Here is a 72,089-nt window from a genome sequence, read left to right on the forward strand (position 1 = left end):
TGATCAAGTACAAGGTATTTTTTCATTAATTCAGAGAAAAAAGAAATAATTTATAAAAGTTTGAATTATTTGATTATAATGGGGCGATGGTTTTTTCCATAATTCAGTGTTTTTAAATAACAAATCCTATACCTGTATACCACAGATGTTGGCCAGTAGCCAAAAGATGTGCTGGAAAATTTGGTTTATAGGTATATATTAATATAAATATTTTATTTCATTAAATGTATTCAGTCCAGGAAAGACCTGCCTGTACCTTTCTGCCATCTGTCATTGAGAGGGTTAATTTTGCTGAATAAATGAGATGAATTCTCTAGTTCAAGATTTTTTGCCAAGTGAAGTGCTAGAAGAGAGTGTATGGCCCAAAGAGCTTGGCCAGACAGTGTTATAGTCACTGAGAGTATATCCAGTAAAAGCTGCAGGTCCAGCCAGGCTGCTACACTCCGTCTGTGAGTAACTGTTAAAGATGCAGAATCTGCCACACTTCCATAGTATGTGATGTAAGGCTACAGCTGACTGTGGGATAAACCCTAGGCCTGTGGCCAGATAAAGGCAGGGTTATTTGTACCGCTCATCCAGGACACAGCAGAGCTCTATAAATTAAGAACAATATTTCTTATGGATATCTAAAGTATATCTATCTCTATATTCAGTATATCCAAGATCATTGTGAATTCAGTGTTTGCATTGGTGTCTCTAATCTTCCTCTTTTAAGCATTGCATGAAGCAGTGAAGATTTAATACACTACCCTCATATAATAATACATATACAATAGATGTACATACATGTTTGGGATCACTTATCTGTTGTCTAGAACCTGTTATCCAGAAAGCTCAGAATTATTATTCCATTTTAAGCGAACAATTCTAATTGATTGATTCTCTTTTTATTCTGTAATAATAAAACAGCAGCTTGTACTTGACCGTAACCAAGCTACATCAATCCATATTTAGGGCAAAATACCTTACAGGTATGGGACCTGTTATTCAGAATGCTCGGGATCTGGGGTTTTCTGGATAACGGATGTTTTCATAATTGGATATTCATACCTTAAGTCTACTAGGAAATCATGTTAAAAAAGTTTTTTTTTTAAATGTTAATTCTTTATTAGAAATCATGTAAAAATTAAATAAACCCAATAGGCTGGCTTTGCTTCCAATAAGGATTAATTATATCTTAGTTTGGATATTATTACCGAGAAAAAGGAAATCGTTTTTAAAAATTTGGATTATTTGGATAAAATGGAATCTATGGGAGACGGACATTCCATAATTCAGAACTTTCTGGATAACGGATCCCATACCTGTATTGGGTTTATTTAATGGTTTAAGTAGACAAGGTATGGCTATCCAAGCTACAGAAATATCCCATATCCAGAAACCCCCAGGTGCCAATCATTCCAGGTAATAGATCCTATATCTGTATATGAAAGTATATATTAAGTACCAAGGGGCAGATTTATTAAGGTTCAAATGGTAAATTCGAATTGAAATTTCAAAAAAAAATTTGGTCAAAACTCACAAATTCTAATTTTTAATCACCGACTTGAATTTGAATTCGAATGTGAGATTTATCACACCTCGACCCTGGAAACTATTGTAATTCGAATGTTAGCCGCCTAAAATCTGATGAGTTCATGTACAAGTCAATGGCAGAGGTTTGTTGAACCATTTGAAGCTGTTAAATTATTTATTAAACGCGAGGATGGAAAAAGTCTGAATTCAAAAATCCAGCATCTCAGACCTGTCGAGGTTGTATATAAGTCAATGGGAGAAGTCCCAAAGATTTTTTGATCTGCGCTGGGTTTCGTACAATATTTCCAAAATTTCTGGGTTTTCGGGCAAAAATCTGAGTTTCCGGCTGGAAAATCCGAAAAATTTGTACAATTTGTGTTTTTCGGGTTTTTATCTGCATACAAAATTTTCGGAAAAGTGTATTAATAAATAAGATGAAAAAACAAGTGTGGATTTGAATTTAAATAAATTCGTACTTTGATAAATAACCCCCCAAGTGTTAAAAGCCATAGAGAGAAAAGCCTAACCATTTTTGAGGTCTTAAATGTACTAAAAAGTTAACATATCAACCCTTATAAGAATAATAAGCAGAGAGGAGGAAACACACTTGTGAATAACACAGAAATCACACTCACTCCCAGGGTTTTTATATTATATATTGGTATAAATATTTTGCATTGTTTGACTACTGAGATGAATGGAAATAGTGCACATCTTTTTTAGAACAGCTAAGAAGATGTTTTTATGCTTGTTGACTATGCTTATGATGCTTCAATAATCTGGCATTCGTAAACTAAAAGAATAAAGCACTTTCATAAGCTTCAACAACATTTTTGTTTTTCTAGAGAAATCAATTCCAGATGCCCCAGTCCTGGTCAATGAATCTGTCACAAAGGGACATAACACAAGGTCAGGTTATTTCCTGCTTCTTAACAGGAGACAGATTATTCTTTCCATGAACACCGGCCTGTATTTTGTCTTCTAATTAGTTTAACAGAAAGTAGCCCCGCCATTATATTCTGTGCAACCCACGAGACGCATTGAAGAACTCCGCTAAGCATGTACTAAAATCTCCTTGCATTGTTCTGTGCAGAGGTGCCGTAATATCCAGTCTCATATTGTACAGTCCCTTGGTTTACATTTTGACAGGTTTGAAGATAAGGTTAAAGAATATATAGCTAGAGTGTGTGTTGCATTTATATTAAGATATTTTATATGTATTTGATTTCATATGTATTCCTTTTAACCGTAAAGGGAATCTTCCATTACACAAGTACAGGTATGGGATCTGTTATCTGGAGACGCCGTTATCCAGAGACCCATTATCTAGAAAGCACCGAATTATGTAAAGTCCTCTAAAGTATTTGCTGACATACCAAATACACTAAAGGGCCCATTTACTAAGGGTTGAAGTGAATTTTTTGCATTCAAAAACTTTTTTGGGTACTTCGACCATCAAATAGGCCAAAATTCGATATGAATTGAAAAAACTTCACAAATTCGACCATTCGAAAATCGAAGTACTAGAACCTCACTGAGTCTTTGGCTACGTTTTTAGAAGGTTTTTTTTTACGATTTGTTTAAATTGTTAGATCGAACGATTTTTACTTCGCTCAAAAACGGCCGTGTGACTTTAGCCTTTATGTTATGTGGTGGTTTGCCTTTATGTTAACTTTTAAGGGCACATTTACTAAGGGTCGAATTCCGAAGTTAAAAAACTTCGAAATTCGACCATCGAACTTGATATTTCGATAGTCAGTAGAATTTTTCCGATCGAAAATGGCCGATTGAAACGATTTAATCCTTCGAATCGAAGGATCGTACAAAAAAACCCCTTCGACCAAAGACTCAGAGAGGTTATAGGAGGTCCCCCATAGACTAAACAGCAATTCGGCTTAAAGGGATACTGTCATGGGAAAAAAATTTTTTTCAAAATGAATCAGTTAATAGTGCTGCTCCAGCAGAATTCTGCACTGAAATCCATTTCTCAAAAGAGCAAACAGATTTTTTTATATTCAGTTTTGAAATCTGACAAGGGGCTAGACATATTGTCAATTTCCCTGCTGCCCCAAGTCATGTGACTTGTGCTCTGATAAACTTTATAATCACTCTTTACTGCTGTACTGTAAGTTGGAGTGATATCAACCCCCTCCCTTCCCCCCCCCCCAGCAGCCAAACAAAAGAACAATGGGAAGGTAACCAGATAACAGCTCCCTAACACAAGATAACAGCTGCCTAGTAAATCTAAGAACAACACTCAATAGTAAAAACCCATGTCTCACTGAGACACATTCAGTTACATTGAGAAGGAAAAACAGCAGCCTGCCAGAAAGCATTTCTCTCCTAAAGTGCAGGCACAAGTCACATGACCAGGGGCAGCTGGGAAATTGACAAAATGTCTAGCCCCATGTCAGATTTCAAAATTGACTGATTCATTTTTTTTTTTAAAAAAAAAAAATCTCTTTAAGGTTTAAGGTGGTGGAGTGTCGAAGTCAAAGTTTTTTAAAGAAACAGTACTTCGATTTTCGAATGGTCGAATTTGTGAAGTTTTTTCAATTCGAATCGAATTTTGGCCTATTCAATGGTCGAAGTACTCAAAAATTCAACTTTGCCCCTTAGTAAATGGGCCCCTTAGTATGTTATAGAATGCCCATTTCTAAGCAACTTTTCAACTGGTCTTGGTTATTTTTCTAAATTCATTACTTAATCATTTTTATTATAACAATTGTTAGGGGTAGAGAGAAAAGTGTAAAAGATAGAAACATTACAAAAACAATAGCATAGAACATGACTATGAAGATTTAGCATAGAACATGACTATGAAATAGCATAGAACCTTATCAAAGTACAACTGGTAGCATTATACTTAATACAATTGGAAACCATTCCTTCTTGTTGTCATTCTAGGGTCTGTTAAGTATATGAATGTCGTTTTAATTACACTGTCTTTGGCTTTCTGATTCAGTTTTTTTGCAGTTTGATTTGCTTGACAGCTGTTTACGTTTACAAGCGAGTTAACAGTTTGTCTATTTAAAGCTAATGTCATATTTTTCTTTTTGTGTTTTAGCCTGAGATGGTTTCTTTAGTTATAGGGGATCAAAATGAATCAGTTAATAGTGCTGCTCCAGCAGAATTCTGCACTGAAATCCATTTCTCAAAAGAGCAAACAGATTTTTTTATATTCAGTTTTGAAATCTGACAAGGGGCTAGACATATTGTCAATTTCCCTGCTGCCCCAAGTCATGTGACTTGTGCTCTGATAAACTTTATAATCACTCTTTACTGCTGTACTGTAAGTTGGAGTGATATCAACCCCCTCCCTTCCCCCCCCCCCAGCAGCCAAACAAAAGAACAATGGGAAGGTAACCAGATAACAGCTCCCTAACACAAGATAACAGCTGCCTAGTAAATCTAAGAACAACACTCAATAGTAAAAACCCATGTCTCACTGAGACACATTCAGTTACATTGAGAAGGAAAAACAGCAGCCTGCCAGAAAGCATTTCTCTCCTAAAGTGCAGGCACAAGTCACATGACCAGGGGCAGCTGGGAAATTGACAAAATGTCTAGCCCCATGTCAGATTTCAAAATTGACTGATTCATTTTTTTTTTTTAAAAAAAAAAAATCTCTTTAAGGTTTAAGGTGGTGGAGTGTCGAAGTCAAAGTTTTTTAAAGAAACAGTACTTCGATTTTCGAATGGTCGAATTTGTGAAGTTTTTTCAATTCGAATCGAATTTTGGCCTATTCAATGGTCGAAGTACTCAAAAATTCAACTTTGCCCCTTAGTAAATGGGCCCCTTAGTATGTTATAGAATGCCCATTTCTAAGCAACTTTTCAACTGGTCTTGGTTATTTTTCTAAATTCATTACTTAATCATTTTTATTATAACAATTGTTAGGGGTAGAGAGAAAAGTGTAAAAGATAGAAACATTACAAAAACAATAGCATAGAACATGACTATGAAGATTTAGCATAGAACATGACTATGAAATAGCATAGAACCTTATCAAAGTACAACTGGTAGCATTATACTTAATACAATTGGAAACCATTCCTTCTTGTTGTCATTCTAGGGTCTGTTAAGTATATGAATGTCGTTTTAATTACACTGTCTTTGGCTTTCTGATTCAGTTTTTTTGCAGTTTGATTTGCTTGACAGCTGTTTACGTTTACAAGCGAGTTAACAGTTTGTCTATTTAAAGCTAATGTCATATTTTTCTTTTTGTGTTTTAGCCTGAGATGGTTTCTTTAGTTATAGGGGATTTGATTATAGAAAAGTGGATAGGGTAATCTGCCGTAGGGACCCTTCGTGCCAAACAATCTGCTTCGGCATGTGGTGGAACAAGTGGACAGATTATTGTAAGGGGCTGGGGAAGACCCGTGGTCTTGGTACAGATCGGTACCAAAGACAAAGTTAAAGGAGTTGGTGAAGTCCTCAAGAATGATTTTAAAAAACTAGGTGTAAAGTTGAGGGCGAAGACTTCCAAGTTAATTTTCTCAGAGATATTACTTGTGCCACAAGCAACGCTAAGAAGACAGAGGGAGATTTATGCGTGGCTGAGAGATTGGTGTAGGGAGGAGGGTTTTGAGTTTTTGGAGAACTGGGCTGATTTCTCAGTCGGCTACAGGCTCTTTGCTAGGGATGGGCTGCACCTCAATGATGATGGTGCAGCTGTTTTGGGAGAGAAGATGGCTAGAAGGTTGGAAGAGATTTTAAACTAGGCGTGGGGGGGTTCGGTAACGGATTCAGTGGAAGACAGGTTAGATGAGATAGTGGGCAAAGGAAGGGAAAATGGGGGAGGAGATTTGTTTGGGGGTACTGTTAAGGATAGGGAGGACCACATTTCATTTGTTCAGTATGGTACCAGTAAAATTACATTATTAAATGTATGTTTGCAAATGCAAGACGTCTGAGTGGTAAAATGGGAGAGCTGGTGGTGCTGGTGCTGGAGGGAAAATATGATGAAATTGGTGTGGATGGTGTGGGACAGAGGCAATAGAAAAGGAGGAGGGGTATGTCTGTTTGTTAGGCAGGATTTAAAAACTTATATAAAGGAGGAGGTGATGTTAGAACATGAAGTGGCAGAAGTCTTATGGGTGGAGCTCTTCACCAATTGTAAAGAGTCCAGCAAATTATTGTAGGCATATGCTATAGACCCCCTAATCTAAGTGAGGAGGAGGAGGATAAGAAAAGGCTGATAGCTTGGGTAAAGTAATGATAATGGGGGATTTTAATTACCCAGATATTGACTGGAGCAACAGTACTGCTAGATCAATTAATGGGAACAAATTTATAAACTTGTTGCATGACAATTTTATGTCACAGGTTGTTGAGAAGCCTACCAGGAAAAATGCTGTTCTGGATCTAGTGATCTCCAATGACCCAGAACTTATAGCAAATGTGCAAATCATTGAACCCCTGGGTAATAGTGACCATAATGTGATATATTTTAATGTCTGGTGCAAAAAACAAATATACACTGGGGCAACAAAAACCATGAATTTCAGAAAAATTAATTTTAGTGCCTTGAGGGCTGCCCTTTGGCATTAAATTTTCTGCTAAAAACACAGAACAGAAATGTTTGTCATTTAAAATAATATTAAATTGTTACTGTTCTCAATTTATTCCCTTAAGGAGTAAATGTAGAAGCTCTAAGAATCACCCTATGTGGATTAATATAGAAGTAAAGAAGTTAATAGGAAAGAAGATAAAGGCATTTAAAAACTACAAGTCTGTTGGGACAGAAGCTGCATTTAATGAATATAAACACTGTAATAAATGTTGTAAATCAGCAATCCGGAAGGCAAAGAAAGGAAATGAAGAATTCATTGTGACTGAGGCTAAGGGGCAGATTTATCAAAGAGTGAAGTTCACAGTCCACAGAGTGAAATACCGCCTCTCTCCATTAATTTCTATGGGATTTTTAAAGGCGTATTTTTCAAATGGTGAACTTTCACTATCCCCCTTTGATAAATAAGCCTTTAAAAATCCCATAGAAATAGATGGAGAGAGGCGGTATTGCACTCTAGAGGACTGTGGAGATCTCTAACTTCACTCTTTGATAAAGCTACCCCTAAGACTAACCTCAAAAAGTTTTTTAAGTATATTAATAGTAAAAAGATGCGGGTTGAGAGTGTTGCTCCTTTTAATATTGTGCCAATACAGTTGTAACAGATACAGAAAAGGCAAATGTATAAAATCAGTTCTTTTTTTAAGTGTATACAATAGAGGAGTCTGAGTTCCCAGGCTCACTTCATAGCTGCACTGATGGCTCGGCTCAATCTAGTCAGTGGCTGACTCGGGATATGATCCATAAAGCTTTAATAAAAATTAATGTAAACAAGACGCCAGGGCCAGATGGCATACACCCCGGGATCTAAGAGAGCTTAGTTCAGTTTTAGACCGGCCCCCTGATTTTCTTAGATTCACTTTCATCTGGTATGGTACATATGGATTAGAGAAAAGCTGATGTCATTCCAATATTTAAAAATGGATTACAATCTCAGCCTGACAATTATAGCCCAGTAAGTTTGACATCTATGGTGGGCAAATTATTTTAAGTTTTGTTAAGGGATCACATTCCAAATTTTGTCCTAGTGAATGGCATTATGAGCAGCAATCAGCATGGCTTTATAAAGGATAGGTCATGTCAGACAAATTTGATTGCTTTTTTTATGATGAGGTAAGTAAGATGCTGGGCAGTGGGGGGGGGGGATCTATTTGGATTTTGCCAAAGCGTTTGATACTGTGCCCCACAAATGACTGCTTTCTAAACTAAGCTCTGTTGGGCTTAATGAAGTCGTTTGCACATGGATAGGAAACTGGTTACAGGATCCGGTACAGAGGGTGGTTGTTAATGGGACATTCTCTACTTGGAGTAAGGTTCCTAGTGGGGTCCATTTTTATTGAACTTGTTCATTAATGACTTAGGGGAGGGTATTGTAAGTAATGTATCAATGTTTGCAGATGACACAAAACGATCCAGTCCTATAAATTCCATCCAGGATGTGGCATCCTTGCAACACGATCTTGACAAACTGGCAATCTTGGCAGCTAAGTGGCAAATGAGATTCAATGTTGATAAATGTAGAGTCATCCACCTGGGATGTAAAACTATCCAAGCCACTTATACCCTTAATGAGACTGCACTAGGCAAATCCATTTTGGAAAAGGACCTTGGAGTCCTTGTAGATGATAAACTTGGCTGTAGCAAACAATACCAATCAGAAGGATTAAAGGTAAATAGGGTATTGAGCTGTATTAAAAGGGACATTGATTAGCAGCAGCAAGGGGTCATTCTTCCACTGTATAGAGCACTGGTAAGGCCCCATCTAGAATATGCCGTACAGTTTTAGTCTCCATAACTCAAACAGGACATTACTGAATTAGAGAGGGTACAGAGAAGGGCAACTAAGCTGGCAAAAGTTATGGAATATCTTAGCTATGAGGAAAGACTGGCCAAGTTGGGGATGTTCATGCTGGAGAAGAGGTGCTTAAGGGATGATATGATAAATATGTATAAATACAGTACATAAGGAGATCATTTAATAATCTCTCTAATGCTTTATTTACCAGTAGGTCTTTCCAGCCGAGACAAGGTCACCCATTCCGATTAGAAGAAAAGAAAAATATTATTCGGAAAGGGGTTTTCTACAGTGAGAGCTGTGAAGATGTGGAATTCTCTCCCTGAATCAATTGTACAGGCTGATACATTAGATAGCTTTAAGAAGGGGTTGGGTGGCTTTTTAACAAGTGAGGAAATACAGAGCTATGAAAGATAGCTCATAGTACAAGTTGATCTGATGTTGAGTTTAAAGCTATTAAAACAGTAAATAGAAAACCTTGTGCAAGTATAATACAGGGATATACAATACTTTCCTGCATTAATTAATGACAGTCTCCAAACTGTTTGAGATTGCCATTTTATAAGTCTGGGATGTAGAGACATTTGTTCTTATAGCATAAGGGCTTTTCTCAGGGGCGATGGCTACAGAACACATTCTATTTCTTGCTACTAAAGAAAATACACATTGCAACTGTATAGTTTAGAAGTGGGTAGTTTTTGTTTTTGGAGGTTAAATCAGGTTTTCATATAGGTACAGAAAGTGTAGTCCTTTATTGCTTCCATATGGAATTTTGTTTTGTTATTTTTGCTATCCTCCGCATGTGCAACATATGTCAACTTCTGTTCATGTCACAGTATAATGGTTTAATTATGGTGGATGAAATATACCATAGTAGTGCTCGTACGTCTAGTCAGTAGTTGTGGGTACTGGGGAGGGAAATCAGGGACAGAGCCAGGTAAATTTGTTATTTGTTACATGTATGTGCCAGGTGATGCTGAGATGAATTTATCTCATATGATGCTTGTCACAATATATATATTTATATATGATTATTTTTAGCTTCTAGGCTGCTATGTTGGTGTCCAGTCAGATGTTTTCCCATCTGCATGCCACAGATTCATAATGGGAAAAAAAGAATTCTTCAGGGTGGTGTGCTGGGGCATAGGTAGCAGCAGCTTTTGGAATGCATTTTGTAATTCTGTCTAGCAGTATATAGCATAGCCAAATAGTGATACAGACATGGTATCCATTATCCGGAAACCTGTTATCCAGAAAGCTCCAAATTACAGGGATACAGTCTCCCATAGACTCCATTTTAATCAAAACGTTTTATTTTCCAAAAAATGATTTCCTTTTTCACTGTAATAATAAAACAGTACCTTGTACTTGTCCCAAATTGAGATATAATTAATCCTTATTGGAGGCATAACAATCCTACCGTAAAATATATAAGAATATTACAATTCCTAAAGGTCATCTGTGACCATGAAGGCCATGTTCTTTTAAACACGTAGGACCTCAGAAAACAATATCCAGCTGCTTCATATCTTATCAATCAAGCTCTGAAACTCTAGACTTGCTGCTTTTATTAAAGATGTATTTACTGAATTACCTCTTCTTTTATTGCCGGTGATATAGCCAGTGACAAATAAGGGTGAGTATGCATTTGCTAGGGACAAACAGCCCGGATCCACAATGGGCTTTGGTTTATATTTGTTCTAATACTTATATGTGCAGTCCAATACATTTTTGCAATAATTGTATTGACATGTAGAATAAACATTTCAGTAAATAAATATAAATCAACGAGAATTTGTGCCACATGTTAAGAGACACAATAGTAAGGAGACCCCTTGCCTGTAGAGATTACAATCTAAGTTGGACATTCCTGAGGTTTTACAATTCTAGAGGGCTTTTGGGAAACCCCTTCTGTCTATTAAATTTGAGATCCCAAGTACAGCAAATGGTTTATCCCTTTTCGTTCCATACAACATAAAATCTGACCATTGCAAAAGAACAAGCTGAGCTGAGCAGTCCCGAGCAGTAGGATCTGTGTTTTCATTCAGCTCTTGTTTACATGGCAACAGATGGCATATCTTAAAGAGCCAACCACCAGTAAAAAGGGTTCATCGGGCTGGGGGAACCCTGCTTATTTTCAATACGCAGCATAACATCTAAAACCTTTTGTTGCTCTATAACACCATGGTAGTAGACTTTAAAGGTGCCTGGATTTGATTGTGAGGATGCTGACATCTCTGAGAATGTTCTCAGAGATGTCAGCATCCTCACAATCAAATCCAGGCAGTTTTCATCTTATAGTACCTACTGGGTTAAACATGCTGCTTCCAAACTGGGGGACTTGTTTTCCTTTTTAAATAAAACTTTATACTAAAGCGCAATTGAGACATAAAATCCATCCACATGCATGTATAATAAGATGCAATGCAAATTCATATTGCCAAGAAGAGAACACAAAAGCAATATGTAGATATTTTGTTGAGATTGGTAAACTTGGGAACGTTACAACAATTGCATGAAGAATACAGTGAAAGGGGGATTAAAACAAAAATAGCAAAATGACACACAGAAGTAATAGGAGCAACAAAGTAGTCATATGCAGAACATACAAACAGTTGTTTTCCTAGTGGCCTCACCAGTTTCTGAACATTATGTATTGATTTAACTGGCAAAAGGTTCTAGAGAAGAAGTTGTATTTAAGACAGGAGTGGTTAAGGATGCTCTTCCATTTGCACATCAACATATATCCTTATAGTTTTCTGAATCTAAGTCATTGATGCCTAATATCGGCTCTAGCAGGAGTCTCTGGTAACTTGTAAACACGTATTGGCAAGGCTGAAAAGTTCCCCAGTAATGTCTATTGTGCTGGCTGAAATGAGAATGGAGATATTTTGCAGCCTCCATGGAATCAAGAGTACTGTTCCATTAATGGTTATGCTCACGTAGTTTTATATTCACTTAGTTCCTAAACTGTATTCTATCTGTAGCAAAATAATCTCTATTTAATGCTTCAAGCTCCACTTTCAGGAACAAAACAAAAGGAGCCAGATATCATGCAGATTCTGGTATAGATTGAGCCACTAACCCAGGAGAAAATGTACATTTTTAATGTAAAGGGGCATCTAATATGATTCCATGTAAATCAACACCATTGCTATCCATTCTGGAAAATGTAGTTATATCCTGTGTGGAATTTGACATGGTATTCATGGCCAGATAAATGGGTTAACTCCTTTGGGTCACAGTCAGGTTGCTGTAGAGTCATATTGAGGGCACCGGTGATACATCACATCAGCTCTGAAGTTCTGTAGGACCTCCCTTGTCTGCTGGCCAAATTAAAGTCTGGGGAATTTGATTCCAACATTGAGCAGAAGTGACACAAAGCTACTGCTACTTAAAGGAACAGTAACACCAAAAAAGGAAAGTGTTTTAAAGTAATTAAAATATAATGTAATGTTGCCCTGTACTAGTAAAATGACCGTGCAGAAACACTAATATAGTTATGTAGTTGTATATAAATAAGCTACTGTGTAGCCATGAGGGCAGCTATTCAAAGGTAAAAAGGCTCTGGTTACATAGCAGATAAACTCTGCAGAATATAATGGTGTTCTACATGTTTTATCTGTTATCCAACCCCTAGCAATTGCACTAAGAGGTGTAACTCTATCTAAAAATTACTACACTATATATTACTTTTTTTGTCTATCCCTGAGCTTAAAGCACTGGTTTTCTTCCTACAATCGAAACTATATTGTGATTCATCTGAAGGAGAACAGATTTTAAAACCGGCAAAGGGAGTGAACTGCAGAGTCTCTGGACTTTATTTACACAACTGATATCCAGTATTTTACCAGTGCCATTTAGCCCTATTTCAACTGTCTACATTACTCCAAAGAAGCGTGTTTGTATACACAAAATAGTAGCGTTTCTTAAGCAAACGGATCAGTTTTACCAGTGCAGGATAATAGTACATGGTATGGGACCTTTTATCCAGAATGCCTGGGATCTGAGGTTTTCCATAATTTGGATCTTCATATCTTAATTCTACTAGAAAATCATTTAACTTTAAATAGACACAATAGACTGGGTTTGCCCAGGATATTGTGTCTAAATGATATCTTAGTTTGGATCAAATTCAACATACTGTCTTATTGTTACAGAGAAAAAGGAAAATTGGATTATTTGCATAAAATGGAGTCTCATAGATAGCCTTTACATAAATTCAGAGCTTTCTGGATAATGGTTTTTAGGATATTGGATCCCATACCTGCAGTTTAATTGCTTTATTGGCTTTCATGTTTTGATGTTACTTTCCTTTAAAAGAAGAAACTAGTGTTCACTGATGTTCATCTGTCCAAAGGCTAATTTAAATAACTATCGAAAGGTTTAAAGACCTTAGAGTTCACTTTGGTAAAAAAGAAGTGCAAGAAAAAAAAAGGAAAACGAATTCCTTGGCAACATAAGAAAAAGTTGTTTTTTTGGCAAATTGTCCTTTAACTATATCCATAATACATTTTGAGCCCTTTTTCTGATAATAAGCTTCACAGGACAGATCAGAATCAAACTTAAGTGTGTCAGCTGGTAATAGTTAGCATAACAACTCCTGGTGCCTATAATGAATATGAATTATGGGTTATGCAAAACGTTATGAAAGGAACTGAAAATATGCATTTTACACAGGCCAGCATGGCATATGCGTCACAGGGAAGCTTTACAAGAGCCTTGGTAAAGCTGAACTAATGAACTAAATCCATCAGAGAGACTGCTGCCGTTATGGATCTGGTTATGTTTTGAATGAGAGCGAATTAGAAAGGGGAAAGGGATATTACAATGGAGAAGAGAGCAGAAGGCCTGCAGACGTTAAAGAAAATCATCTGTTTAACAAGTAACTTTATCATGCTTAAATAAATGTTAAAATGAACAGGTTGGCATAAAATACTATTTTGCTTTGGGAAATACAGGTATGGGACCTGTAATGCAGAATGCTGGGAACCTGGAGTTTTCCGGATAACTGATCTTTCCATAATTTGCATTTTCATACCTTAAAGTGATACTGACACTAAAAAACTACTTTTTAAAATATGACTGTACATTAAAAGTTTTAGAGAGAGGTTTGGTTATCTAAGTTATTGTTAGTTGAAGTTTCTAAACCTGACTATTTTGCCAACCTGACTGTCCCATCTCAGCCTGTCAGTTAGAGTTTCTAATGCTAATGGACTCCTGCTGCACAAATATGGCAGCCCCCCTCATACAGGAACATGGGGCATCAGACAGGTAATGTAAAAGCATTGTGCAAATACTTTACGGCAAAGTTATAAGTAGCTTTCAAAGGCAATGTTGTGATAAAAGAGTTTACTTTCTGGCATCAGTATCTCTTTAAGTCTACTAGAAAATCCTTTAAACATTAAATAAACCCAATAGGCTGGGGTTTTTTTCCAATAAGGATTAATATATCTTAGTTTGGATCAAGTACAAGGTACTGTTTTATTTTTAAAGAAAAAAGGAAATCATTTTTAAAAATTGTGATTATTTGGATAAAATTGAGTCTATAGGAGATAGGCATTCTTTAATTTGGAGCTTTCTGGATAACGGGTTTCCAGCTAACAAATGCCAATCTCATGCCTGTAGCTGATAAGAGCTATGTGGCATAATATTGTTTAGCATTAGAAGGCATATTCCGTGCCACAGGGATATGTTTATTAAAGCTTGTGCAGATTTTCTTATAGACGTTACTTAAATTAGGGTGTGTGAATGTGGTCCCTTAAAATAAACCCTTTGCCACACTGAGCAATGGAATATCACAGCTACCAATCAATTTACCCTATTATTTAGTGCATTGCAAGTTCTTTATGTGCTTTTCCTACTTAATGTTTCTAGGAACCGTTGATGTCTTCACCCAGCAAGCATACAGCCTGACACAAGGCAGACCAGTGATATATGGTACGTGGTACTTATTAATTTATGGGGGTTACAAGGAAGTTGTTATACCCAGACAATACCCAGAGGGGTGAACACCTGGTTTGCATGCTGTTTCTATTGTCAATAATAAAATCTATCTCTGTGTACGACTGCCGTTGTGCTTCTGGAAAACTCAAGGAAAGTGTCAAATGGAAAGTTGTGCTCTTCAATAAATATTTTAAAATTAAAAGGGGTGTTTTTTTTTCTGTTAAATAAAAGTGTGACTATATAATATAGCCAGATCAAAAATAATATCTTAAAGGACATGTAAAACCCCCACAAAAATTTCATCAGTGAACAACCTCTTTGAAATCTTTCGATAACTGCCACTGTGGTTGTTAAAAGGTTAACAGTAAGGGGCAAATTTACTAAAGGGTGAAGTGGCTAACGCTAGCGAAAATTCGCCAGTGTGACGTCATTTTGCCAGTTCGCCAATTTACTAACAGGTGCTGCCGTAAATTCTCTAGCGAAGTGGACCTACTCTAGCGCTACTTTGCACCCTTACTCCAGACAAAGTTGCGCTATGGCGAAGGGATGTAACTATGCTTATTTACTAACTTGCGGATTTTCGTGAACGTTACCTCTTGCGCCAGACTTTACTTCGCCACCTCAGATAAGTGCAATAAAGTAGATAGGGATGGTTCAAAAAAAGTTTAAATTCTTTCTAAGTCCCGAAAAAACGCTGGCGTCTTTTACTTTTTATAGGGTGATAGGCTGAAAAGATCTAATTTTTTTTTTTTTTAGGGTACCCTCCTTCTCCCCTACATTTGATAACATATGGCACCTAAACTGTACTGTGGTCAAATGTGTAGGGCATTAGAATACATTTATTAAGGTTCTCTGGCCTTGTGTAGTGTAATGTGTTTTCTGCTGCATATACGGCCATTGTACTTATGCACGTCGTATGCAAATTTTCGATCGCTAGCGTAACTTCGAACCGCTGATTGTAAGATTGCTAGCGCAACTTCGCAAATGATCGGTAACTTGTGCGCAACTTTGAATCTTTGAATTTGCCCAGCTCTGGAGAATCTATGCCTGACGAAGTGCGGTTAAGCCAACGCTGGCGCAACTTCGAAGGTAAGTAAATTTGCCTCTAAGGCTGCAGGGGCAGAGTAGGTTAGAGGAGTAGAAGGAATTCTAACAGCCAATGAAGAGATAGCATTGCTGGTTGCCATAAAAACTCTGCTCTAGCAGTCTGATGCTATTCTTTTCTTTCTAACCACCTTCCCTAAGCTCTTTCCTATACCTTTATATTAATGGGCATTAAGACACAATGGTCATATTTCTCATGGTGGTCATATGTCTCACCTTACTTGATGACTTTATATTATAAGCACATTCAGTAGCTTTGTGGCCACAATAATTAATTTGTGTTGTACTTAGTGATGTGCATGTTGTATGGTGAGTTCTATTTTGGATAAGTAATTTCAATCCTGCAGAACATACAGTATCATTAGATATGCATATAATGTTGTATATGCACTATTCAACATTGTTTAGGGGTCATTTTTCGACAGTAGGTCAGATTGGCCTCTTTTGAAGGGGCCAAAAAGGAGAAAAGGGCATCAAAGCACAAATCAAAGTAGAGATCCACCAATTTACAAATGTGGTCCTGGTGCTCTAGTCCCAGACCCTCAGCTCAGGAAAGTGCAAAAACTTGGGCATTGAAATGGTCCAAAACAATGCCCTGAAATAGTAGTAGAAAAGATTATTACATTTTTAATACCATCATGTGTAGAGCCTTGTGCGTTTTGCGCCAAAAAAGCCACTTTTTATGGAGAGGACCCTCATCATAGCTGTAGTTAGTACTTGGGCTACACGTAATTCCTGGGTTAAAGTAGTGAAAGTAGTATGCTGCTCTATATATTGTGCCCCCAAAATAAAATACATCTGTTGACATTAGTAATAGGCTGCATCCTTTCCTTTCTCTTCATAGTGTTCATTACAGAGATGCATAGGTCCTCAGTTCCCTGCTAATGTGAGAGTGCATGCACACCTCTACTTACAGGGGCAAAGTCCAAGGGGTACATTTATCAAAGAGTGAAGTTAGAGATTGCCACAGTCCTTTAGAATGAAATTCCGCCACTCTCCATTCATTTCTATGGGATTTTGAAAGGCGTATTTATCAAAGGATGAACGTTCACCCATTGATAAATACTCTTTTAAAAATCCCATAGAAATGAATGGAGAGTAGCGGAATTTCACTCTAAAGGACTGTGGTGATCTCCCACTTCACTCTTTAATAAATACACCCCTATGTGTTTATATACAATGTCCGGGACAATGTCCATTTTTATCTGTTAGGGATACAACAGTATTCTGTTTTCATTCACAGTACTACAGAAATCTTTAATAGACATGACATGTACAGCCGGTTGTGCAAAATGATACCTAATTATGCCTTCTCATATAATAAGGAAAGACTTCTGAGAGCTATATTAAATGGAACAGGAGCAGGGAAGACATACTGCCCATTACTGTTTGTCTTATCAAAATAATCCTTGAGCAGTCACAGGGGAAGAACTTCTATTTTATACTCTAGCACACTCAGGGGCCTGCTTCAACTACCTCAGGATACCGATATAAATCAATTTGGTAAGACATTTTTATGGTTTCACATAACTGCTTTAACGCATGAATCAGAATGGATCTGTTAAAAGGCAAAGCATAATTAAGGAAATATAAACCATGGTGAGACAAACTGTGAAAAAATACAATATAAAAATATATGAACATATTTATAAAAACCACTGGCTTCAGGGGCGTATGTTTGCACCTGAATGCTTGTTGTACCAAAACACAAGAAAGCTGCATTTAATCTATCTGCTCACTAAATGCACCAGATATAAACTCAATTCCAGTAAACGTGTCTGAGTCAGACCGCCCACACATGGACAACCAAGCTACAATTCACTGAAGAAGAATGTTGGTCTGGCTGCATGAAACCCACAGTGCAGCTAAACAAACTGTGTAATAGCCTTACAGGCATTGGAGTCACTAACAACTGATTCCCATTATATTTATAGGAATCTCAGTGCATTCAGCACATAGGAGTGCCACAGATGAATCCTTTGTTAGTTTACTGTTGTCTCATAGATTGTTCTTCAACAATGCTTAGTAGAACAATATAAGAATAAAGGAAATACATTACCACTGCACTTTCTCATTTGATGAACTGAACTGATTTTTGTAAAATGTTACTTATCTATACAGTAGGGATTCACAACCTTTTTTTTTTTTTCACCCGTGAGCCACTTTCAAATGTAAAAAGAGTTGGGGAGCAAAACAAGCATGAAAAAAAAAATCACACAGGGAGTGCCAAAGAAGGCTTTTTAATTGACTTTTAGGTAGCACCATGTGGACTGGCAGCTTGCCGAAGGCTCTGTTTGGTAGTTTATATGGTCTATGTGCCTCCACAACTTACCAGGAATGAAAAATGAGCACCTGTTTTGAGGCCCCTGGGAGAAATATCAAATGGGTTGAGAAGCAACATGTTGCTCACAAGCTGCTGGTTGGGGATCACTGCTATACAGTAGCTCAGCTCCCATACTGAAGAAAGGGCTGTAGCTAGAGATCAGCATGACTTCAGAAGGCGGTCCATGGTTGTCCAATGTGCTTGACACATAAAAGTGTTGGACAAAATAGCCTAAGAATAAATTAATAAATCAAGTTCCTAACATGAATTAGGGCCACCAGTTGCCTTAAGAATAGTTTCATATTTAACAGGAATATTTCCATACCAGTTCTGAACTCTGTGCCTTGGGATATTAGACAAATCTTCAAAAAATAAAGCTTCCTGGTTCAGAGAGACAATGCTAGCGGAGATCGATTTCACATTCTGATGAGTGTTTAAATACAGTGGCTATCTGGTAAGGAAGGTATTACACTTCTTACTGGGCTAAATATTTTGCATGTTGTAAGACCATAAAAAGCTCTCATCAGACCTCTAGAGGATTGCTCTGCTGCCAATTAGTATGGATCCACTACTGTGTTTAACAACAGAAACTATCCCTTGGCTTTCATCTTGCACTAGGTCATGCTTCTTTGTGCTTTGGCTTTGCTAGAAGTGTTTTCCTACAATGCAAAGCTTTTGATTTCGTTTTTAGACTGGGTCATGAAAATTATTAATTAAATATAGTGGTATTTTTTGCACGCTTGAGCATTTATGTGTAGCCTCAATTTGCAACCACGGTTCAAGTTGGCCATTGCAGTTTGTTGTTGTGATTTTGGAGATTTTTCGTTTGATAGGTTTAAATATTTGACAGTTGTAAACAATGCACTTGCACTTTGGGACCATTTATTTTACATCTGAGCTCTTTTAGAGCTGACACATATTGCTAATTAGCAGTTAACCTAATATAATAGACCAGTGTAGCTGGAATGTGGGAGGAAACTAGAGTGCCCAGAAAAACCTGCAGTTAAAACTTAACCTATTTTTCCATATGGTTCTTCCATTACTTTGTCCATCAGCCACTTCTGTTGTGCTGGGGCAGTATTGATTTGCTCTTTTCCATTTGCTTGGAAACTACAGGGGAGTGCAAATATTTGGGTCTGTCTGTCTTACACTGCTTTGTATGCAGTAGGGATTGCAGCACTGGGGTCAGTTCCATTTCCATACTTTTTATGTTGGGGAGGGGTGCTGATTTTTTGTTTAACTAGCTGTGATTGCTAATACGGGGATGTATTACTCTGCTGTATATGCAAAACTGTTCAGAAACTTGTGGATAGAGTTGATTTTACTGTTCAAAATCTTTGTAAACCTTAATATCTATTGGACTTTGCCCAGACAAGATGCACAATTTAGGGAACTTTAGATTGTATTAGACACAGCAGATTTTTTTATAATTTTATTTGGGGTTTGGATTTGATTCTAGTAGTCAACTATTTCAAATATCACCAATAACAATAGGGTTCAATTACATCTGCAAGCACAGCAGGCAACTTGCGCTTTTCCCCACAGTAAGTTTCACATAAAACAACTTTCATAAAAGATACTTCTGTATATTTGTGCTTGCCACCACTAAGCCCATCTTGCCTTAGATTCTATTTACACAGGGGGCCCTGGAACTACTGCAACCTCCTGACCAGCTCCAGGGATCCCTTCACTCCCTGTTTTAACAGGGGCAGCACACTATTGCCTAAAGAATCAGGTGCAGACATCATTCGCACAACGAACGCTAGAAATTATGCCAGGTAGACTTGAAAATATTTGGTGGTAGATGCAGCACAATTGCATCAAGAGAACTATCCATTTTTGTCCACAATGAGACCAGAATTCTGACAAAAAACTGAACTATGGGGAAAAAAACATGGCAACTGTGCTCAAAATTACACTTTGCTCACTGCATCTACTGTAGGCAAGTGAATTCCCCAATGTTGCCTTTGTTTGAGGAGCCTCATATTATATTATATTTATTATGTTCCTGGAAGTGATAATAGTAGGTAAAAAGGCTTACTATATTCTTGGGTGCAGGGATTTGCTTCTGTGCATTCTCCCTTGAAACCATGGGTCCTTATTATAAATTATGTAATGATTATATACGACATATACTGACATAGTAGAATGACCCAATTATTTATGCGAAGCTACCTGCACCTATACACACTTCTTGCAACTTGAGCCAAGCACCAATCCGGAGGTTCAGTCTGCTTTGTTGAATTGCGTGCATGGAGCCATACAGAATTTAAGGGAGCCCCTAAATTAACAGCTGCCTTGCATCAGTGTTACTTCCATTACCTCTCTGTGCATGTTGTGCCTACACACACAAACGACCTGCACAATAATGCTGTGCCAGAGGTAACATTTGTACAAATACTGATTGAGAAATCGAAATGGAACCATGTCTTGCTGACACCTCGCACACTAGTTTCAATGCCTGCTACTTAGTGAGCTCCCTCAATCACATTCGATTCTGGGGAAAATGTTGCATTAATGCTAAATACAAGACAATTTGCTTGGGTTTTAGCATTCAATAAAAGAAACCTTGTAAAAGCAAAATGTCAGTTCTCAGGTAGAGAAGAGTAAAAAGCTCCTCAATTTGTCATAACATTTCTTTAACCAGTTGTAAAATTCATATATCATTTACATTTATACCAACACTTGTTTTGTGGGTGTAACTGTTATTTATTTTGCTATTTACAGCCCCCAAAAGGAATGCAGTTTTCAGTGAACGTTGCTTTTCTACAGGGCTCATGATGCAATAAAAAAGAAAAAGTCTACAGTATGCTGGCATGGGGTGTATGCTATAAATCTTCCTCTGAAGATGAAAAGAAAGCAAAGCATACAGAGTTACCTTTCCAACAATCCCACCCCCATCTCTGGGTTTTGTTCCCCTCACATGTGGTATGTGCAATACAATAACATTGAAAAACCCAATATCTACATTTTCTCTATTGCAACTTTTTGAACAGCAACTGAATAAAGTGGTATTAACATATAATCAAGTGTGGTAATGTCAATGATAGAAAGTTTTAGGCATGCACATAAACACTTCTGAACACTGCATATATGTTTTGCAGGCATCATACAAAGGATTTCTGGTTGGGCCCCCTTGAAAGGGGCTTGAAGAGAATTTAGAGGGCCACTTGTTGGCCATTGTGGGTGTAATTGCTGGAATGTCTACTGAAATGTGAGAAAGCGATAAATCCCTGGACTTTAATTTTGGGAGATGATGGCACAATGTGTTTCTGCTTTGTATGGTCAGAGTTCTTCAGTATGAATTTAAACAATGACCCACCTTTGATATTTTAAATTTTTAGTATAAAGGTACTTTGTCTTAAAGATTATCAGGGTAAAAGCAGTATCAGACTGCTTTATGCTGGTCCGACCGGGCGCCGCCATCTTGAATCCATCCTGAAGCTCAAACCCCTCCTGATGCAGCCTCATGTAGCTCACCCTCCTCATCTTCCGCCCAACGTGGCCACCCTGAAGTGTATCTCCCGGCTCCAGTCCTGGGCAAGATGCGTTGCAGGGCCCACTGGGTTTTCTCCCGGTGCCCCGCCAGCCCAGTCTTGACGCTGGGTAAAACTTATGTATGCCAATCTATCTGTATTTAAGAAATGTGTAACAACTGACTGAAAGGGAAATTAATTGTCATGGTTTTGTCGATTGCAGTACCCCATGTCATCTGTGTCTGAATTGCTGCTGTCAAGTAGTAACCAGTTCACCACCACTAAAAATAAATATGGGGCAGTAGTGGTAGATTTGGGGGCTGGTTACAGTTTTTTTTATAATTTTATAACTATCAATTTTGAATAAGGATAATAACATACATCATACATAAAAACTGCTCATCCCTCGCTCATATTTACTTGTTTGATTCGGTGCTAGGCTACCAAAAAGCATATTTTTTGTTGTATACAGAAGCAGCACTCTAATGGAAATATTTATTCGAAATCTAAACAGATTTGGGGTTTATGAAGATCATGGATGTTTCGGAAGAGAAACAAAGCATTATTTAATCTCACCAAGCCTTTATTTAGTGTACAACAATAATGCTCTCATAAGCAATGAAGCAGAGCTCAGGCTAGTTGAGTAATGTGCTTTGCAGCTGTCATTTGAAACCATACGGCTAATGAAAATTTACAGGGATATATCCAGTGACTCAGATGATGTCTGCTTTTCTGTTTTTCTTTCTTTTTTTTTTTTTTTTTTTCAAAGAAGGTAGCCCAAGTTATTGAAAGTCTGATTTTTGCAGAACACTTGGGGACACCCAGCCAAGAAGTTACTTATTCATCAGTCAGGCTGGAGAGTAGGTTTCAGATAACACAGTAGCTTGCTTTCCCCTCCCATTCCAGCTCAACGTGTATTTAACAGAGCAGCTCATACAGATCCTGGCTTTCTCTCTTAGCTGCTGTGAGAGGAGCTTAGTACAGCTCCAAAAATGAATTCACTGGTGTTTTTCAGTTTCAGTGTGACACTTCTAGTGTCCCTTGTATTATCAGCAAGATACCCTTACCAGCAAGTCCTGCAGCACAGTCGGATCAGAGGGAGACAACATGGGTGAGTTACTGACTTTTTTCTCCAGCTGGGGAATTTGGGATCTGCTCTAAAATAAAGCTCCTGGATATAAAAGTCATTTTATTGGTATTACAGTGTTCTTCTGTAAAGTTATTCATAGTACTTCTTTAATAAGTTTCTTTTTACTTGTTGAGATAGTTGTGAAGGGTCAGTAGTGGCTGAAACACATATATAATTACATTTGTGTTATATATGTATCTAGTTATTTAGTGCCCCAGTAATGCAAAATGCTGTACAATATTCTGTAATTACACAGGAAAGCCCAATCACTTTATGTGTTTCATTTTTGCCATGGAATCTTAAACAAATACCAGATACTCTGTATCTCTGGCAAATAATCAGTAGGACGTGATTCACTAAGATTTTCCAGCTTTGGATTCTATCTCCTGTACCATAACCCTAATATGTAGATTATTCATTATTGTTTTTTTGGAGAGCTGCATTTCTTATAGATTGTATTCTTTTCTAGCCCCAATGTTTGTGCAGTCCAGAAGCTTATTGGCACCAACAGGCAATATTATGCAAACTGCAAGCAGTGGTATCAAAGGAAAATATGTGGCAAATCCACGTAAGTATAGTCCATATGCAGTGTTTTATTCAATAATAAATAATGGATGGCTCTTTGGGAGTGCATCTTTTATGTGTATTTTACTATAATTAAATAACTGACCCCATAAATGATATTTTTGGCACACTATTACTGACTCAATAGATTTCTCAAAAAGGATAATATGGCATCATTCTCAAATTAACTGTTAAAATCATCATCCCTCTCTCCATTTAAGCTACAATAACTTCCATTAAAATAAAGTATTCAATCCAGCCTATTGCTTGAATGTCTTAAACTGGTCATACACGTGGAGATGTGTTTTTTTTGCAAAGGTTACAAAACAAGCAGATCTCTGACTGATTTAACCACTTGCACTCTTGGTCAACAATCAGAACCCATAGGGAGAGAACTGCATTATGTGCAGTCCTTATTTATTGGGGTTTTCAAACTTGCCTGATAAATATATTGACGATCTTTGGGTAGATATCAGACATCCTGACCGCCAAAGCATTTTATAACAAGCTCCATTACATAGTTACATAGTTAAATCTGGTTAAAAAAAGACAAAGTCCATCAAGTTCAACCCCTCCAAATGAAAACCCAGCATCCATTCAAACACCCCTCCATACCTTCATAAATTATATATACCCATACCTATACTAACTATAGAGTTTAGTATCACAATAGCCTTTGATATTATGTCTGTCTTAAAGGCATTAACTGAATCAGCATCACATGCATTCCACAACCTCACTGTCTTCACTATAAAGAACCACCTATGCTGCTTCAAATGAAAGTTCTTTTTTTCTAGTCTGAAGAGGTGGCCTCTGGTACGGTGATCCACTTTATGGGTAAAAAGGTCCCCTGATATTTGTCTAAGTCCTCCAGGTCATAAACAAACAAGTTGAAAAGCAAGGGACCTAGTACAGAGGCCTGCGGTACTCCACTAACAACACTGGTCCAATTAGAAAATGTTCCATTTGCCACCACTCTTTATAATCTATCTTTTAGCTAGTTCTATATAAAGGTACAAATACTTTGTATTTAAATCACATCTAATGCCATCCCAGAATCGAGGTCCCTGCTCACCTTCTCATAAAAAGAAATTTAGTTAGTCTGGCCAGATCTATTTTGCATAAAACCATGCTGGCACAACTCATAGTATTATGATTTGCTATGAAGTCCAGCATCTTATCCTTTATTAACCCTTCGAAAAGCTTTCCTACCACTGACGTCAGACTAACTGGCCTATAGTTTTGAGGCTGAGAACGGCATCCCTTTTTGAATAGCTGCACTACATTAGCATTTCATCTCTCAACACCATGCCAGACTTCAATGAATCCTGAAAAATTAAGTAAAGAGATTAGGCAATCATAGAGCTAAGCTCGCTAACAACTGTGGGATGAATACCATCCGGCCCGAACCTTTGTTTATCTCAGGGATCCCCAACCTTTTGTACCCGTGAGCAACATTGAGAAGTTAAAGGAGTTGAGGAGCAACACTAGCATGAAAAATGTTTTTGGGGTGCCAAATAAGTGCTGTGATCGGCAATTTGTAGCCCCATGTGGATTGTAAACCTACATTGAAGCTCTGTTTGGCAGTGCACCTGGTTTTTAGACAACCAAAACTTGCCTCCAAGCCTCAAATTCAAAAATAATCTCCTGCTTTGAGACCACTGGGAGCAACATCCATGGGGTTGGAGAGCAACATGTTGCTCACGAGCTACTGGTTGGGGATCACTGGTTTATCTTAACATGTTCTAGTCTAGTCTTAATTTCCTCATATGTGAACCATGCATCATTATTTGTATTACTGGAATTAGGACTATTAAGAAGGAAACCTTCATTAACTGGTTCCTCATTTGTGTAGACAGACGAAAAATATGAGTTCAGAATCTCAGCTTTTTTTTGTTCTCATCAACCAGCTGACCCCCCCCTCTAATATTAAGGCTTCCATCCCTTCCTGCTTCATTTTTTTACTATTTACATATTTAAATAAAATTACTGCTTGCTGCAATATCCTTTTCCATATCGATTTTAGCTTGGATGATTTTGCATGATTTATCAGCCTACTTGTACCTTGTGTAGGCTGTCCCAGCTAACTTCAAAGCCTTAAAAGCATGTCTTTTCTTACCCACCTCAACACTAACACTTCTATTGAACCAAAAAGGTTTTGCTTTGCAACAATATTCCTTGCATACAAAACTTCCAAACACAATGGTTGTCACACTTTTTTGGGTTATAGCGCCAAACCAAGGTCCAACATTTTAACAGGCCCCCCTTAGCTGATTACTTCATTAAAGATTAATGAAAGGGACCCATGAATACCTTGTACGACAAATCGGATGTTCGTCCTAAATATTACCTTAACTGACCTTCAGGTTGGATCTCTGCAAGAAGGTACACAATCACACAAACCTCAACCTAAATGGCCTTCATGCTAGGCTATCACAGCCAAAGCTCTCAGCACCTGACTGAAATCAGCCCCTCTGTTTGGGAATAACTGCCTTAATGACAGCTTTCAGTGAAAGGGGTGTATAATCTTTTGACAAATAATTTGAAAACAGTCTGAAAAAATTTAATAAAATGAATATATGTATATAGATATATGAATATATATATTTAGTTTAGTTCTCCTTTAAATAAACCCATTAGGATTGTTTTGCAACCAATATGGGTTCATGCAACTTAGTTTGGATCAAGTTCAAGGTACTGTTTCATTTTTACAGATAAAAGGACAATTACTTTCAAAAATTAGATTTGCTTAAAATTGAGTCTATGGGAAATGGCCTTCCTGTATTTTGGAGCTTTCTGGATAACGGGCTTCCAGATAAGGGATCCTATACCTGTTCAATATTTCATATGATGTACTGCAGTTTTTACCTAAAACTGAGAAAGCTGTAAATATATATACTATGGTTACAGATTAAGGTTTAACTTGTTCAAAACTAGGAATATAATTTGTTCAACTCATATGGTTTACAGTTCAGGAGTATCAGTCACATTCACTGAACCCTTGATTAACTCATCTGTTTTCATGCAAAAAAAAATCCTTGAAACATGGCCTTTGTGCAGCCCTTGGGCCCAGCATTGAGAAACAAATGTTACTCTGTGTACTAACATTTCAAAATTCCTATAAATTCATCAAATGCAAAATTCCTACTTGTCAAATTTCGGCTCACTTGTGCTAAGATTTAGACCAAAACACATCAAGTGAGGGGAAACAGAATATGAAAAACACTGTAAAATGCAATGTGACAAGTTTTATACAAAGGTTAAGGGGCCAATTCACTAAGGGTCGAATATCGAGGGTTAATTAACCCTCGATATTCGACTAGGAATTAAAATCCTTTGACTTCGAATATCGAAGTCGAAGGATTTAGCGCAGATAGTTCGATCGAACGATCGAAGGATAATTCCTTTGATCGAACGATAAAATCCTTTGAATCGAACGATAAAATCCTTTGAATCGAACGATAAAATCCTTTGAATCGAACGATAAAATCCTTTGAATCGAACGATAAAATCCTTTGAATCGAACGATAAAATCCTTTGAATCGAACGATAAAATCCTTTGAATCGAACGATAAAATCCTTTGAATCGAACGATTCGAAGGATTTTAATCCAACGATCGAAGGAATATCCTTCGATCAAAAAAAGTTAGCCAAGCCTATGGGGACCTTCCCCATAGGCTAACATTGACTTCGGTAGCTTTTAGATGGCGAACTAGGGGGTCGAAGTTTTTTTTTAAAGAGACAGTACTTCGACTATCGAATGGTCGAATAGTCGAACGATTTTTACTACGAATCCTTCGATTCGAAAGTCGTAGTCGTAGTCGAAGGTCGAAGTAGCCTATTCGATGGTCGAAGTAGCCCAAAAAAACCTTCGAAATTCAACGTTTTTTCCCTTCGAATCCTTCACTCGAAGTTAGTGAATCGGCCCCTAAGTGTTAAAATGAATAATAAATTAGATTTTACCCTTTGACGATTTTTCTGTGACATTACTGACAGGATGGGAATTCTTTCCCCAAACACCAGTGTTATTGTGTGCTATACTGTCTTACAATTCTGATTAAAGGGCATTTCATTTAGTAAATGCAATGTGCTAATTTGTATTGGGTAATGTCTGTATATGAGTCTCCATTTCTTGGTAATAGTGAAATATGAAACTTGATGTTTTTTGAGGTGTATCATATACATACTTCCCCCAGCTATTCCCAGTATCCCTGAAACAGACAAAGCAGTCAGGTATTACTGAAAGCTGTTGTTCAACAGAATTTAGAAAACTGCCAGCAGGGAATTTATTGGTTCCTAAAGTAAGATATTTGATTCTAGAATAAATGTTGAAATAAAAACATTTAACCATCCCTAGAGATTGGATTATTTTTTCACTTGTAAAGGTCTAATTAATGTAATTTTCCTCATAAGTAGCTAATGCCTGTATAAATAATTTGATGCCTCCAGCTCAGCTAAAAAGATGCAAGTTCACAATTGAATTCACTGTGTTAGGAGAGCTATTACTTACCATTGGATTGCTGGACTTGCAGCCTTATGGCGTAAGTAATAATGACTGAAAAAAGGTATCTTTGTGCCTGACTTTAGCCATTAAAATGCCCAAACTGTAAAACTGTCATTAGAAATGTCTGCTCACAGCTACATCACATTAGACAAGCAAATTGGAATCTTAGATTGTAATTTAGAACCTTATACCCATACAGTATGTAATAAAAGTCACTAAGTTTGCCCAGGAGCAGTAACCCATAGGAAGCAATAAGATGTATGCTTTTAAGCAGATGACTAGTAAATGCTACCTGCTGATTGGTTGCCAAAAGTTACTGCTCCAGGGAAAACGTAGTGACTTTTATTACATAACCCCCTTAATGTCCAAAAAATTATCTAAACTCCCTATGCACATTAATTCAAAAAGACCCTCTCTTAACTGGGAAAGTCATTTTATGGCCCTGTCTCTGCCCAACCCAGTGCACACACTGAAGTGGATTTGTAAGGTCTCTCTCTCTCTCTCTCTCTCTCTCTCTCTCTCTCTCTCTCTCTCTCTCTCTCTCTCTCTCTCTCTCTCTCTCTCTCTCTCTCTCTTGAGTGGCTGAATTCTATATTGCTAAATGTGTACCTCAACCATGGGCAGGTATGAGTTGTCACTGTTTTAGAAATGTCTAAATAAGGTGAAACTTGAGTAATTTTATGGTAACCTCCAGCATCTATGCTTTTTCAAGTAAAGAAAAGTCAAGCTTAGTTTGGGATTGGCTGTAAGTGGGCTTTATATTTAAAATTATTATACACAAACACATTTAATAGGATAGCAGAAACCCTTACCCTAGCAGTGCTTACTAGTATTGTAGTTTTTTAGTGATGTTCTATTACTGAGGTGAAATAAGGACTCACAGTCTAGGGCCGACATCCCTAAAGAGAGATACTGTAAAAGAAGAAAGTATGAATGTGTATGTATTTATTAAGGTGCTATGGACTCACTCCATTGGTTATATGCAGATTACTGACATGACATATAACTTCCCTTCTTCTCCAAACCTGCATATTTTCCACTTTATCGTTTTTTCCTTGGACTACGGCCAGAAACATAATATCACATTATATCAACAGTAGAGGAAAGCCACATCCATCCCCTAAAGGAAATTTTAGCCCCCTCCCTCCTTTACAGTAATTACTCTTGTTTTGTGGCTCTTTAAGTAGAAATGATAAACTACTCCTGGACTGTTCCTTTTGGAAAAGAGAGAAGAATACAGAGAAAATCCACAAACTAGATTACATATTAACATTAATTCACGATTTATTTAAGTTTGCATAATCAGCCCAGATTTGCTGTGTCCCATATATAGATTATATATTTAGGGCACAGGAATGCATCTAAAATAAGATTTGTGAGCCATGAGTTATTTAAATACAAATAAGAAATAGAGGTAGATATGGTATTGTGTTTTAGGATGTGTCGGGCACAAAGCCTGTTGGCACAGGAACTTTCTAGCTCTACTTCTATTACTATATTTTGGATAAAAAATTACTAAATTGTGGAGCCATGTTCACAATACTTAGGGGCCGATTCACTAACTTCGAGTGAAGGATTCGAAGGTAAAAAACTTTGAATTTCGAAGTTTTTTTTTGGGCTACTTCGACCATCGAATGGGCTACTTCGACCTTCGACTACGACTTTGAATCGAAGGATTCAAAGTAAAAATCGTTCAACTTGGCTTGGCTAACTTTTTTTGATCAAAGGATATTCTTTCGATCGTTGGATTAAAATCCTTCGAATCGTTCGATTCAAAGGATTTTATCGTTCGATCAAAGGAATTATCCTTCGATCGTTCGATCGAATGATCTGCGCTAAATCCTTCGACTTTGATATTCGAAGTCGAAGGATTTTAATTCCTAGTCGAATATCGAGGGTTAATTAACCCTCGATATTCGACCCATAGTGAATCGGCCCCTTATTAACAATTATGATAAAACCACCAACGTAATCTGAAAAAATGGGAATGAGGAATGAAAGACTGAAAAGTGAAAATTTCACCCCTCTCACACCAATTTTGGTGTTCACATTTCTGACCCCATTGTTTGTACAATATCCAGCCAAGGCTCTTTAATTGCCTTTAAATTGCCTTTATATAAGCAGAAGATATACTGTAGAGAACAAGTAGAATTTCACAGTCTTCATATAATCTCTGACATCTATTTGTGGTTGCCCTAGTCTGTTGGGTACCTTGTATTAATTTAATGTTATAACAGTCTCAAAGTTTGCATCAAGTCTAATAACTGTCCTAGAGGAACCATAATTTGAAGCTCATGATCAGTAAAAGCTGGTTGTTGGCTGCTATGGGGTTGCCACTCCTGATAGATTATCTATTAATGGGGTAATATAATAAAAGGTGCAAAGTTTGATGCATGTCTAATCACCTGTAACAGTCAGCCAGCAAGTAGCCTTTACTGGGCACCAGTTGCTCTGGGTCACTACACCTGTAACATCAAAATAATGCTAATTGCATTTCTAGAAATGTAATGAATATATAATAATTGTCCAAGAAATGTTCATATGTATTTTGTGTGCTGACTACTGAATGGTCCTACACATTGGTGTCACGTGACAACATGTGCTTTTGCTTTATTACTGAACGTCAGACTGTAAAAGGCACTAATACCCAGTGTTCAGAATTAGAAGGGTCTAGGAATGTATTCTTTACAGCAATGATGTTCAGTCTCTTCTACAATATTAACGCACTGTATCTAAATGGATGTTAATATGGAAAGACTTAGGGGCACATTTACTAAGGGTCGAATATCGAGGGTTAATTAACCCTCGATATTCGACCATCGAAGTTAAATCCTTCGAATATCGAAGTCGAAGGATTTACCGCAAATACTTTGATCGAAGGAAAAATCGCTTGATTAAATCTTTGGAATCAAACGATTCGAAAGATTTTAATCCATCGATCGAACGATTTTCCTTTGATCAGAAATTGCTTAGAAAACCTATGGGGAAGGTCCCATAGGCTAATATTGGAGCTCGGTAGGTTTAAAGTGGCAAAGTATGTAGTCGAAGTTTTTTTTAAAGAGACAGTACTTCGAATGGTTGAATAGTCAAATGATTTTTAGTTCGAATCGTTCGAATCGAAGTCGTAGTCGAAGGTCGCAGAAGCCTATTCGATGGTCGAAGTACCCAAAAAATCCTTCGAAATTCGAAGTGTTTTATATTCGAATCCTTCACTCGAGCTTAGTAAATGTGCCCCTTAGTGCATCTCTTCTGCTTGGTCTTCGCTCTATCATTTGGATCCAGAACAACGGCGCCCTGGGCTTCTTCAGGGCACTTTAATCAATGGGTTTTTAACAGTCAAAAAATTCAGCGCTAAAGCACCAGAATGTGCTCCCTGTAGCCTAGACAGTAACCCATAGCCCAGCTGTATTCCTTTGTGAGATGATGCTTGTTGATATTGTTGAGGTTGGTTATATTAGAAAAAATAAGATGCACTTGTCCAAAACACAGTAAAAAAAAAAGATGATTTAGCAAGAATCTTCCAACACAACAGAACAGAGAAAAATACTGAAATATACAAAGATACAGTATACACAGTGTGCACATAATAGTATGTGTGTGGGTCATTATTTTCCAAGTCACTTGCTGGACAGTGTTACCCTATTATAGCCTTTTGCCAAAGAAACTAATTTTCTGTCTGGTAAATGCAGCCCTAATGAACACATTCCTGCTCACAACTAAAACATTCCACATATTAAATATTAAAATCATGGCATTTGTTTCTGACACTGATCAGTTCAACTGCTGCTGCTGTCAGGTTTATGACTTAAGAACCAGGCAGTTATCCAGCACATTTGCATTTGTACTTTCTAGTTACATGGCACTTGTGGTACATTCCTAGTTGGTGACTTTTTTCCTTTTCGTTCAAATAATGAATTCTAGAATTCTCTTCCACAAAATGTGGGATTAAGGGAGATTGAGGTGTAAGGAGAAGAGCTGTCACTCCTTTCTTTATTAAGGCATTATGTTCACATATAATTTTCAAAGGCTAGACTAAATAAATCTTATTTTGTTTAGAAATATGTATTACACCAGGGAAATGCCTTTTTCCAGTTACTTCAAAATATTCTTAATACAGTACAATATTGCTACCTAATGGCTAAAGCATGTTCTATATGGGTGGTAGGGAGACAAATTTAAATCTAATGGAGACAATGGAATTTGGTTATAAAAGGAAAGGTCTGATTTATTCTACTTTTTTCAAAATTTATTTATTTTTGATTATTTTTTTTACATTTATTTAATACAAACATTAAAAAACTAAGTGGTTTTGTTGAGTTCTTACAGTAAGTTAACTAACCTGAAAGACATTGAGTGAGAAGTTGTAGGTTTCCCTGACTTTGTTTCATCTATTTACATTGAGGCCACCTTATATTCACATATGGCATATTCATGCTTCATTACAATGTCAAAATATAAGCCTTGTTGTTTTACAGTTACAGAGAATAACAATATTATCCATAGAAAGTCAGTTGCCATTGCAGCTGTGGATCCGAAACACCTGAGAGTAACCATTGAGTTCACTCGGGGGCTGAACAAACATCAAACATAATGAATACCTGGCAGTTTCCATCTGGTAGGATGTTGATGTAATGGCAGAAAGGGATTTGTCCTACATGGTTCCAGGCTATTAATTGCTTCTGGGTGGTCTTGCTACTTATTCCAGCTCCAGAATATGTAAAACTCTTAATTACTTAAGGTTAATCCTTCCATCATCCCACAGCGACATAATTTGGCTGATGTTTCACCTATTATTCATTATAAGGTCAACCCTTGAATCATATGCCTCTTATTCTCAAAAGATGTCATGAATATAGTGGTTTCATTAACTGAGACCAGAGTCAAAGGTCCCACAAGTTGGTTCATATTTGTGTATTTCTATTTGGCAGATCCATTTATCAAGTGAATATAACAGTTCCATATAATACAGTAATTGTTAGGAAAGACCACAAAGGATCTACCGTTCTTTCCTAATGATAAAGTGGGAGATAGAGATAGACTGATGGAGAAACAGAGGGTAACATGTCATCAATAATAAACAGCAACCCAAACAGTAGCATGTTGATTTCCATTATAAATGTATAGAAAAAGGAGAATATATAGGGGTATTTATTAAAGTCTGAATGCTAAAAACTCAAAAAAAAGTTTGTTTTACTATAAAATCTGAATTGTAAGTGGAAAAAAATTGTTTTTTTTTTTAAATCCTTTCGGACTCAGGAAAAAGTCTGAGTCTGAAAATTCGCAATCTCAGACCTGCCGAGGTTGTATATAAGTCAATGGGAAAGGTCCCTATCTTATTTGGATGTTGCTGTGCTCTGCACTGGAATTAGCCTGAAAATATGACTATTTCAAGCTTTTCAAGCAAAAATTCAGGCTTTTTGGGAAGCAATACAGGAAAAAATTCGAAACAATCATACAATTTTCGCTCAATTTTATAGAGTTTTTCCCAATACGCTTAAATCAAGCTTTTGTAATAATAACTAAGGTCAAATCATGGATTCTAGCTTGGTCTGACTTTTTTAATTTAAATAATCAGAAAAAAACGGATTTTGCTAAATAAACCTCCCACTCTTGTAAATAAATATAGTGGAAAGGAGTGTTCTGGAAACCCAGTACAGGTAAGGGGTCCGTTATCCAGAAACCCATTATCCAGAAAGGCCATCTCCTATAGACTCCATTTTATCCAAATAATCCAAATTTTTAAAAATGATTTCCTTTTTCTCTGTAATAATATAACAGTACATTTTACTTGATCCAAACTAAGATATAATTAACCCTTATTGGAAGCAAAACCAGCCTATTGGGTTTATTTGATGTTTACATAATTTTCTAGTAGACTTAAGGTATGAAAATTTAAATTACATAAAGATTCATTATCCAAAAAAAACCAGGTCCCAAGGATTCTGGATAACAGATCCCATACCTGTTTCAATACAACATGGCCATATGTGTTTTTCGCTTGAATAGCACAGCAGATTCTATTCATTTGTTTCCGTCATTTATTTTGACTGTTTTTGTAAACTTGCTATGTTAACATTCTTCCTTCTGTTGCCTTTTTCATCTTGAAAGTAGCAGACTCTTTGCCCCAGCCTGCAAACATCTTTATTACAAGTTATTGTAAATTTCCTTCTGTTATGACATGTAGTAAATCAAAAAACTCAAATTATTTTGTTTAGCCCTTTTTTCACAAAAAAAGCTCTATGCTCTAGGTGCATTATACATTATTATATATTATTACATACAATAGTTAATTGTCTAAATTGATAAATGAGTTTATTCTTTAGAGTTCTAATGCATGTAATGAAAATGCATATTATCCCAGCGAGACTAGGTTTAAACAAACAGTTCTGGTTACCCAAGGTGAAGGGAGAAGAATGCTGATGAGTTATTTCTACAGTGCTCACAACATTCCCCTGTATGAAAGTGTTAAATAGACATGGACAAGTAGGAATGTTAAAAGGTAATATATAACATGCATAATGCTTTAAGAAGGATTTCTTCTATATAAACATAAGACTTCTGATTTTTGGTAAAACTGTAAATCTGTCCTTTATTCTGCTTAATATGTATTAGCTGTTTTGGTTTATATTCTGTTTGTATTCGCACAGTAGCATAGGAAACAGCATATACTGCTGAAGGACTTGGAATAAGACAGCTCCACATTCCTGCCCTTCCCAATTGCCATGAAAAATAATGCCTGGGTAACAGAATGTTCACCTCATATCTGCTGCCAAGCTTGATTCACAAGCAGCAATGATGACAACCATCCATCACTTCCAGAACCATTTTTTGCAAAACTACTTTCACTTCTAACAATTTTCTTGGACCAATATAAGGTGTTCATTAAATGAATAACCCAGAGCAATCAAGGGACACTTTCCCTGCCAACCACAGAGGCAAACTAGATTTAAAAAAAATCATGGCGAAGGTCAAGAAGAGATAAAAACATTGTAGCCCAAAGGACAAATATAATATTTTTATTGAATCATACAGTAGTATCAATTAAGTTACCTTACTTTAATTAGGTACTACTATTGCCTTGACCCTCTCCAAACCCACTGATCCATAACAATTAGTTTATTGCAGGATGCATTGGGCAATCGTATAACTTCTATCAGTCTCCTTTGTTAATATGGATATTCTGTAGTCAGTAACACTGAGGTCAGTCTCCCCTAAGCCCACCCCTCGGCCTCCATAAAACCTGACACTTTGTTATCAATGTATTCTATTTAAAGTATTCCAGAACAGTTTCTTGACATACTGTAATTGCTAGAATAGTAGATATTTATATTTTAAACCAGATAAGGGGCCACTTATTATTCCCTGGGGTGCAACTGCTAGAGCTCTAAGGGGCACAGGAGTGTGCACTGTTTTGTTTGTCTATGAATGTTTTCATTCATCCAGGTCATGGAATACCTAGTAGATCTAGAGCAACTAACTTGCTGAATAATCATTGAAATCTTTCAATTGTTGCTCAGCAACTTCATTTGCTCTAGATCTACTTCTGCTAGATACACCTTTTTTGCACTTCGTTCTTTGTAACCCCTATAATTTGATGCCACACAGCTGCCTTGGCATTCCTGATTTAACTGTATATTTCTGGTTCCTGTTGAGTGGAAGAATTATTCCTCCCATTATTCAGGAGATGCTAAAATGGGTAATTTGTTAAAGCCCCGCCTATCAGGCGCATTTTTGCTCAGTCGAGCGATCGTTACTCAGCAAATTCATTGAGTTGCAAATTTTACAGAAAGTTACCCCTATCGCCAGAGTTTACTTTGCCCACCTTAGACCTGGCGAACTGATAATATGAAGCTACAACCTTCTCAATCTTATGTCATTTTTGGTAGCATTTGCTGCTTCTTTGCAGATTTCTAAGCAGGTTTGATTTCAAGTATCTGTCATCTATTTTGCTTGTTCTAGCTAACTACAGGATTGTTTCCCTGTAGAGTTACACAATGACAACCCTGTCATCTATTTAAGAGTCATTTTACATGTCTTTTTAACGTTAAAACAGTTCTTTCTATCAGGCTACATGCTTGTGGTTTAACTTTTTAAGCTTGTGAAAAGTTTGTTATGATTCTTTCAAGAAGCTTTATATATCCTTAATGCCTGCTCTTTAATCCTGTGATTTTATGAAGAGGTGATCACAACAGTACGTTTCTTTGTAGTGTCACATTAAACCTTAATATCAGCTTCAAAAGATTCTAGTAAAATAAATATTAATGTCACCGAATCATTCAAGGTATTGCACCGAGCAAGTTGAATGAAATGGAATAAAATCCTAACGGTATTGTGACAGTCCTACAAAATGAAAGCAATGGTAGTTTAATAGAAAATATTATTCTTATGAATTATTTTCATATTTTTTGCATATTAAGTGAATATTTACATTTGTATGGATCCATTTTATTATGGGCTGTTGCTGGATCTGTGACCTTAACAGTAAAAACTCGAATAATTTTAGGGGGTTATTTACTAAACCTTGATTTTTTTGGTCAAGGTTTTTGGGCAAAAACTCAAATTTTTCAAGTTTAATTAAACCCCAAAGCTGCTAAAAGTCCGAATCTGAAAACCACCCTCTCAAACCTGCCAAGGTCATGTAGAAGTCAATGCCTAATGTTCCTTTTACAATTTGAAGATATTGGGGGTCATTTATAAACTTTGCGTTAGGCAGATTGGTTTGCAGAGTGAATATATTTGCCCCGTGCATGATTATATTTATAAAGCTGAATAAGTGTTGTGCAAACAGAATTTTTTTTCACAATGCAAATGTCTATAAGAGCTTTTTAAATATGTCAAAAATCGCCAATTGTGAATATTTATGCAGACACTTTGCAACTGAATTATGCCACAACTTTGGTGGCGGAGAAAATATTTGCAGAACAGTTTAGCTAAGTGCGAATTTAAGTTACTGTCAACGATATTTTCGCATACAACAACCTCGCACATTGGGTGTGCTCGCACAAACTCCCGTCTCATTTGCACGCCACGGAAAACGGGCAGAGCATATATTAGCGTTCAGGAAAAAATGGGCAATACAACCATTTGCAAAAAAATATGCGTTGCGCAAACTTTATAAATGACCGCTACTGTGATCTGCGCTGGGTTTCGTCTGATAACCTGAAAAAATCAATCGATTTGGGCATCGAGTTTCACTCGATTTTATTGAGCTTGGTAAAATGAGATAAATTTGAGTTTAAGTAAATAACCCCCCTCATGAGAATTCCAAATCTAAATAAAACAAGTGTAGACTTTTTCTGACAGTGCTCAGGAACAGTGAAGATAATAATAGCTATTAGAAAAAAATGACTATAACCTTTTCTGACTAAAATTAAATAATGCTTTCCAACAATATTCTACCTCTACTTAACATTGCGCATAGGCAATGCGTTATTATAGACCCATGATTGCACTGATGCCACAATTACCTCTGAGCTCTTTAGATTATAAACAGTTTTCGGTTCAGTCCTAAAGTAAGTTTTCTTGTAATATCATAGATGTAAATGGCACAAAAGAGAAGTCTATAAACAGCTATGCAAAATTTATATTTTCCTGCCTCCACATATGATTTAGACATTTGCCCATTAGCTGTCCCGTAATTCTGAATTAAAGTATTAAAGTTAGTTTTCAAAACAGATGAATATGTTCAGAAGAGCCATTGGGCAGGCAGGGAAAGCATTATTTCTTTATATGAATGAGATACAATTCATGTTTTTTCCAGCTTTTATTTATTTGCTCAACAGTGCGATCCACAATACAACATTACACATGAGATTTAAGTTGGCCACATTAGCCATATCCTTTGGCTGATCTCTTCCTTGACATGGGCTTTCAATTTTTTTCCTATGGGTCAAAGATGGGATCACATTGTGGCCCCCCTGTTGATCCTTCAGCTGGAGCTCGCATCTACAAACCGATTTGGTGGAATTTTCAAACTTCTTGACCAATATCTTATCAATCCCCAATCACATATCAGTCAGAGATTCATCAATTTGGTCCCAACACAGGCCAATAAGGTACTAACTTGGCTAGGAGTCATTTAAGTGTACAGCTATCTTTAAGTAAAGTATCCCAGGTTTTTATCATGCTAGATAACTAGCTAGTTATTTTTTAAGAGTCCAAATAGTAGCAGCTTCCTGACATTTTATTCTCCGTGGGAGACACCTACTGTATTAAATTCTTAAAGGAAAACTATACCCCCAAAATGAACACTTTAGCAACAGCTAGTTCATATCATATTAAGTGGCATATTAAAGAATCTTACCAAACTGGAATATATATTTAAGTAAATATTGCCCTTTTACATCTCTTGCCTTGAGCCACCATTTTGTGATGGTCTCTGTGCTGTCTCAGAGATCTCCTGACCAGAAATACTTCAACTCTAACTGTAACAGGAAGAAGTGTGGAAGCAAAAGACACAACTCTGTCTGTTAATTGGCTCATGTGACCTAACATGTATGGTTTGTTGGTATGTTTGTGAGTACAGTGAATCCTACGATCCCAGGGGGCGGCCCTTATTTTTTAAAATGGCAATTTTCTATTTATGATTACCCAATGGCACATACTACTAGAAAAGTATATTATTATGAAAATGGTTTATTTACATGAAGCAGGATTTTACATATGAGCTGTTTTATGCAATATCTTTTTATAGAGACCTACATTGTTTGGGGGATATAGTTTTCCTTTAAGTCAAAGGTTAGGAAATCCACTGCCAGCGTGTGGAACACCCCTGTTTTGTGTCAATATTTGGAAGGTTATGAAAGCATTACATTTTCCTGAAAGTTGTCATCTGCAACTATTTATGGGAATGAGTAAGGAATTACTGTTTTAACCAAGAAGATTTAGGGTAGGTTATATTAAATAAAACAGAGTCTGTTGGCTTGAATTGCTGGGACAGCCATTTGTGTTTAACTCCACTCACGAGAACTTTATTTTAAAGCTAAACACTCCTGGAGAGCTGAGATTTCTTCCTATAAACAATGGGCTGTTTATGCACCGCGGTCCATTTGGTAGCATGTAATGGAATCACAAGGCATTACTGTTTCAGTAACTATTCATCTTTGTGATTGCATTTTATATTTAAAAAACCCACAGTTCTTGAGAAGTGAATAAGTATAATATGCAAGCCAAATTTTGGTTTGAAAATAAATAAAATAAATTCCAAAATGTATTTGGACTGTATCCTACAAATACAACTAATCATAAAATGCATGTTGTTCTTGAATGGATAATTATGTTGCTGAATTAACAAGTAATTGAATTAAGTAAACTGGCAACTCACAGGGGTCCTTTAGATACAGGTACCCACCAAACTAGCTTGGATAGAGCATTGGTTATGTAGGACCCCTAGTTTCAGGAGGAGCTTCCCCTAAGGTACAGGGGTGAAATTCAGAAAAATCTCTTCCATATAAAGCCCTATGACCCTTAGTATGGGTGCCAGGAGAAAGTGACAAGTAAGCAAAGTTAGGTGACATTGAAAATATATTAGATGCCATAGGAGCATAATTAATTTTCTAAAGATACATGCCCTTGAGATGATGCTTCTCAATTTGGTTTAATGCACAGGTGGGGGAGAAACTGGGTAACTGGTACATTATGATGCAGTGTCTCCACCTAGTGGGATCTAGGAATAAACCAGCACGTTTTAGAGCTAAAAACTATACGCATGGTGAACGCATAGCCAATATAATTTACCATTTGTTCTACCTATGTTTTTGAAGTGTAGGAGGAAACCATAGTACCTGGAGGAAACACATGCAAGGTTGAACATACAAATGCCTTTAAGATACTGCCCTGGCTGGAATCACTGTCAGTATTGAATGAGCTGCTGATTAACTTGAGACTCTCTAATACGACTTACATATCTTGCAAGTAGCTACCCAAGGAAGTTTGAAAAGATATAGGTAATCCAGAGAGAGAGAGAGAGGTTATACTGGGTAGAGCAGTGATAATGGAGAACTGAGACTGTTAGCGTAAATATATGTTTTTACCAATGGGAATTATTATCCCTGTCAACAGAAAGAGGTCAGTCGGGCAATTCTTAAACAGTTTGATGTCTTTTGAAGGCAAAATGCCCATCAGAGAGATATCTGCTCATGTGCAACAGTAAATTATTGAAGTAGCCCTTCCCATAGCTTAGTTTTATAATTGGCTGTTTCTCTTTGTGTTACTGTATATCTATATTACTGTATTTACTTTCATAAATTGAAATCTAAACTTTAAAATGAATGAGTAACATTCCAAAAAGTGTATGGGATGGTGTATTATACAAACGGAAGGATAAATGTCAAGTGCATAAAGTAGAAGTGTTCTATTAGGCTGAGGGATTCTACCTAAAAGCTTCCTGTACTGTGTCTGAAAAGGGACATAAGTGTGTGTTTGTCATATGTTGGCAAAGTGCTGCAAGCAATAATAGCTTGGATTTTAAACTGGATGCTAATGTTCCACCCCATGCTGTCTCTTGTTATGTACAACTTGCACGCTGTTAGCTTTGTGCTTTCAGACATATGCTGGTATGTGGTGAGCAAAGTTATGCTGGAATTTTATAGGCATCATCATCAAGGTCTGCCTCTGGATATCTACTCTGTCCTAATATTTAAATGTTTGTATACTTTAATTATCATATGAGTACATTTTACTAACTGACAAATGTTTGTTTTAGTGTAATCAGTTATGAATGCTGCCCTGGATATGAAAGAGTACCAGGAGAAAAAGGATGCCCTGCCGGTGAGTTCATTTTTTTTCTTAGCATATGAGGTTAAAACCTATAATCCCATTTTATCAAGTCTGGGATGGTAATAAGACATTTTTGTTAAAATGTCTAAGTTCCTACCACTCCTCTAAATTTTAATTGATTTTACTAAATGAACGTGAAACTTTCAAAATGCAGTTCCAAATGGTTCACATACCTAGAGCTGCTTTTTTAACAAATTTCAATAATATATAATTTCCACCATTACGAAAAACATAATGCAGGTATATGACATTCCAAATTATCAGTTATAGTTATTTTTAACATTCTTCTCATTAATTCCTGATATGCTTTATCACCTGCAAACTAATTTGGTACAATACATTTTTTAAATATTTTGGAGACTTTCATGGAGACCTTTTTCTCATAAAAACATGACCATTATAGTCTGATCTCCCTACTCTCACATACGTAACTACCATTTCACCATACACATGAAACATTTCATCAACTCCTACCCAGATGGGCCTGCCTTGAGGTACCTGCACAAGTGCAGACATTGGCCGTTGAGTCAGAAAGCCCATTTGCATGTGTATGGGTCCAAAATGACACCCTCCTAAATTAATTTATAATTTATAATCAGGGTATCTGAAATTATTCAGCCAGGTTGGAATTAATCATTAGATTCCCCACCCTTAGCATCAACTTTTTGCCGTGGGGTCAAAGGATCAAATCAGCCCAATAAGTCCCACCAAAGTTCTGTTGACTCGCAACCATTATATTTGAGAAACCACTGATTTAGTATGATATCCAGGCTATTAATATACTTAACCTAATGAATTCAGATAGTAAGATAGATAGATGAGGTTTAAAAAGACACATCCAACAAGTTTATCCATTTTGTCTAAGAAAAACTTGCCTAACTGCTATTTGATCCAGAGAAAGTCGGAAAAAAATGCATCTTTCTTTCTTAAAGTCTCCAGTTTGCCTCAGCTGGGGAAAATAAGTTCTTTCCTGACTCCAAGAAGCCAGTCCCTGTATCAACTTTGTACTGAGTTTTTTTCAGTGACTTTGATTAAAAAGACACTTAACCCTTTCTTGAAGGTATCTATTGTATCTGCCAATCTAACTGATCCAGGGAGAGAATTTCACAACTTTACAGCTCGTACTGTAAAATAAACTCTTCTAATCTCAATGGAAACCTCCTTTCTTCTAATCTCAGTGGTTGCACTTATGTCCTCTGGAAGGATCCACTGGCATCAGAGTTTTTAATGTACGGTCCCCTTATATATTTATACAAAGTTATCATTACCTCTTCTCTAGTGTAGACATTCCTAACTTGGATTGATAAGCATGCATATTTAGAAACAACACACCTGTAACTGTGTTACCTTTCTTGATATTTTTCTCATAGCACTTCCACTTTCAAATATTTATGAAACTCTTGGAATAGTTGGAGCAGCTACCACACAGTTATATTCAGATAGAGCAAACTTGAGACCAGAAATCGAGGGACCTGGAAGTTTTACTATCTTTGCACCAAGCAATGAAGCATGGGCTGCCCTTCCAGCTGTGAGTATACAACGTTGTGGGCGAAACGCACATTGTAACATAACAGAAGGCAGAGCATTTAAAGATAAAAAGACATCTGGGTAGTTTAAACGATCACAGCTTGACATATTTATTGCTGTCTTTACAGGAAATATTGGATGCTTTAGTGAGCAATGTTAATATTGAGCTTCTGAATGCTCTACGCTATCATATGGTGAACAGGCGTCTTCTTACTGATGAGCTGAAACATGGAGTGACTTTCCCTTCAATGTACCAAAACCTGGATATACATGTGCATCACTATCCCAATGGAGTACGTAAACCTTATTTCCGTAGTGCCATCATAACCTGTAGCTAGTGAAATGGAATTTTTGGGCAGTCTCTTAAAAGTGAAAATAGTGTACCAGATGCTTCTCCACCTAAAGCTTGTCATCTACATCCTAGGATATGCCTGGTTCTGATTTTTATGGAATTAGTTGGACAGATATAAACAAGCAGGTGGAATACTGTATGCACTTAAATTATGTTCAGTTGATTCAAGTTGATGGTGATTCAAATGATGCAGTATTAATTGCTATTACACAAAAGCAGTTCTGCACTTACACCCTAGTCGAGGCAGGTGTTAAGAACAGGGCTCCCTTTCACCAGAAATCCCTGCACCTTGCACCTCAGAATATTGGTACATGGCACAATCTGCAAATGGATTAGGTACAGATGAGCTCAAAGTGATTCAGGTTGTAGATTGGGCACAGTTTTTGCACCTAGTTATTGATCTGTTTACAAATACCACAGGATCTAGACAATTTACAAAAAAATGCATGTATTTATTGTTCTGACTAAAACCAACTCCCCCTTTCTTTCCAAAGATTGTAACAGTAAACTGTGCCAGGCTGATAAAGGCTGACCACCATGCCACCAATGGAGTAGTCCACGTTATTGATAAAGTTATCACAGCCGTAACAAACGACATTAACCAAGTGGTTGAAACAGAGGAAAGCCTTGAAACACTCCGAGTAAGTATATATTATCCATTTGATTCCTCTGTGCATTAAATATCCTTCCAATGAAATCATTGTGCCAATGAGGCAGCGTTTTGCAATGTTTGTTTAAAGAAAATGTTAATTCAGTATTTAGTCAATTTAACTCTCTGTACATAAAATATAATCCCGTATAGTTTGTTATATGATGGGGTGGGGGTGGGAAAAGCTTGTAACGCTTAGGGGCACATTTACTATGGGTCGAATATCGAGGGTTAATTAACCCTCGATATTCGACCATCAAAGTTAAATTCTTCGACTTCGAATATCGAAGTTAAATCCTTCAGCTTCGAATATCGAATGCGAAGGATTTACCGCATTTCGTTCAATCGAACGATTGAAGGAAAAATCAGTCGATCGAAAGATTAAATCCTTCGAATCGAAACGATTTGAAGGATTTTAATCCATCAATTGAACGATTTTCCTTCGATCAAAACATGCTTAGAAAGCTTATGGGGACCTTCCCCATAGGCTAACATTGGTGCTTGGTAGGTTTTAGGTGGCGAAGTAAGTAGTCGAAGTTTTTTTAAAGAGACAGTACTTCGACTATCGAATAGTGGAACGATTTTTAGTTGAAGTTTAGTCGAAGGTCGAAGAAGCCAATTCGATGGTTGAAGTATCCAAAAAAAACTTCGAAATTCAAAGTTTTTTTCCTTCTAATCCTTCACTCTAGCTAAGTAAATGTGCCCCTTAGCTTTTGCATATCTGTAGAAATAAGTCAAATGAACTGGACTTGGTGTGTTTTTCTTAAAAATCTTTCACCAGTCAACCGACTGGCTTTCTCAGTTCTGAATGGACTGACTTACTAGTAAAATGTCTTCAAGAAAAACACAGCAAGTCCATTTGATTTGACTTATTTCTACAGATGTACCATGACCTGGAAGAATGAGAATCTTCCCAAACATAGCTTAGCTATTGCAATAAGCTTCTATGCATGCTAGATATATAAACTGTATACTCAACAGATCACACCACATTTCTTATGTTTTATATTGAATTCTGGAATTTTCTTAAGTTGCTGATTATTAGGAAACAAATTGGTAAAATCCTGCCTTTATGGAAAATCCTACATCAAAGAACTCAATAATATTATCCATACCCCTACCAAGATGTTTGCAGTTGTGAGTGTCTGCACAAGACCAATAAATAGTACCTTCTTCTTGAACTAAAAGAGTTACACATTTTGGCCATGGCATTATATAACGCATGTGTTTTTAGGATCCATCAAAAGTTCAGTTAGCTTTACAAATCTTCAACTGAAGATTGAATTCTAATAAAACTTTACAGACCTTAAAAATACTTGTTGTACTGTATCCTTAAGGAGCATAGCTGGCAGGAACATCGGTAAACCAGATCAGATTACTGCTGGAGCAGACCCGTTGGAAAATATGCACAGTATGATCCACACTTTAGAATGGCGCAGATCCAGAAACCACTTCCAACAGAGATCTGGACTTCCTTAGTCGGCAAAACTGTATTAGTCACAATTCCATCTCACATAGGAATAAATAAAGTAACTTTAAAGCTGTATAATATCATTGATAAATTATATACATTGTCTGGGTGATTTACAAATGAGTGTTGTGGAATAATCCATTCTGACTGCTCCATTACAATTATATTCTATTAAACCAAATATTGATTTACAGTCGATACAATACATTTTCTAAATATTGATCAAATCCACCTAAAAAAAAAATTCCCAACTTCCTAAAAATATTTAGAGATTTGTAGAAAACATCAGAATTTGATTGTTAGTTAACGGGCCCTTATTTTTCTAGTACAACAAATATCTTGTAATTTATTAAAAGATCCATATATAAAAAGTTAAAACAAAAAAAGCCAAACAATGAGCTAAAAAATATGAAAACCCTCTAACAAATTTTTGGGCAATTACTAGATAAAAAAAAATCCAAAACCCCCTAAAAGTCTAAATGGCTAAAGAAAGGTCCTATAAGATCAATGCAGCTCCTATTGACTTCTATAGGACCTCGGCTGGTTTTACTTCGCAATGTTTTGTATTAGATTTTTTGTGGTTTTTACCTTTTATAAATCTCGAAGTTTTAAAGAAAAAAAAACATGGATTGTTAGAATAAAAAAAATGATTTGTCAATTGAAATTGAATGTTAGTACAATACGGGACTCTTTCTTAATGCAGCCATGTGATTGGAGAATCTAATCCACCAGGTCAATGGAGTGATTTTATATCTAACTGCATATAAATATGGGTTTTTTTTAATTTATTTTCACTAACAATTATTTATTTATAGACTGCTGTCGCTGCTTCTGGCCTTAACACCCTGTTAGAAAGTGAGAACAAACAATATACACTTTTAGCACCCACCAACGAAGCCTTTGAAAAAATACCCCCCGAAACATTGAACAGAATCTTGGGTGACCCAGAGGCCCTGAAAGGTAAGCATGAACTGGTCTGAAATTGTACTGGATGGGATTGTATCAAGCTTTGTTAATGGACCTAATACAACTTATGTTTGTGCTAAGGGCACTGAAAGACCTTTTCCTTGTTAGATTTAGGTTCAGATTTAGTAACGCAGCTATTTGTGTAATACAAATTATATAAGAAGCGTAGGTAATAATAATATAACAATAATATAATAATTTCCCTTTAGCATTGCAATACATAAGGTCCTTTCCAACAACTTAGGGCTGTTGTAAGGAAGTTTCCATTAATCATTATGTTGGCAATGGTGAATCATCTAGGGAGTAATAAACAGGCTGAATTTCAGAGAACGTTTTAAGGTTTGGAGGGAGGATGAGTGTCGAATACATCATGGTAAGGTATACAGAAGAAATATTTTACTGTAAACAGTGAAGTCAGAGGCTGGCGTGGGATGTAATATATCTGGTGAAGAGGACAGAATAGCACGTAGTATAGGCATTTATTCAGCACATTGGACACTAGTATTTAAAAGGATAAAATGAATTTTAAAGCAAACTATGAGTGAACTTTTAGGATAGAATGTATTAAAGCAAGATAGGAATCATTTACATTATTTTATGTGCAGTATGTGGATTTTAAGAAAGTGGATAAAAATATGTTTTATGTGGGTAAATCTGTAAAGACAAACAAAGAAGAAGATTAGGGAAGGGAAAACAGAGAATCAGTCACAGATGAGCATCTAGAAAGTAGCCTGGATGGAGCTGAATGAAATTACAGGAACTGGAGATGATATTGTTTGGAAGTGGAGAAGATATTGTTTTCAGATTTAGAGAGGCTGAGTTTAGGTAGCATTATAACATCCACGAGGAAACAGAAAAGCAATCAGTGATCTGGAAATGTACAAAGTGGGAGTCTGAGATATAACTATGTCAGTAAACTAACTGCAATAAAATGGTTAGATTTCCTGAAAATGGAAAAAAAAGAATAATAGTTATGTGGGTTTAACAGACTGAAAATAAATCCAGGCCATAATATCAAATTCAGTTTTCCTGTCTTAAAGTCTCTACTTAAATAATCATATGCCTTACGGGGGAAATGTAATGGGACATAAATAGCTGAGAAAAGAACAAAACAATTATCTTGGTTTCCTTGTTTTAAAATCACTTAAAATAATTTTAGGAATATGGTAGAGTTTATTTGGCTACACGGTAGGAAACAAATTGTGCTATTTTTCCATTATCTTTATTATTTCCCTATTTCTGAACCTAGATCTGTTGCATCACCACATTTTAAACAATGCCCAGTGCTCTGAAGCCATCATTGCTGGATCATCCATGGAGACACTTGAGGGCACATCTATAGAAGTTGGCTGCTCTGGTGATGATCTCACGCTCAACGGAAAGCCAATAATTTCTCAGAAAGACATTTTAGCTACTAATGGTGTTGTGCATTTCATTGACGAACTGTTGATCCCAGATGCAGGTATAGTTATACCCCCTCCTTTTTTTATTGGTTTATACGAGAGCTTTTCAGCTATTGTGTATGATGTTAATGACATTCATTTTTTAAATAAAGAAAGCTACACCAAACTCCCATCCAGGATTTTACCTTATTTATTATTAAAATAACTCGAAAATTTGGGGGGGGAAACTCAATAAAATCGAGGGGAAACTCGAATCGTACAATTTTTTCAGACTTTTCTCCCAAATTGCTTGATTTTTTCGGGTTATTGGCCAAAAACTTTAATTTTTTTAGATTATCATCTTAAATCCAGCGCAGACCATGATTTTTTCAAATTGGATAGGGTCCACTGCCGTTGATTTATACATGACCTCGACAGGTTTGAGATGTCCAGTTTTCAGATTCAGGCTTTTTGCAGCATTGGGTATAATAAATCTTGAAAAATGTAAGGTTTTTTCCCATAAAAAATTCGAGTTTTTGCTCCAAAAATCCCGACCTGAAAAATAATTAGTAAATAACCCCCATAGTCTAAAACACCTTCATGTATATTGTCTTACTTTGCACAGCTCTAAAGCTTTACATAAAGAAAAGAACACTAATGTACTGCATAGACTTCACAACCAAATTCTTTTTCCAGCTTAACTAAATGGAAATGATTACTTAAAATATAGTTTCAAATAAGTATAGGCTTTCTTTCCATCTTGTACTGGCATGACCTTGTTATATGAGTAATGCTGAACCATCACTTTCTTTTTTTATGTGGTGGAAGAAATTAGTATTTTAATACTATGATTTTATGAGTTAATGGGCATCTTTCTTTAAAGTGGGCAAATGTGCATATTGTGTATACATTCCATATATACTGTATATCACGTTTTCCTTGCAACGTTGCTAGAGTTGCCACTCATTGACATTTTAATTTATATATCACATATCTTTTTAAACATTATGCTGGTTCTAGAAATATTACTCAACTGATGACATGGCATCAGTGTGATAAAATGTATTTAATTATAGGTTATCTCTAGATATATCTAGAGATCACATGTGTGTCTACAAATTCATTTTTTTAATCAACACATTTATTGTAGAGAAAAACATTTATTGGAGAAAGACAAAACATATAAACTATGGCAACACCAATACAAACCTATCTAGTCAGTTGCCAAGGAGAATCCACAAACAAAGGCAGTTAAGTAAAGAGAGAAAATTCTACAGCTTGGACCAGAAGTGTCAAGAAGGGCAGCAGAGATTTTCTTCAGTCACCTAGGAGACAGAATAAGATGATCATGTAATATATATCTTACAAGATACCCCCTATTGATCATATTTAAACTGTTAAGTATAAAAAAAAACTAAATCACTGCCCAGAAAGTGCTATTGCCATCACAACCCCCTCAGTCAAAGAGAAGGAGGGTTTTAATTATTATTTTAAGTAAAGACTTGAGGTGTTTGTATGAAAATGCATGCCAATAGTGCTGCAGAAGGCCCCACAAATGATCTGCACTAGTTGGCTGTTTTTCCTTGACCTCTCTATCCAGTTCATCACAAATCATGATCAAGTTTAATTGCATTTCCATTTTGGCTTGAATCCAGTACAGTTACAGTCGAATTGGGTCATATCTGAAGTTCAGCATCAAAAATGCCATTGCAAGATATTCTTTAAGTACATGTTGATGCAGCACACAGAGGGAACCATGGAATTACCTCCACCTTCAAGATGTAGGCAACTGGTGTTCCCCTGCAGCAATAGGCACACTTGCAAGTGATTCATCTGAACAGAATGGTGCCCATACTAGGGAGAGGAGCATATTTCGGCAGAAGTACCTTTAATGAATGGCATAAATGACTATGCCCATTTTTGCATGGCCTCAACTGCAGTTCTGGTCTTAAATGAGCCCTAGGGTGTTCATATAACTTTTGACTGAAGTATATGTGACCCCCTTAGTAGTCTGCTATAAATTCACCTAAAAAGCTGCTTGAACTGAATATGGCAGAAACACAATTACTATAATTGCATGTCCATAGCTCTACAGTCCCATTATTAGTCAGGTATCAGCTCTACTGTCCATGTTGCATCATAATAGTTTTGCTTAAGGTCAAAGCTAATTCTTTGTCATGTCAGATTTCCCAGCTAGTCATAGTTGATGCATTTCAAGTAAGAAAGAGTACAAAAAGTGTGTATGAGTTATGTTTTCATCACATTTAATGGATTTGAGATTGTAAGATCTATTGTACTTTATGGGATTTATATGTTTGATGCGTATGTTTTTCTATTGTACATATAATTTATAATAATTCAATTTCATTCAAAAACTGCCTTTTTGTTTTTACAGCAAAAACTTTATCTGAACTGGGTAAAGACAGTGATGTCTCCAAAGTCATTGACCTCTTCCAACAAGCCGGCCTTGGTTCCCACCTTGCTGTAAATGAGCGTGTGACTGTCATTGCTGCTCACAACAATGCTTTTAAAGGTTTGTTCTTCATGTGCTTGAGATCATCCTAAATTCTATTGTAAATTACCGAGTTCTGGCTAGTGCTAGATGCACAGAATGTGGGTGCCTTTGGGTGACTTTACCAGAACGCCATTGATGGATACTGCATTGTGAGTTGTGCTAAGAACTTCAGTCATTTACAGTATATAACAGGCCTTGGGACATCATTACTTATATTGCACAGGCGTATTGACAGGCCTTTTTTTCTAAATGAATTATTGATCACATAGTCTGGCAAGGCATTTCCAATTACATTTTCTGAATGGGACACGTGCCAGGTAATGTAATAAAAGCAGGTAACATTTTCTGGTTAAAAAATACATTGGTACAAGATGTTGGTAAAAGGAAGATGGAGATTAAACTAGGAAGGTTTTGGCCCAAGTAGATTTTTGTGCACAGTACATAAAATGACTCATAACGTAATTGCCATTTGTTTTATTTAAATTGTGTGTATCCCAACAAACTTTATTTTTTCAGATGGTACTCCCACTGTTAACAGAGACCTGACAAATTTGCTTCAGAACCACATAATTAAAGAAACGCTGTCCTCCAAGTACCTTTATCATGGGCAAGCCCTAGAAACAGTTGGTGGAAAGAAACTTCGTGTTTTTGTGTACCGAAATGTAAGGACACATTTTTATTACCGCCTCAAATACTATTTCAAATGGGGATACATATTGCACATATTATGGGGGTCATTTAATATTAGTGTATTTTGTGGAGGATTCTGTGTCTGACTGTCAAGGATAAGGTAGGGGGCGCTGTGGAGGCTGATGGGGGAAGGGCGAGTCCTTGAGGCAGAAGCTGTATGCGCTTAGGGAACACGTAAAGGGAAGGCAGGAACAGGTTGATGAGGGCGAAGTGTCAGACTGGATCAGGTGCAGAGCAGAACAGGACGGAGAGGGCGAAGATCAGGACTGGACTAGGCAGGATGAAGAGGGCGATGACTCAGGACAGTAACAGACTGAATGGAGCAGGAGTGGAACAGGAACTGGATGGGACTGGATGGGACAGGACAGTGTGGGCGAAGATCAGATCAAACTGGGGATAGAGTGCAGAAGGAGACTAGAGCAGAAGGAGACTGGAGCGGATAGCAGGAGTGGAGAGGACTGGAGCAGATAGCAGGAAAGGACTGGAGCAGATAGCAGGAAAGGACTGGAGCAGATAGAAGGAAAGGACTGGAGAGCAAGATAGCAAGAGAGGACTGGAGAAGGCAGGGCAAGATGCAGAGTGAGATGAGGGGGTACAAGGTACAAGGCAGGGTCAGGAAGCAAGAATCAGGAACAGGCGAGCAGAACTGGGAGGGAAAGACCAGGCAGGAAAAGAACAAGGAAGGATAAGGAGGAAAGGTTCAAGGTAGGACAGAACAAGGCAAGGAGGCTAAAGCGGAAACCCTTAGCTAGGGGCAATGCCACACTGCTAGTGTGGGAAACAATGCTCTGGTAAGGTGTGTTTGGAGGGCTGACCTTAAATAGTGCAGAGTCAGCCCTGATTGGCTGATTGCAACTAATCAGGCAGCAGCTTGGCTGGGGCTGCAAAGGCCAAACAGGCTGCAGCTGGGCTGGGGCTGCAGAGGCCAGGTAACATATAGAGAGCAACCCTACAGGCTGCTCACCTGGCCAAATGATTAAGTTATCGATCCAGAAACCCAAAGGTCCCTGGCTCGAATCCCAGCAATACCTGACACTGACTGACTCTAAAAATGATGGATTTAGGGCATCCCTACAATATTTGTTCTAGTCTGCTGTCAAAATAGTTTAAAATATTTATGATCCCACTGGTTGCAGGCTCTTTGCATTGAAAACAGCTGTATTGATGCACATGACAAGAAGGGAAGATATGGTACCTTGTTTATTGTGGACAAGCTGCTAACTCCACCCACAGGAAATGTCATGGATGTTCTGAAAGCTGACAATCGTTTCAGGTAATGTGTTTGGACACTACAGTATATGTAACCCATTCCTAGCACTATCTTTTAAGGCTTAGCTTGCACTACAATGTTCTACTAGTGCTTACCTGCATGTTGTCAGGCAAAACCTTGAGTAGTAATGGGGTAGAGAATACGAAAACCCCATTCCACTAAGAATAAATAGACTTTTTCATTTCAATACCCCTTTGGACATTCAACCATTGGTAAGAGCCCACCTATCAATGTGTTCCAATCTACAGAAATTGGAAAAACATTGATGCATCAGTTATTCAGTCGTATTTCTATGAGTATCCTTGACATTAAGTAAGTTTTGTGGGGACAAATCTCACCCTAATAGACACTAAAGATGGGCTTTCAGGTGAGCAAAAAAAGCTTTGCAGATAGCACCCTAAATGTCCCTAAGGCTGACCACCCCAACTTAGCTCTCTCATCCCCCAGTTTGAGAACTACAGTTCTAAAGTGATTTTATTAAAAAGCAAAGTCCAGTTGTCTTGACAAAGTATCTTTTCAAGAGCTTTTATCAGACCCCAAACTACCTTTCCTTGGACAAAGGCACCTTCACTTGCGTAGCAGGAACAAACCCTGCAGGTTTCTATCACTTTCAGGAATCATATCACTGAAGCCTTCAAGCTACACCATCCAAGCTGAGCACAGTTGCGCAGTCTGATACAAGATGAAGCTGTGTAACTTCAAGGAGTAAATCACAAGAGCTTACAATCTAGAAGACTTTTTATTATATTATTTAAATACACTTTATTAATAACATTTCATTTCTCTCTCTGGGCACAATCATTGTGCCCATGTGTATGGAATTAGTCTTAGGGGAATTTGTCATGTAACCTTGCTTTTTATCTTTGCAGCATGTTGGTGGCTGCTATCCAGTCTGCCGGACTCACAGAGACATTAAACAGAGAAGGCTCATTCTCTGTCTTTGCTCCAACAGACGAGGCATTCCGTGCCCTTCCAAGAGGAGACTTGAACAAGCTTCTAGGTATGAATAATGAATATATTGTTTTATGTAAGAAAGGGTCTAGTGGAATCTAGTTTGGGTCATCCTTGGCTGTATCCTTCAGCAAATGAACATATCTCCATATAACTCAGATAACAACATTTATTGGTTTGGTGCCTTTAGATATGCACTCACAGGCAAGTCAGAGCATTTTGCCACCCTCCTGTCAACTGGAAATCACACAAGTGACAAAATTTTAACATTCGACACGTCAGCCATGGCCCTTATTTTTAAAATGCCAGGGCTTCTTTGACATTCTTTGCCTCCATATATACCTATAAACATATGAGTAGGAAATGCTATACTACTAGATTGCAATACAATCCAAAAGAAACAGCAAAAATAAGTACAGTGCAATGTTTCATTCCAGTGTCCGGCACCAAATTATCTAGTTTTCTAGTTCTGTTTTGCATAATGCATGTCACCCCTTTCCTAAATGCTTTTAGTCACATTAATCTCTTCTTTCTCACAAGGTAATGCCAATGACCTTAGCAATCTTCTGAAGTATCACATTGGTGATGAGATTCTGGTCAGTGGAGCAGTCAGCCAACTTGTACGGTTAAAATCACTGCAGGGTGAAAAACTGGAAGCCAGTTCAGTAAGTTTCACAAGTTCAATCCTTAACACATATTTATAAACTTCCAACTTACTCCTCTGGGCTGTACAAGTGAAGATACAGATGACATACATGATTACATAGAAATAGTGTTTCTTAGAGTTTACAATCTAAAAGATGCATATAAAGCTATTTGGAATTTACATATAAAGACTTCACAAATGACAATCAATTAGAAGTACAGGAGCATGACCCATGTCACTCCCACTAAATCTCCATAAGAACTAATGACAAAATGTCAGAAAATAAGTTTGTAATGAAGTCAGTGTGAATCTCTGCTGATACTGAGTCACATAACTGTGCCAAAATTCCTTCTCCTGGATTCTTGAGCAATTCAAATGTTTTACCAGTGGATATTCAAATAATGTATAAATAATGACTTTGAATAAAATATAATGAATTTAATAAAAAGCCCTGAAGGGTAGCATGTTATTATCACAAAATATCACGGACATAAGAACTATAGAAATCAGTTTCAGTTACTTTGTAAATTGCAGGAGAATGAGCATGTTAAATTGTCGAGGCTTAATGTTATTCATTTATTGATTTTCATAGAAAAATGCCACAATGCATGTCAACAAAGTACCCGTTGCTGAAGCTGATATAATGGCAACAAATGGAGTAATTCATGCCATTACCACCTTCTTACACCCACCAGGTAAGCTTGGATAAAAATATGTAAAATCTGTTTTGCAATATAGTGCAATATGTATGTAAACAAGTAGGGCTTGTAATGTATTCTTTAGAGACACTCTCAGTCAATGCTTGGATACAGTATGCCAGTCTTATGGTTCTAACCAGTGGCTAAAATGCTTATGTTTCTCCTGTTATACATATGGATTGGTAGGTTCTAGAAAGAAGCATCCTAAAGAAAAAATAGGATCAGTAACTGGTATAAGTGATTTGTTGATCTACAATGTAGAGCATGGGTAATGATATTGGCTGCAGGTCAAGAATAGCTGAAAACCCACATGTGGATTCATGCCTTATAAAACTTCTTACTCTAGGATCATCATTACTTGATCAAGAACTTTTTACCACTCTATAAAGATGTCATAGGCGTTTATTGATACATCTGGTAAACAGAATGCACAGTGGCATAATATGTTTTTGTGTGTGCCAGATGATCCGACTAAAGATGGCTCCTGATTAAAGGTGGCTCCTATCACTTTCATGCCTACCAGTGCCATTGATGATCAAAGAAGGGGCATATGATATTGCCAAATTGATGGCCTGTTGAAAAAGCTCACCAGAGGTGCTATATATATATATATCCATGTAGAAAGCTGAAGCACACTGGGATTAGTCAAGATAAAACTTATTTTATTTTATAAGATCCATATTTATATATATTTATATTTATATAAATATATACACATCCATACAGCTGAGAAAAAGGATTCTCTTAATTCAGTTCCATTGTTTCCTCATAGACTTCAGTAGATTTTTCATGTGATAAACACTGAAATAACTGTTTCTCATCGAATTGCATCCGGGTCTATTGGACAATTTGGAATTAAATAAGGGGATTTCATCTCAATGAATTTGGCCTGATATGTTTTTGCATACAGGGTAACCTTATGTCACAAAGATCCATGTTCAGTGCCATAATGGTTTATGGTTTATAATGTGAAAACTTATGGGTAAGAATCGATTTTAGGAGAAGAAATGTTTCTCTTAAATCAGTTCCTGCGTTTTCCCATAGACTTCAATAGAGTTTTCATGTGATAATCAGTGAGACGTTTTTCTTATTGAATTGCATCCAGATCTATGGAACAATCTGGCATTGAATAAGGAGATAAGTGTTTCTCATCTAATAAAATCTGGCCCAATATGTTTTGGCATACGGGGTACCTAATATCACAATTAGGTTTGCAATATTAAGTCTAAAAGCCTGTAGCAAACGGTCATCTTTTGGATTTTCATGAGCATCTAGATCGGGTTCAAATATTTACATTGTTATTAAACACCTCTAAGGGTAAGTCCACAAATGCCTTCCCTGAATCTGCGCTGGTTAAAATGAAAAAACGCCCCGTGAGGCAACTTCGGGCGACTTAGGAAAACTAACCGCTGCGTGTGATTAGCGCCGTCTTTTTCATTTTAGCCGGCGCAGATTCAGGGAAGGCATTTGGGGAGATTGATCGCCGCAAAAACGAGGAAATTAGTCGCCAGGCAAACAAATCTCCCCAAAACGCCCTGTGTGGCCAGACCCTAAGGGGCCGATTCACTAAGGGTCGAATTTCGAAGTTAAAAATACTTCGAAATTCGACCCTCGAATTGAAATCCTTCGACTTCGAATATCGAAGTCGAAGGATTTAGCGCTAATCCTGCGATCGATCGATCGAAGGATTTTTCGTTCGATCGAACGATTAAATCCTTCGAATCGAACGATTCGAAGGATTTTAATCCAACGATCGAAGGAAAATCCTTCGATCAAAAAATCACAGGCAAGCCTATGGGGACCTTCCCCATAGGCTAACATTGACTTCGGTAGCTTTTAGCTGCCGAAGTAGGGGGTCGAAGTTTTTTTTAAAGGGGAAGTACTTCGACTATCGAATGGTCGAATAGTCGAACGATTTTTCGTTCGATTCGTTCGATTTCGTTCGAATTCGAACGAATTTAACCAATTCGATGGTCGAAGTACCCAAAAAATACTTCGAAATTCAAAGTTTTTTCATTCGAATCCTTCACCCTAAGTGTGCGACGGCCTGATAAACACTTCATTAATCTTTTCATCTCTTTCCATTTATGTATTTAACCATGACATGAATTAAAAAATATCTGTTATATTCATTACCAGCCAAAACACAAGAAAGAGATGAGATGTCCGACTCTGGCCTGGGAGTTGTAAAGAAAGCCCCTGTATATTCTAAGGTAAATGTCATGTTACATAATAAACTACATACTGTACATCACCAACAATAAGTGGATCACTTCTGTTATTTGACAGATGTAATACTGTACAATAATGAATGTTTGGCAACAGGTTACCAGAGTATAGTTGGTTTATATTATATATATATATTTTACTATCTTTTATTTATAAAGTGCCAACCAATTCTTTAGTGCTTTACAGAGATTCTAGACTTTTCATATCAGCCCCTGCCCAGTGCAATCTTAGCTGTCTACCATGAATACTATGTATAGTTTTATTAAGAGCCAATTCATTTTCCTGTATTCGTTTGGAAAGAGGGAGAAACAAGTGCACCCGAAGGAACATTGGGAGAATATACAAACTCTTTCCAGTTAGTGCCTTGGTGGAATCAGTTATAACTGATTCTTTAATAATTCATTACATGGCATCTGTTCTCTTCATTTTCCTTCAGAACATCACTAAGTGTTGTGGTTCTATTACATATACTGGCATGGATTATACATCACACATTCATTCTTTTCACTGGCACTGTGGGTTCACAAAAAGTACAATAAATATAGCCAAAGGAAAATTGTTTGCATTTCTCAGATTTTTATTCTATGGGCAGCTTTTATTACATTTCCCCTTAAGAGGGTTATAAGAGGCAGTAACAAAGGCTGGGCAAGCCTATGACAATGGCAATGTAGGTAAGACTAAACCTGTAAATTGAGCCAGTAAAACAATAAGAAGCCAGCAGAAACAAGTAAATAAGTGTACAAAGGGAAAATGATAAAAAGTGACCTGTTTAGACTGGAGTGAATACATATAAGGTAATATATAATACTTTTCTGCTTCTGCATATTCAGAAGTCCTTCAGTGTTGGTCTGAGCAATAGAGACAAACAGATGCTTAGCTAATAGGCCTCTGGTTTCTCTGGTATAACTACCATATAGATAACCATACAAATGAAAGGGAAGCTGGGATGAGAGGGGGGCCTGGTCAGGGCCCTCGTCCCAGCTCTGCGCATATCCAGTCTGAGCCTGATGTGAGGGGTAGTCAGATTGCAAGGGGGCCTACATTTTTATTTTCTGCCAGATACACAAGTCACATTAAACCACTATATGCTTTAAAAGAGCCTAAAAAAGAAAAAAAATACAATTCAGGTTGTGCCAATAGCTACAGCATACACCTAGCACATGAGCCTACTTTGCAGTGTATTTAAGCTCTGCAGCATGTGCACGTTGTGGGTGGATTGAGTGCTCCAGCCTGCTCCTGTGGAATGTCATGCTAGTAATGGAAGTACAACAGAACTTGCCCATACGGTAGACTGCAGATATGCGATGTCTGCCTGTAATGCACATAACATTCAGTCTGGGATACCTTGGGAGACATGTATACTCACTATTCCTATACACAGAATATACTCACTATTCTGTATATAGACATGATATGGTGAACAAGGCTTAGGTACCTACCTTGTGTTATGAGAGCTGCAGCCATACCTTACTAACCAACCTCAACTCTAAAAACTGAGCAAATTTGTAAATCAGATAAGAAACATTTGGTATGATCAACTTGAGTTAAGGTTAAGTACAACATGGTTTTACTACATGCACTACAGACTACAGAATGCTAATCATACAATGTAGGACGCACGTATAATGAGGGGTTTTGGAGTGGCACATGAGCTTTCATATTTTGGCCAAAGTGTGCTACTAACAATTCTTTTTAATGGCAGACACGGAGCACTGGCAATCATTCTGCTTCTTTTGTTTACCACATTTGGTATGATGATGTCATTATTATTGGCATTTGATAACTTCTCCCTGGTGAAGATTTACATTTTTTCTGTTAGAAATCTAACCTGTAAATGCTTTTGTACTGTGACGTGTTACAGTGAAGACAGAATCAATAAGTAGTTCCCTAGCATTCTGTGTATAGTATGGCAAACCCAAGACATCAAGCCATGTGCTATTAGGGGGGAACAAAACTGTTATTAATTGCTGTTTGCACATTATACATCAACTCACTTTAGTAAATACCTGTGCATTTCCCATCCATTCAATGCATCAGTTTGGATCATTGATGGCTTCTTGTTTGGAGAGCAATAAAATGTGTACTAAAGCCAACAATCTCATCTGTACATAAAGTGTAAACCCACTTACTACACTGCAGCCATTGTGTTGGTGTTTACAGGAGGGCCTGAAGGTTTGAGACATTTAGCATTTTAGCTGCTCGCAGCTTGTAGCCCTTTTCGTTATTGACCTTTCAAATTCTTTCCCAGACCACAGCAATGAATAGCCCCAAGTCATCAATCACATAGCAGCTTGTCATTATTTCCTACCTCCATAAACAAGTCTTTAACTCATGCCTTTCTCTTTTTTGCAGATTTCCCAGATAAGTGCCCGATTAGGTAAGGATATCTATGGATTAACTGTATTCTGAATTATTATCTTTTTGTTTCCAAGATATCAGTATATCGGTAATTATGTAATTATCTCTAATTTTGTAATATATTGCAAGAAAAAGTCCTAGTTTAGTAACCCATAACCACCAACTCATGAAAACTCAATAGAAGTATAGGGGAAATCTGAAATTAGGAGATCAAAAATTTAAATACATATGGCCACATGCACATCAATGATTTGGCCCAATAGTAGCGATACAATAAAGTAGGGATGCACTAAATCCACTATTTTGGTTTTCGGCTGAACCCCAATCCTTTGTGAAAGATTCGGCTGAACCGAATCCGAACCCTAATTTGCATATGCAAAATGGAAAAACATTTCACTTCCTTGTTTTGTGTCCAAAAGACACACAATTTCCCTCCCCTAATTTGCATATGCAAATTCGGATTTGGTTCTGCCAGGCAAAAGGATTTCGGCCGAATCCTGCTGAAAAAGGCATAATCTTGGCCGAATCCTGAACAGAATCCTGGATTCGGTGCATCCCTACAATAAAGTTTACTTCTGAGATCTGAAGGGTCAAACTATGGGGCAGATTCAATTTGATGTGAAAAGTGTATCTCCATTTTCAGATTTTCCGACAGAGCTCTATTTTTTTTCAGATTATGCGGTTTAGACAGACATTGTATAACATCAGACCAAGAGGTTTTTTTCTGTCATAAAGTACACATTCTGCTGTGTGAACAGGTGTCGCCCAAAGTTTCCTTGTGAGGCAACTTCGGGCGACTTCGGAAAACTAAACGCAAGACAATCTTGCTTACTTGTGCCTCTGACTAGTGAAAATAATTGTATATACATTCATGCATAGGTATGGGACCTGTTATCCAGAATGCTCAGGACCTGGGGTCTTTCCATGATTTGGATCTCCATACATTGAGTCTACTAAAAAATAATATAAACATTAAATAAACCCAATAAGATTGTTTTACCTTCAATAAGGATTAATTACAGTATATCGTAGTTGATATCAAGTAAAAGGTACTGTTTTATTATTACAGGCAAAAGGGAAATCAATTTTAAAAATGTTATTTATTTCATTAAAATCCATAATTCAAAGCTTACTGGTAATGAGTTTCCGGATAACATATCCCATACCTGTATATATATTTCTATTCTCATATATGAGATTTAAGTGAATGCCAATGAATATAAGCAGAAGAATTTAAGCTTAAATCTCAGTACTGAGTATTAGCAGTTTGCAGTTAATCACGTGCATACTATTTTTGGGGTGACATTGTCCCGTTCAATGTCAACAGAGAGAGAAACCCAAAACTATCATTTGTAACATTTTCTGTATTATTGATGTTTATTTTATTCTTTTTCATTTTTCGGTCAGCGCCCGCATACTCCAAGTTAATGTCAAGAGTGAAACAGTAGCTGCTTTTATGAGGGGAGAAGACTAAGGATCACCATATGTGCCTTGCAGCAGCAAGAACGGAATGTTTGCTTTGAAATTCCAATTTAAAGTTTATCCAAAATGTCCTAAGATATGAATGCCCTAAACAAAATGCACGTCTGTTTCTTTGCTTAGGATAACAGAGTAAGAAAAGAAAAAAACACGTGCTTGTCTAAAACAAAACACACTTGTTACCAACAATTAACAGTTTTGTCTGAGAATAAAAAACGTTCTCTTAAGATGCAAATTTACAGTGTTGCCAGTATTAATTTGGCAGTTTTCAGTGTTCAATTAAATGTGTGATTTCATGTGTCGCGTGGTTGTATTACTATTTTATGTTTTGTCGCTTTTTAGAAAAATAACTTTTTGTTTTCAAATTTGCCTATGGTCGTTATTATTCATTTTTTTGAGGGGGTATATGGGGGGAGAGGTTTGCATTTTTTGTTGTTGTTTTAGTTTTGGTCTTTTTTTATTGCTGACTCGACAACTCATGTGTCATGTACAAGAAAATAAAGGCACATTTTTATGAGGATTTTACTTTCTGTACTGTGGTTTACCCTTTAATGGGAAGTGCTATTAAGCATATTTACTACTATTCACAGCTCTGGGTCAGACAAATCAAAATCAAGGATGATCCGTTATTTTTAAAAAACGAAAATTTTGACAGCTTTTATGTGAGAGAAAAGTCAATTTAAAAAAGTCTCTTAAAGGGATACTGTCATGGGAAAAAATGTTTTCAAAATGAATCAGTTAATAGTGCTGCTCCAGAATTCTGCACTAAAATCCATTTCTCAAAAGAGCAAACAGAGTTTTTTTATATTTAATTTTGAAATATGACATGTGGCTAGACATATTGTCAGTTTCCCAGCTGCCCCCAGTCATGTGACTTGTGCTCTGATAAACTTCAATCACTCTTTACTGCTGTACTGCAAGTTGGAGTGATATCACTCCTCCCCCCCCCCCAGCAGCCAAACAAAAGAAGGTAACCAGATAGCAGCTCCCTAACACAAGATAACAGCTGCCTGGTAGATCTAAGAACAACACTCAATAGTAAAAACCCATGTCCCACTGAGACACATTCAGTTACATTGAGAGGGAAAAACAGCAGCCTGCCAGAAAGCATTTCTCTCCTAAAGTGCAGGCACAAGTCACATGACTGGGGGCAGCTGGGAAATTGACAAAATGTCTAGCCCAATGTCAGATTTTAAAATTGAATATAAAAAAATCTATTTGCTCTATTGAGAAATGGATTTCAGTGCAGAATTTCTGCTGGAGTAGCACCATTAACTGATGTGTTTTGAAAAAAACAAGTTTTCCGATGACAGGATCCCTTTAAGATTTCTTACATTGGACATACTATAATAGTGATAATACATCTTCCCCAAACTGTTTAACCTTATTTTAGGCTTTATAGAATGCATTGATGTATGGATGTATTAATTTATTATGGTATTAAAAATTGGCCTTATCTTCTCCATCCCATAGTATCTACTAAGAACTAGTCAGCAGTGCATCTAGGCAAAGGTCAATGTATCTAGGGGTTTTCATGGTAGCTGAGTTTGGATATGCAGTCCATTTGAATGAAAACAAGATCACTGTCCACCTACTTCTTTGACCAGTGGCATTGTGGAATTCCATTAAACAAGAAAACTACTCAGCAGTACAAACATATTTTGTGCATGGTTGCTCAACAATATAAGGCAGTGAATTGCATAGCAAAGAGAAGTTGGAATATTCTTCAGGCTGATCCTTATCTAAAGGCTTTTTTTGAGAGATTTCTTTTCATGCAGCTACGACCATTACACTTTAATACCAGATACAATCTGATAGGAAAGTCTGAAATTCTAGTACTGAAGAGTGCGGTTGCTTCAAATGCTTTGTTAAAAAAAATAATTGGCAACTATAGTAAAGAGATTTTTATATGTGGTTAGATCAAATTTTATAAATCTTTAACTCTGCTCATATATAGATAACTTTGGAGAGACAAAATGGCTCATAGAATTCTGAACAAAATTACTTTATTCTCTCTTATGTGTATAGGGCTGGGCTGGCACGATATATTTACATATACAATGGGTGTCCATAATGGACCTGCTTAAATGGAAGCCACCTTGACCCTCTTATATTTATATAAACTTGTTTAGATTAGTTTAAGATATTAGATAATGTTTGATTGGGCATTGGGCCTTACACCCATAGCAACCTCAGTCTCCAAAGTATTATATTACAGCTACCTCTGTACTCCCTTTTATCAGACCATCTTGGTACATTTTACTGAAAACAATCTCTAAGGCCATCTTGGTACTCCCTTCTTTAAACCCTTAAATCTTGCAAGACTTTGTTGTCTCTTGAGATGTCGGCCCACTTTACTTTTAGAATAGATGCCAAAGTGTTTTAGACAATGCATTTTTGTATATCCTCAACAGTTTGGGACATTTTATAGACTCTCTTAGCATTTATTATTTTAAAGTGGTGGTTCACCTTTGAGGTATCTTATAGATGTGCAATTCCTATCAAAGGTGCAATTGGTGTGCACAACTTCATAAAGCATGTCCAATACAACACTACTGCTCATCAATGTCTGAGCTACCATGGTTATCACAGCAACAGATAATAAGCTATTCCTAACATTATAAAAGCATATTGATGGTGCTATACAGAGCTAATATTAAAAAAAATGACAAAGCTATACAAAGCAAAAGGATTACTCAAGCAACCTAACATTAAAAATTGAAAAGCCAAATGTGTCACATCCAAATGACAAAACAATCATGGAAGCTGCTATAAACCATTATAAATGAATGTGAATAAATAAGCATAAAAGGTAACAGAGCTTAAAAAAGTAAAAGAGGCGCATACTTCTATATGTACAATATTGAATATATAATAATTTGCAAATACATAAGTTTATCCCTATATACATAAACACTTAAGGCATAAGCTTAAAAGTATAAATGTATATAAAACAATAGATATACGTTGAAAAAGCACAGAATGGTTATATATATATATAATAATAAAGTTAGGAATTTTATTAAAACCATAGGGTATTAAGGTTTGAAGGCTATTAATCCAAAATGTCTCCCTCTGATATAAAAGTTTAATCTGCATTTGATCTGATGAAAAGTTTGCAATTTGTTCAATGGCCACTCATATCTCCATTATGAGCCTCACACGTCTAGAAAAGCCATGGGTTATATCTCCCTTCAGTATTTTAAGTCTATGTTCCCTAAATCTAGCCTTCAACTTCCTTCTTGTTTGGCCAATCTATTGTAATCCACATATACATATTAAAAGGGAAATTACATCCTTTGAATCACAGGAATGTATTGCTTATACCTGCTTCCTGGCTACCAAAGGAGTATTCAATTCACTAGTGGCTAATATATTATGGAGATGTTTCGCCTTATTTAAAGAGACTTTAGATTTAGCATCCAAAATTAACTGAGGATGTAGATCCGAATGTAAAATATTATATCTCAAGAATGTAAAAACAGTGATTCTCAAGACAAGAAGAGATCTCTTTATTTGAGTTGAGAATGTAGATGTACATCCACAAAGTTACTTGGAACCTGCACTCTATTAGACATATACAGTAGATTCTGCAAAGGATCTGTTTGGTAAGCATCAGATGAACCAATTGAAAAATCACATACCATTCACTTCAACAGACAAACATACTGTGTCCATCCATCCTTGATGTGAATGTATATAGGTACAATACCCAGTAACCCATCAGATACAGTACAAGACATTTTTGTTACTCATAAAGTTTTCGTTTCTGTTTCATATTAACGGACAAGGAAAGTTTGTGTCACTGGGGGGTTTATTTGCTAGTCACCCCACAAGTGACTCTTACCATGAGCCAGTCCTCCTTTTCTTAAAAAAAGTGTACTGGCCCAAGGTACTTTTCTGCAGGGTGGCCGATACTATCTTCCCGAGCTTCTCAAGCAACCTCTGCACCTTAGTCAGACTCTCAGACTGATCTGAAGAGTTCTCTAATGCAAATGCAGTAAATGTGAAGAGGTGCAAGGGATAACTTAGATGCTGAGGAGGGAAATGGTGGTGGGCCAACATGCAAAAAACTTCCCTGGCCCAGTGTGTTAAAGTGGTATAACAGGAGGTACTTTGACATACACAAAAAAAAAACTTTATGGAGCAGGCACTCAATGAAGGCAATTTTCCACCAGGCAGATAAATATCAAAGTGAAGTTTATTGTGTCCCCAGCCTTATGCATTTTGTGATAAAGCGTTTCGTGATTAAGTGTGATAAACTTCACTTTGATATTTATCTGCCTGGTGGAAGATTGCCTTCATTTAGGGGCAAATTCATCAAGTTAATTAACCCTCGATATTCGACTGGGAATGAAAATACTTCGAAGTCGAAGGATTTTGCACAAATACTGCAATCGAACGATCGAAGGAATAATCGTTCGATCGAATGATTAAATCCTTCGAATCGAACGATTCGAAGGATTTTAATCCAACGATCAAAGGATTATCCTTCGACCAAAAAAAGTTAGGCAAGCCTATGGGGACCTTCCCCATAGGCTAACATTGGTTTCGGTAGCTTTTAGGTGGCGAACTAGGGGGTCGAAGTTTTTTCTTAAAGAGACAGTACTTCGACTATCGAATGGTCGAATAGTCGAACGATTTTTAGTTCGAATCCTTCGATTCGAAGTCGTAGTCGAAGGTCGAAGTAGCCCATTCGATGGTCGAAGTAGCCAAAAAACACTTCGAAATTCGAAGTTTTTCTTCTTCTATTCCTTCACTCGAAGTTAATGAATTGCCCCTAAGTGTCTCCTCCATACATTTTTTTTCGGCTTGTACACTCCCTGTGCTGGGGTCTCAGGGTGATGCTCCTGGGCCTCTTCCCAAGTGTGGTGAGTTATCTATTTCTACTTTCAGACCCTAAATTACAGATTCATTATTTGTACTTTGACATACAACCTTACACAAAATGCAAAACCACACATTTATGAACTCAAGTGGATGTTACAAGCAGAGAGAGGGCCTTAATATATGTTACTTTTTATCCCTTCAGGTTGTCCTTATCTTGGACACTCTGCTCCAATTTACATAATAAGGTGTGGGTTTATCAATATTCACAGATTCATGTTTGTAAAAACAAGTTCCTTATTGCTCTTGCTTGTTGCCTACTGGGATCCATTAAGCTTAAAAGATCATTATTTAACTATTATAAACAAAATCATAACTTTACATTTACACAAAATATGGAGTGTGACATTAAAGGGGACCCATCACCCAAAAAAAATTATTCCAAATCCTATTTTGTCATGTTAGTCAAGCAAAATTAACTTTAATTACACTGTATAAATTAGTTGATTCTTGTTTCCATCAGTTTGGGAACTTATAATTATAGCAATCAGGTAGGAGCCATTTTGTGGACACTGTTATTAAGAAAAGTCTTGCATAATTTCAGAATCTTGTTTGTGCACCAGAATGGGGGACCTGATGTCCATCCCCTTTCCCTGGCTACACAATTAAATGGTGTAAAGCAGTGACATCTAGGAAGTGCTGAATGGAAAGTGAAAGTAATTGCTTGCCCCGCCTCTATGCATACGGCATAGAGGAGGGGCAGACAATAATTGAGATTTTTAAATGCGTTTAAAACAGCTATGAACACTTTAATAAAAAAAGAATTTGGATTTCATGCATGTTTAATTTGAAAAGGACTTTTATTATACAGCTTTTTATGTCTGAGTGACAGGTCCACTTTAAGAAAGACACATTTCCATCTAGACTGATAAAGAGTTTTTTAAAAAAGCATTTTTGGGATACCATATGCACCCGAGGAAGGACCTGTGTGGTCTGAACAATGTAGTGTTCTAAATAAACAACACTAAGACTTGCAAAAGGCTCTCCAGTTGTTTGAATATTGCTTATGTTACTGGTTTGGAGGTGGCTACTCTATCGACTGTTGAAGAGCCTGATGAAACAATTTATAACAAGCTGTGGATTAAGCTGGAGAATTCTTTTTGGGATACCAGTCTGAAAAACTTATATTAACAAAGGTATTCTTTTATAGGCTATGGAATTTTACACTGATAAAAAGAATTGCAGAAGTGCCTGGAAAAGGCATTTCCTAAATCACATGCACAATAGATTAAATGCTGAACTGCTTCCCTTAAGAGAATCCACTTGAATAGTTAGAAAATATAATGGAACAGATGTTACTGTCAACTGAACAGAAACTACTTGATCCGAACAACATGAAATTACAGTGTAAATTCCCCAGCAGCCTTTAACCAGCACACAGTGCCTGAACTGCAGAACTAACAAAGCCTAGATGTGTTGCCTTTTGTCTTGTGTTTTTCTTTGCACTTTACTTATATATCCCTCTGCTGGCTGAGAAAAGCTGTACTATAATGCTTTATGTACCTTCTTACCAAACACAGGAGGTGTGAACAAGATAGAATAGAATACACCAGTTACTGGATAGACATTACAAGCTGTTGTTGACTCTATTGCCTACAATAACGTTTATTTCTTATTTTGATATGTCATAATTGTTTATCGATATACAGGATATATTTTATGTAAAATTGCTCAGGATGCTTTTCTAAGCACTTTTGCAATTTTTTTTTTTTGACCCCTCATACACAAAAATAGTCAAGCCTCTTTGGGGGGAATTCACAAAAGTGGTGATATTGAGACAAAATAAAAGTGGAGATAAAAATGTCAGATTTCCCACCAAATTCACAAACCTCTATCTCCACTTTTGCGATTTTGTCTTTTAAAACAGACAGTTTCAGATTTTGTCTTTCGCACAACATTTTAATGACATTTTTTTCTGAATTTGTCTTTAGCTCTTACTACACCTGTCAGTCAGCCATCAAATTGGAATTTTTGGGGGTGGGGGTTTATTTTACCTAGGAAAACTATACATCATTTTTTAGGATAACCTGGGCTTTCTAAATCTGCTGACATGTTTGTGTAATTCCAATTCTGTAACAAGATATAAGGCTCTAAATACAAGAAATGCTATTTTGCATAATATAGGGATATGTATCAGAAATAGTTTTTATTATCTTAGGTCAAGTGTCTAATTGCTGCCAAAACTTAAAAAAAATGTCTGGGATGCTTTACTTTTCCTTTAAATTATATATTCACTCAAATTACTAATATTGCCTCATCCATTGAGATAAAACTTGTAAAATAATGGAAGTGTGAGTTAAAAACGTTTTACATATAAAATTGTATAAATTACACTTTTTGTTTTATCAGTGTTTTACTTGTTTTGTTAATGAGGCTTTCACTCCTATAGGGTTAGACAGAAACTTGTGCCCAGACTATAAAGTATAATCCCTATTAATATGATAATAATTCCCCAATGGGGCACCTACAAGAGGTGTGAAATGTAGATTGGCTGAACCAAAGCAGAACAGTTTATGTTAGAATTGATCTGACACATGGGGAAGAGTTATACTGAGCTTTACTCCATTTTTAAAATGTCGGGAGAAAATGCTTAAAATGGCGTTTTTGCTCCATTTTTATGTCGCTTGTAAGACAAATTCATAAAAGTGTCTGTAAACTGACTTTTTTTCACTAAAATATGAAAAGTGGTGGTTGAGTCGGAATTCAGGCAGATTTCTGTTTGTGAATATGGTGAAAGTATTTTACACCAGTTTACCACAACTTTTACTCCAAAAATGGGCTATCTCCACTTTTGTGAATTCCCCTCATTGTCTTTTTGAGCTGTTTCAGTTCCATGTACACACACAATACACTTATTGTGTTCTTCATTTCGTTTTTCTTTACACAATTTCATTCTATGCATATATTCATACACATTCCCAAATACACACACATTTTCCCATTCTCACCACCATACACACTTACACTTTTCACATATACACACTATTGTGCAACTGCACATATCACTCCACTTTGTTTTTAATTACACCACTTTATTACTTTTTTTCTGAAATGGGCGTTGGTTTAGGCAGTCTCTCCCTCTTAAAAGCCGCTCAGCAGTTGGCGGGGGAGGATTTAGCACACAGTTTGAAACCATGGCACAGGAGATGTTTACATAAAGAATTGTTACTAAACAGAGAGGTAAAATTCCTTTTTTACTATGATTAGAGGTTAATAAGTTAGGGACCACCATGTGGGGTTTACCTTGATGTGGTATGGTGGCTTATCAATATTATTGTCACGGTCGGCACCCTAAACCAGAACTAGTGTCAAGCTCCCTTGTCTCGGCTCGGCTTCACCAGTAGTGTGACCGCCTTTGGCTTCGGTAGGAGCCCTCAGCGTACTCAGATGCCACCTGGACTTTTCGAGAGGAGCAAGGCGAGGAGTTCTGGCAAGCAAAGGGGCACAACAGTTGTTAAAGTCAGTTAGGCCGAAGGTCGTGGTACAACAATGTAAGACAGATTCGTGGTCAGACTGGCCGGGTCGAGGCAGGCAGATAGCGAGAGTCGTCAGGCAGGCAAGGTTCAAAACCGGGTAATCAATCAGATGGGACGAGGCAGAATCGGAGTTGAATAACAGGCAGAGGTCAAACCAGAATGTCAAACAGAAGGGTTAAGCAGAATCAAGGTTGGTTTCAGGCAAGGGTCAGGTTCCAGAGATCAGAGTAGTCAACAGCCAGGCAGGGGTCAAAACAGATAATCAGAAACAGATTCAAACAGAATAGCAATAGCTAACAGCACCAGAAACAAATCCTATCATGGGCAATGACATAGAAGAAAATGTTTTTTTAAATCCTATTTGAATTTCGCGCCATTGCGCGCTGACGCAAACACGACAGCGCACATGCGCCTATAAAAACCGGAAGTGCGCGCGCGGCGTGCATTAGGAAGCCGGCAGTGAAGGAGAAGATCGGTGTGGCGGGCGTCCCCGCCGCACCACCACTAGACCACCAGGGTAACGATTCCTTACAATTATGATCATAACTTTGTAACAAAAAAACCCTGTTTCAAAATTACATGCACTTGCATATTTACTTGAATCATTTAGACAGGGCTCTAAACGTTTTGAAATTGTGCACCCACAACCCCCCATTTTTGTATCTGTTTCAGTTTTTGTTAACTGTGAATATAATGAATTTGGTCAGTCCCTCTGACTGTGTGGTCGTGATATATACGTTCAGAAGGAAAACAGAGAACTGTTCTGCTGTTGCTCTACCCAAGAAAGAGATCAGAAACTTTAGATAACCTTCCCCATCTCCTTCCTGAGCAGAGCAACATCAGAACAATTCTCTTTTTTCCTTCTGAACATGTCTCTCTCCTATCTCTCCGACTGTACAATTACAAGAACTGACTCGTGGGTGGCAGGTGTTAAAATATTCATTACATAAGCAGTTAATAAAAAGTTAAATAGCTCTGTAACTAAGCCAATAGCTGAAAAGTAATTCATGTATTAATTATTTTCTATAATTTTAATTATTTAATGCAAATTGCAAAAGCACTAACAGTTTTATTTTTATTTGTTTACATATCCTACAAAATTTTCTTTACCCATAACCAGTTCATTGAATCATTGATTTGATGTTATTACATTTTCTGGCACACTATCATCCAAGCATTAACTGAATAAATATACAGTAAATAATAAACACAAGCACATTCTTTTCCAGAACCTCTGGCAAAATGCCTTCTGCTTTGCCACCGCTGAAGTAAAGCAATATAAACTGTTCCTTGCCAGCTGCTAATTTCCATTGAAATCGAGGCCATTTTGAAAAACAGATTAAAGCTTGGCCTTTTTTGGAGATATACAGGTTAATTTTGTCAGAGATGATTTTAGCTGCATATTTGTTCCCTTAACAAAATAATGGAGCCAGAGTTTACTAAATATTTTGTAGTTGCAGTATATGCCCACTTAAATAACCATCTGATTAACATGAACAATGACACACAAATATCTGATTCTGAATAGTCCGCTGGTGACTTTGTTACCTGCAATTATTTCAAAGAAAACAGATGTTGCCCTGGCAGTGCCATTGGTAACTTAATGATGATTTCTTTCATACAGTTACACATATAGGTCTTACCATTCACCTAAACATTCTGTTCATTTTTTACCCATTCCGCTAAATACATTAATATAAAATTTGATCATATATTTTGGTTTACACCAACTGAATAGACAACTGTAGGGGTGTGCAAACTTTTTCAGCCCTGTACAGGTTTGCAGCAACAACGTTTTTCTGCTCCAGAATTTCACCAGGTGGTCTGTTTTGCCGTGGGAAAAATTGCAGCCATGGTTGACTCGGCTTATATCGATACGTCAAGACCAATTGACATCCCTGCACCAAGATTGACTTCTGTGTGAGGCTAAAAGTCATCAATATAGTCATTGTATATGTTGTCTGCTCAGTGTTTCCTTACATGAACATTTTAAGAATGTGAAGGCAACATTCTTTGTTATTGTGTGTTAAGCTTTTCAATTAGGTGCATGCAGCACAATTGTGTTCATTGACACTCAGAAATCCTCTAAAGCACTCCAGGCTATATAAAACCGCCAGGAATAAATTCCCAACTAGGATAACTTCCAATTTATTATCACTTCCAGATTATTTTCAGCAAAATATATATACACACAGTTTAGTGTTCATATAGATGTCATTATGCCATATTGCTGAACTTTATTCAGCAATAGGGTTTGCCACCTTTACTGGAAAAAAAATACCATCCTTCCTATATATTTATCATTTTTCCCTATTAATAACATTGGGATAAACCATCATTTTTACCGGCCAGGTGGCAACCCTATTCAGCTACGAATCAGCCATATGAGCATTCCAGGCAGAATTCAGTGTAAATCAGTGAATCATAAGGAGGTTTTGAATCTCAGTGGAGTCATGAATGCATTGTCAAGTAATGCTAAAATCTCAATGTTTTCCATCAGTAAAAAAATGATGTAGAAAAGTGATAAACTGTGTCATTCTAAGTGGTACTTTAACATTAGCCACAAATCAAGCAACGAAAGGCTGGTGTTAACATAGCATTGACCAACAGATGTCACCAGAGTGCTGTGTAGGGCTGGTATTGTAATAACAGCAGCAGTAACATATGCTTAATACTAAAATAAACAAGAAAACATGTTTTTGAAACCATAACAGAATATATCAGGACAATTTGTGTTTTATAACAGTGGTAAATCAGCACATTTTGTTGCTACAGGCAATCCTGCAAGCCGCTAACTGTCTCAACACAATTTGCAGGAACAAATCTACACATATTTATGGAACCCAGTGTAATAATCATCTATTTCATAACACTGGTCTTGCATACATCCATCTAAACTAGCACCAACTATTATTGTATTTAAAATAGAGGGGGAAAAGTAGGTGAAAGTAGAAGACAATAATGTAATTTAGATGCTTTTGGGATCCCAGTGAGGGGCGGGGGGGGGGGGGGTTGGCCTAATTTTATGCAGGAGGCCTTCTTTGGGTAAAGTGGCATTTTAGGCTATTAGTTAGTGATATAAGGCAAACTGGATGCAGTGATGTTGCCAAGTGTTGTTATTATTACTTGCATAGCCAGACACCTTCTATATTTAGACCTGAGACTATGTATTACATATCTGCAGTACCTCCAAGCAAATCTTGGTGCAACACATAGAATTTGGCTTGATAACACTTCATTTAGGTCGTATACAGACCCACCCATCTCTGTGGGCACACAGTTTTATAGAAATGCATATACAAAAGATACATTTTGCCATTGTGCCCCAAACAGAAACACACTAAAAATATTGGTATAGTTAAATTTACCATAGCTCATTTCTTCCTTGCTTTATCCTTTTATCCAAAGCTTTATTTAAGTCCCATACTTGTTTAGCTCTACCTCTGTTTGCACTACCTAGCTCCACCCATCCACATAGTTAAGCTGGGTTGAAAAAAGACCAGAGTCCATCGTGTTCAACCCCTCCAAATGAAACCCAGCATCCATACATATACCAAAATATCAAAATAACCATCTGCCAGTGTACAACTAGTGGTCCATAAGATATGACTGTCTGCTGGTCTGTTTCAGGGAACAGTCTCTATATTACAGCCAAAAAATCACCAGCAGCAACCCTGTTACAATGAGTATGGAGGATGTCCACCTCTGGAGTTGTCCTGAAGAAGAAACCCTCCTTGGATTGACAATAAAGGTTCATTTGTATTTGATGCTCTCATTGTATTGGCTATTTGTCTATAATGCACATGACACACTGCATGGGTGTCTATACAATGCAATG

General features: G+C 37.0%; 1 protein-coding gene across 1 annotated transcript; it reads left to right on the forward strand.

Moving 5' to 3' along the window:
• The first annotated feature begins 22,712 nt into the window (after nucleotides 1–22,712).
• tgfbi.L (transforming growth factor beta induced L homeolog) lies at nucleotides 22,713–60,253 on the forward strand. Its single transcript, NM_001095238.1, is given in 17 exon segments — nucleotides 22,713–22,842; nucleotides 23,330–23,428; nucleotides 40,632–40,696; nucleotides 42,076–42,233; nucleotides 42,361–42,525; nucleotides 43,079–43,225; nucleotides 45,520–45,664; nucleotides 46,920–47,132; nucleotides 49,448–49,585; nucleotides 50,084–50,229; nucleotides 51,394–51,530; nucleotides 52,397–52,527; nucleotides 53,019–53,143; nucleotides 53,717–53,819; nucleotides 55,962–56,035; nucleotides 58,404–58,428; nucleotides 59,817–60,253. Coding segments are annotated over 17 exon segments (2,031 nt in total). The 5' UTR covers nucleotides 22,713–22,723; the 3' UTR covers nucleotides 59,858–60,253.
• The last annotated feature ends 11,836 nt before the right edge of the window (nucleotides 60,254–72,089 follow it).

The sequence above is a fragment of the Xenopus laevis genome, chromosome 3L, assembly GCF_017654675.1.
Source record: "Xenopus laevis strain J_2021 chromosome 3L, Xenopus_laevis_v10.1, whole genome shotgun sequence".
NCBI classification, from domain to species: Eukaryota; Metazoa; Chordata; class Amphibia; order Anura; family Pipidae; genus Xenopus; species Xenopus laevis.